General features: G+C 35.6%; 1 long non-coding RNA gene across 1 annotated transcript; it reads left to right on the top strand.

Annotated features, from left to right (window-relative positions):
* Positions 1-26,496: 26,496 nt before the first annotated feature.
* Positions 26,497-60,600, top strand: Gm41243. The gene is made up of 4 exons (XR_874947.1): positions 26,497-26,770; positions 45,009-45,084; positions 45,488-45,580; positions 60,484-60,600. It is a non-coding gene; the product is annotated as a predicted gene, 41243 (long non-coding RNA).
* Positions 60,601-72,089: the final 11,489 nt, after the last annotated feature.

Raw genomic sequence — 72,089 nt, 5'->3', positions numbered from 1 at the left:
TTTAGGTATGGGCCTTGAGTTTCTGATATTTCCAAGACGTTTATCATGAATAGGTGTTGGATTTTGTCAAATATTTTCTCAGCATCTAATGAGACGATCATGTCAATTTTGTATTTGAGTTTTTTTATATAGTGGATTACATTGATGGATTTCCATATATGAAACCATCCCTGCATCCCTGAGATGAAGCCAATTGATCACAATGGATGATCATTTTGAAGCGTTATTGGATTCGGTTTGTGAGATTTTTATTGAGTATTTTTGCATTGATATTTATAAGGGAATTTGGTCTGAAGTTGTGTTTCTTTATTGGGTCTTTATGTGGTTTAGGTTTTGAGTAATTGTGGCTTCATAGAATGTATTGGATAGAGTACCTTCTGTTTCTATTTTGTGGAATAGTTTGAGGAAAATTGAAATTAGGTCTTTTTTGAAGGTGTGATAGAAATCTGCACTAAACCCATCTGGTCCTGGTCATTTTTTTTTTTTTTTTGGTTGGGCGACTATAATGACTGCTTTTATTTCTTTAGGGGATAGGGGCCTGTTTAGATAGTCAATCTGATCCTGATTTAAGTTTGGTACCTGACATCTGTGTAGAAAATTGCCCATTTCATTGAGGTTTTCCAGTCTTGTTGAGTATAGGTTTTTGTAGTAGGATCTGATGATGTTTTGGATTTCCTCAGGTTCTGTTGTTATGTCTCCCTTTTCATTTCTGATTTTGTTAATTAGGAATTAGGATACTGTCCCTGTGCCCTCTAGTTAGTCTGGCTAAGGGTTTTTCTTTGTATAGTTCTTTCTGTTTCCACTTGGTTGGTTTTAACCATGAGTTTGATTATTTCCTGCTGTCTACTCCTCTTAGATAAATACACTTCCTTTTGTTCTAGAGTTTTTAGGTGTGCTGTCACAGATGGTGTATGCTTTCTCTAGTTTCTTTTTGGTGGTACTCAGAGCTATGAATTTTCCTCTTAGTACTGCTTACAATGTGTCCCATAAGTTTTTGTATGCTATGGCTTCATTTTCATTAAATTCTAAAAAGTCTTCAATTTCTTTATTCCTTCCTTGACCAAGTTTTCATTGAGTAGAGTGTTGTTCAACTTCCACGTGAATGTTGGCTTTCTACTATTCATGTTGTTCTAGAAGATCAGCCTTAGTCTGTGGTGATCTGATAGGATGCATGGAATTATTTCAATATTTTTGTATCTGTTGAGGCCTATTTTGTTGCCAAATATATGGTCAATTGTAGAGAAGGTACTATGAGGTGCTGAGAAGAAGGTATATACATTTTTTTTTTAAGATAAAATGATTTGTAAATATCTGTTAAATCCATTTGGTTCATAACTTCTGTTAGTTTCACTGTGTCCCTGTTTACTTTCTATTTCCAGGATTTGTCCATTTATGAGAGTGGGGTGTTGAAGTCTCCCACTATTATTGTCTTGAGTGCAATTTATGGTTGGAGCTTTACTAAAGTTTCTTCAATGAATGTGGCTGCCCTAGCAGTTGGAGCATAGATATTCAGAATTGAAAGTTCATCTTTGTAGATTTTACATTTGATGAGTATGAAGTGCTCCTCCCTGTCTTTTTTAATAAATTTGGGTTGGAAGTCAATTTTATTCGATATTAGAATGGCTACTCCATATTGTTTCTTGGGACCCTTTGCTTGGAAAATTGTTTTCCAGCCTTTTACTCTGAGGTAGTGTCTGTCTTTGCCCCTGAATTGGGTTTCCTCAATGCAACAAAATATTGGGTCCTGTTTATGTTGCCAGTCTGTTAGTCTATGTCTTTTTATTGGGGAATTAAATCCATTGATATTAAAAAAATTACAGAAAAGTAATTGTTGCTTTCTTTTATTTTTGTTGTTAGAGTTTGCATTCTGTTCTTGCTGCTATGTTCTTGTAAGTTTGTTGAAGGATTACTTTCTTGCTTTTTCTAGGGCATAGTTTCCCTCCTTGTGTTGGAGTTTTCCCTTTGTTATCATTTGAAGAGCTGGATTTGTGGAAAGATATTATTTGACTTTGGTTACGTGATGGAATACTTTGGTTTCTCCATTTATGGTAATTGAGAGTCTTGCTGGGTATAGTAGCTTGGACTGGCATTTCTGTTCTCTTAGGTTTTGTATATAACATCTGTCCAGGATCTTCTGGCTTTCATAGACTCTGGTGAGAAGTCTGGTGTAATTCTAATAGGTCTGCCTTTATATGTTTCTTGACCTTTTTCCGTTACTGCTTTTAATAGTCTATATTTATTTAGTTTATTTGCTGTTCTCATTATTATATGTTAGGAGGAATTTCCTTTCTGGTCCCATCTATTTGAAGTTCTGTAGGCTTAATGAGATGAACATGGGCATCTCTTTCTTTAGGTTAGGGAAGTTTTCTTCTATAATTTTGGTGAAGATATTGATTCGCACTTTAAGCTGAAAATATTCATTCTCATCAATACCTATTATCCTTATGTTTGGTCTTCTCATTGTGTCCTGGATTTCCTGGATGTTTTGAGTTGGAATCCTTCTGTATATTGCATTTTATTTGATTGTTTTGTTCATATTTTCTATGAAATTTTCTGCACCTGAGATTCTCTCTTCCACCTCTCCATCTCTTGTGCTCTGTTGGTGATGCTCGTATCTATGGTTCCTGATTTCTTTCCTAGGATTTCTATCACCAGAGTTGTCTCCCTTTGGATTTTCTTTATTGTTTCTACTTCCATTTTTATATCTTGGATAGTTTTGTTCAATTCATTCACCTGTTTGGTTGAGTTTTTCTGTAATTCTTTAAGGGATTTTTGTGTTTCTTCTTTAAGCACTTATCCCTGTTAAGCAGTGTTTTCCTGTTACTCGTTAAGGGATTTTTGTATTTCCTCTTTAAGAACATCTACCTGTTTAGCAGTGTTCTCCTGTATATCTTTAAGTGAGTTATTAATATTCTTCTCAAAATCCTCTACCAGCAACATGAGATACGATTTTAAATCTGAATCTTGCTTTTCCAGTATGTTAGGGTATCCAGGACTCACTGTGGTGGGAGTACTGGATTCTGATGAAGCTGAATGGTCTTGGTTTCTGTTAATAAGATTCTTATATTTACCTTTTGATGTCTGGCAATCTCTGGTGTTAGATGTTCTAGCTGTCTCTGGCTGGAGCTTGTTCCTCCTGTGAGTCTGTTTGCCTCTGTCAGCACTCCTAGGAGACCAGCTCTCTCCTGAGTACTGGGGTCAGAGCACTTCCTGGAGGCCAACTCTCCTCCATGGATCTGCCTCAGAGAGACCCCGGATAGGATAGAAAAGGGAGATCTCACCTGAATCCCGCGGTCAGAGAACTCCCTTTAGGCAAGCTCTCCTCTTGTGGCAAAAGTGCACAGAATACTGAGGGTCAGCTCTGCTTCCTGGCGGAGGATAAAGGCCCTAAGTGACCCTATCTAAAGAGCTCTGTTGCTTCTGTGGCTTGCGTGCTCTCCTGTGCAGAAGAGCCTAAAAGAGACCCTGGATAAATAATTGTGTTAAAATAACTTTTATTTATGAGACATAATTATCATCTTACCACTTATTAACCTTACCCTTTCTAACTCTTTCTGTATTCTGACTGCCTGGTTTAACTCAGCTGTTCAGGCTCAAAATGCCTCTCCAAGATGACTGTTTCAAATTGGCTTCTCTCAACTGCTCACTGAATTGCTCTACTTGGAAAACCTGTCTCTAAATTCCATAAACTGAACTTGTACTGACTATAGGGACTGAATAGAAGTCAATGGAACTAAACAAACTCAGCTGACCTGAACTATATCCAACTGAAGTCCACCAAATTGTACTGAGCTATACTCAGCTAGATTCTACTGTATTACTGGAACTCATCTGAACTGCACTTGCTTAACTATCCTCTCACGATGCTGCTCTGTAGTAGTCTCTCTTTCTTGGCTGATTTCATAAGAATTGAACACTTGAGTCAATACGTAAAATCTTTCTCTGATTTGTGACTCTCTCTATACCTCAATAGAAATCACTTTCAAACATGGCTCTTTCCTTTTACAAACTAACTATACTGTCATTGTCTGGGATTAGAGGTCTACACTAAAGTCATTTCTGTATTTCAATCCGAGAGACTAAAGGTATATTATTCCAGTTTGGACACACAGCCTTGGAAGGTCTTTGGATTTTATTCCTTGCCAGAGCACGCTTGTTGCTCAATTAAAAATCTTCTATACTCTTTGATTCAGTTTGAAAACATTGTATTTATATTTTTTGCCCCTATGTTTAAAAGTGAAAATTGACTACAATATTCATCATTTCCTAGGCCTTCATTTATTTTGAGTATCGGGGTAACTGTGACATCATAAAATGAATTGGACAATGTTCTTTCTGTTTCTATTATGTGAAACAATTTGGGGACTATTGGCATTACCTCGTCTTTAATGTCTGGTAGAAGTCTGTGCTCAAGCCATGAGTTCCTGTATATTCATTTTTTTTATCAGTAGAATTCTAATTACTGCTTCTACTTCACTAGGGGTTATAGTTCTCTTTAAATTGCCTAATTGGTCTCAATTTAACTTTGACACCTCATATTATCCATCTCTTGTAGTTTTTATGTTTGTGTATGTTGTTTATGCATTTTCATTCAGGTCTCAAGAGTTTTATTTCTGCCTTGATTCATTTTTTTTTTCATTCAATCATGATATGTTCAGTTTCCTGAAGATATGTTCTATTTTTCCTACCATTTTTGATATCCAGCTTAAATTCATTGTGGTAGCATGTAGTGTGCTGGATTAATTTTCTTATATCTGTTGAGTCTTTCTTTTACTATGTGAAAAATTTGAAGAAAGTTCAATGAGGTGCAGAGAAAGAAGTATATTCTTTTATGTCTGCATGAAATGTCCTGTAGATATTTTTAGGTCCATTTGATTTCTAACTTCAGTTTTCTCAGACATTTCTTGCATTAGTTTTTTTCTGAATGATCAGTCTTTTGGGGAGAGTGAAGTCCCCCACCCCACAAAATCTGTGAGAATCAATATGTTATATAAACTATAGTTGTGTTAATTTTACAAACTTGTGTCTCCTTTTGTTTGGGGATTAGATGCTAAGAATTATCCTCTGTCTGAGCTCCAAACTTTATCTCTGTAATTCCTTCCATGGGTATTTTGTTCCCCATTCTAAGAAGGAACAAAGTATCCACACTTTGGTCTTCGTTCTTCTTGAGTTTCATGTGTTTTGCAAATTGTATCTTGGGTATTCTAAGTTTCTAGGCTAATATCTGCTTATCAGTGAGTGCATATCACGTGTGTTCTTTTGTGACTGGATGAGCTCTCTCAGGATAATATCCTCTATTTGCCTAAGAATTTCATAAATTCATTTACTTTTAATATCTGAGTAGTACTCCATTGTGTAAATGTACCACAATTTCTGTATCCTTTCCTATGTTGAGGTACATCTGGGTTCTTTCCAGCTTCTGGATATTATAAATAAGGCTGCTATGAACATAGGGAAGCATGTGTCCTTATTACAAGTTGGAGCATTTACTGGGTGTATGCCCAGGAGAGGTATTGCTGGATCTTCCAGTACTACTATGTCCAATTTTCTGAGAAACCAAAAAATTGATTTCCAGAGTGATTGTACCAGCTTGCAATCCTACCAGCAATGGAGGAGTGTTCCTCTTTCCCCACATCCTCACCAGCACCTGCTGTCACCTGAATTTTTTGTTTGTTTGTTTGCTTGTTTTTGTTTTTTTGTTTGTTTTTTTGTTTTCTTTTGTTTTCGAGACAAGGTTTCTCTGTGTAACCCTGGCTGTCTTGGAACTCACTCTGTAGACCAGGCAGGCCTCAAACTCAGAAATCCACCTGCCTCTGCCTCTGCCTCCCCAGTGTTAGGATTAAAGGCATGCACCAACAGGCTCTGCTGTCACTTGAATTTTTGATCTTAGCCATTGTGACTGGTATGAGATGAAATCACAAGGTTGTTTTGATTTGCATTTCACTGATAATTAAGGATGTTGAATATTTTTCAGGTGCTTCTCAGCCATTCAGTATTCCTCAGCTGTGAATTCTTTGTTTAGCTCTCTAACCCATTTTTAATAGGGTGATTTGATTTTTTGGCGTCCAACTTCTAGAGCTCTTTATATATATTGGATATTATTCCCTTATAGAATTTAGGATTAATAAATATCCTTTCCCAATCTGTTGGTTGGTGGCCTTTTTGTCTTATTGACAGTATCTTTTGCCTTACAGAAGCCATGCAATTTTATTAAATCCCATTTGTCAATAGTTTTTCTCTGTGCCCATATCTTTTAGACTTTTCCCCATTTTCTCCTCTATAAGGAAGGACCATCCAGAGACTGCCCCACCTGAGGATCCATCCTATAAACAACCACCAAACCCAGATGCTATATTGCATATGCCAGCAAGATTTTGCTGACAGGATCCTGATATAGCTGTCTCTTGTGAGGATATGCCAGTGCCTGGCAAATACAGAAGTAGATGCTCACAGTCATCTATTGGTTGGCACACAGGGACCCCAATGAAGGATCTAGAGAATTTACTCAAGGAGCTAAAGGGGTCTGCAACCCTATAGGAAGAACAACAATATGAAATAATGAGTATCCCCCAGAGCTCTTGTCTCTAGTTGAATTTGTAGCAGACTTCGGTGTAGTAGGCCATTAATTGGAAGAGAGGCTCTTGGTCTTGTGAAGATCATATGCCCCAGTACAGGGGAATGCTGGGTCTAGGAAGCAGGATTGGGTGGGTTGGGGAGCAGGGCAGGGAGAGTGTATATGGGACTTTTGGGATAGCATTTGAAATGTAAATGAAGAAAATATCTAATAAAACAATAAAAATAAATAAAGAATTATTCTCTGGTGAATTGTTTCTTTAATGAATATATAGTTCTCATTTTCTGATTAGTCTATCTTGGCAGATATTAATACTGCTACACCAACTTGCAACTAGAGACAAGTAAGAGAAGTCTTTGTTGACTATTACTATTTTGTGCTCTCTCTCTGTCTGTCTCTCTGTCTCTCTCTGTCTCTCTGTCTCTCTGTCTCTCTCTCTCTCTCTCTCTCTCTGTGTGTGTGTGTGTGTGTGTGTGTGTGTGTGTGTGTGTGTGTGTGTGTGAGTGAATGTGTATGTGTCCATGTTTACCTGTGTCTTTGCCCATTTTTTATTAGGTATCTTGGATGAATCATTACCTGCATTTTCTTTGGTGAACTTAACATTTATGTTGTGTTTTCCCTTCTAGTACCATCTATAGTACTGGATTTATAGATCTATATTGCTTGTTTTGCTTTGGAATCAGAATGTCTCTTTTTCTTTTTTTACTATCACTGAATAGTTTTCTTAGTCTTGTCTAACCTCTTTGCTCACTGAGAGTCTGTAGAACATCTCTCTGGACTCTTTAGATTTTCAGATTCTCCACTGGGATAGTTGATGTTCTTCTTTTAGTTCTGCCATTTTATGTTCGTTAACCTTTGTACATGTAGGCTTTTAATATTATTTATTTGTTCTGTACATTTAATGCTTTGATTATTACAAGCTGAGGGGAGTTTCTTTTCTGGTTCATCGATTTGGTGTGCTGTGTTTCATGTACCTTGAATGGTATCTCTTATGGAGTGAAATATTCTCCAATGATTTTATTGTAAATACTTTCTGTCTTTTACCTAGTTTTCTACTCCTGTGTTCCTATAATTCTTAGATATGGTATTTTTATAGTGCCCTATATTTTCTAGATATTTTGTGTTAGTGTTTTAAATGTAATATTTTCTTTGACAGAGGATTACATTTCTTCTTTCATGTTTTTAATACCTGAGACCCTTTCTTCCCTCTCTCTATTTTTAAATTGGTTTGTAAATTTACTTTTTTATTTGGATATTTTATTTGTTTGCATTTCAAATGTTATCCCTTTTCCCAGTATCCCCTCTTCAAGGCTTCCTATCACCCCCCCCCCCTTCTATGAGGGTGCTCTCTCACCCACCCACCCACCTACCACTTCTGCCTCATTGCCCTAGCATTCTTCCACTCTGGTCCATCAATTCTTTTTCCAGTTCCTAATTTTTCTCCAGATTTTTCTTTGTGTTTTCTTTGTTGCTTATATTTCTTCTTTCAGGTCCTCATCTATTTTAGTCATTTGCTATCATTCTTTGGTTTAGTTTTTCATAGGTTTCTCTAAGGAATATTTTCATTTAACCTTTAAGTAACTCATATTCATAAATACCATTTTATAGTCTTTGCCTATACTTCATCAATGTTGCAATACTCATAACCTACTGTAATAGGGTTCTTGGACTCTAGGGGAGACATTTTCATGGCTGTTATTGATTATGTTTACACGCTGATGTCTATGCATCTGGAGTATACTATCTGGATTTTAGTTCCAGGTGAAGATATCTGGTCTTGTCTCTATTGGGGACATTTTATTTGTTTTCTGTTGCCCTGTCCAGTTCTTAAATTAGTGTGGTAGCTTCCCAGTAAATCGGGGATCATTATAGTTATGGCCACTCTGATGTCTATGTAAAATGTGTTTCTAGATATTGGGAATTGTGTCTTAGGAATTGAGATGGCCTGGATAGTGGCCCACAGATATGCGAGTAGCAGAGTACTCAATCTTGATATGCTTACTCCCTTCATAATGGTCCCAAAGAGTAAGAAGAAGCCACAGTTTAAAGTCTGCTACAAAACTGTGCATAGGATTTGGGGGCTGGTTATGGAAGAGGGAAGGAGTACTGATGACCAGAAGCATGCCTAATTAATTCACTGGTCTTTCTTAGAGAAAACCTGCTGGATAAGAGATTAGGATAACAGGATGAGTGGGAGGATTGTTGGAAGAGAAGGCTTGTGTGAACATCTGAAGATGGCAGCAAAGAGTGGGAGTAGTCAAGAGCAGGTAGTCATTTTTAGAGGTGGAGGTGAAGCTGAGGGGAATGGATTTGGAAGAGAGAACAGAGTGGTGCAGATATGTAGTTCTGGATAGTTCTTTCCTCTGCCTGAGTAAAATGAGGCTTCACAGGGAATGCTTGCTTGGTGTACGGAGATAGAGAGATAAGTTTGGCAAACAGTGCTTTGAGGGGAAGAACCTAAAAAGCTCTATATGTGTGGAACTGGTTGCCAAGCCCTATCATAATCATTGTTTTTAACTATTCAAAACCTTACAGAAAAGGAAAAGAACGTCCACATTGACTGGAAAACCATTCAACATAACAACACTCAGAGAATCTAAACAATTTAAAAAGATACTCCAAGAATTTTTAACAGCATGATTACAAATATGATTGAATCACCAGAAGTGTAGGCTGTTTGTAGTAATGAAAATATATTCTCCTATAAATTTTGATCTGAAACCAATGTATAATTTACAGTAGAGTATATGGTGTCTCTGTGTTAAAAATAAAAGGGGAGAAATGACAAAATTGTGAATTAGGCTTGGTGAAAGAGAAAAAAAAAAACAGATGAATAGAAACATTTAGTCAAACCACAAAAAGAAGATAAAATTATAAGAGGAATCTAATTGTGAGTTGCTTTCAGCTTTTGTAAACTTCTGTGTGTATAATTTGGAGACCTTTGGTCTCAAGTATAGAGTGTGTACTTGCAGCTATTACAATGAAAGTTCTCTTGCTGTGTTTCTAGAACAACGCATGGAAAGTTGATATGGATAGAGACGAAGGGTATAGAAATGAATGAGGAGGGAACTATTTTGGTGCATTGACTCAGCAGGCAAATATGTGTGCAGGCAAGCTTTATTACATGACACCAACTACTGGAATGGCATAGTAGAAGGAGAGAATTGGCCTGTATTTGTTCTTTGTGGTCTTTGCCTCTTTCTCCTATACAATAGCACTGTTTCTAATTAAGAAATTAAAGAAAAGAACTTCAGAAACCTAAACTTCTTTCTAATTAAGAAAACCTAAAGTGTTTTAGCAAGTCTAATATTATCAGAATTAATAATGGATAAAAATCTGAGTTTCCTAGGTTCTTAAGACACATGTTATGAAATGACAGGAATTTAAGAAAAAAATTCAGTGAACAATCTAAAGTTTACAATTAATCCTTTATCAAATAAATACCCTGGGTATATTATATGTAAATTATGCATGTGAATGTAGAGACCAAATGACATAGTACTAATATAACTGAGCTTTAAACAACAAACATTTCACAACAAATCACTGTGAAAACAGGAAGTGGTGTGGTATTTCTTCATATTAGAAGGACAGTGATGGTAACTTTAGAATCTTCAACTAAATGGTAACCTCCTTAACAATCAACATAAACAGACATTATTTAGATGTTTTTAACATTTAAGAGATACGACATCAAATATAAATCCTAATGAAAGAAAATTAAATTACATTGTATATGCTAGATACAATTAGTTTTTTTTAAGGTTTATTCATGCCAATAATATCTGCATGGGTCTTTTGCCCACAGGTGTAGCTATGCACCACATGCATGGAGTTTCTGTTGAGGCCAGAAAAGGGTATTAGATCCCTTTCAACTGAAGTTACAACTGATTGATAGTCATCATTTGCATGCTCATATTTGAACCCTGGTCCTCTCAAACACCAGCCAGTGCTACTAACCACTGAGACCAGCTCCCACCTTCAGGTATAATTATTTGTTAATTTCAGTTATGAACTCTTAAATTTTAGGGTAAAGGGAAGAAAAAATAAAGGTAAGATAAAATTAAATCACAAAGGAACTCACATGATATGTATTCACGTATAAGTGGATATTAGCCCAGAAACTTGGAATACCCAAGATACAAGATTCAATCTGCAAAACACATGAAACTCAAGAATGAAGACCAAAGTATGGACACTTTGCCCCTTCTTAGAATTGGGAACAAAACACCCATGGGAAGAAGTTACAGAGACAAAGTTTGGAGCTGAGACAAAAGGATGGACCATCTAGAGACTGCCATACCCGGGGATCTATCACATAATCAGCCTCCAAACGCTGACACCATTGCATACACTAACAAGATTTTGCTGAAAGGACCCAGATATAGCTGTCTCTTGTGAGGCTATGCTGGAGCCAGCAAACACAGAAGTGGATGCTCACAGCCAGCTATCGGATGGAATACAGGGCCCCCAATGGAGGAGCTAGAGAAAGTAACCAAGGAGCTAAAGGGATCTGCAACCCTATAGGTGGAACAACAATAGGAACTAACCAGTATCCCCCAGAGCTCGTGTCTCTAGCTGCATATGTAGCAAAAATGGCCTATTTGGCCATCGGTGGAAAGAGGCCCATTGGTCGTGCAAACTTTATCTGCCTCAGGACAGGGGAACGCCAGGGCCAAGAAGTGGGAGTGGGTGGGCAGGGTATGGGGGACTTTTGGGATAGCATTGGAAATGTAAATGAAGAAAATATCTAATTAAAAAATATTTAAAAAATTAAAAAGAAAAAAGAAAAAAATAAATTAAAAAAAAAGAACTAATAGAAAATGAGAAAATGGGAGTTTATATACTTGTTGGTATAATAAATACCTTTCTTTGAGAAATAAAAAAAATATATATATATTTACACTATATTAAGTGTATATTTGAGGGAATTAGTAACTTCTGGTTCATATAAAAATATAAATCTGTTCAGAAAAATTATGCCACTGATGTTATTTAATATGAATGTTTTGAAATTTGCTTATTTTCCATTGCAGATACATCATTCCCAATATAATGAAATCAATCATTTTATTCTCTTTGGATTTTTATAAAGGAAGGTTTATTAATTAAAAATCCTCAAATTTCCCCTGAACACTTGTGAACTCATTCCTGACTGTAATGACATAGTTCTCATTTGACTTGACTGGAAAATTAAATATATATATATATATATATATATATATATATATATATATATATATATATATATATATATATGACATGTTTCACTTTTATGTGAATTAACGGCCTTGATGACAAAAGAGTTTTTATTCATTCTTTTTTTTAAATAGTTTTTATTATTACATATTTTCCTCAATTACATTTTGAATGCTATCCCAAAAGTCCCCCATACCCTCCCCCCCACCCCCACTTCCCTACCCACCCATTCCCATTTCTTGGCCCTGGCATTCCCCTGTACTGGGGCATATAAAGTTTGCGTGTCCAATGGGCCTCTCTTTCCAGTGATGGCTGACTAGGCCATCTTTTGCTACATATGCAGCTAGAGTCAAGAGCTCCAGGGTACTGGTTAGTTCATAATGTTGTTGCACCTACAGGGTTGCAGATCCCTTTAGCTCCTAGGATACTTTCTCTAGCTCCTCCATTGGGGGCCCTGTGCTCCATCCAATAGCTGACTGTGAGCATCCACTTATGTTTTTGCTAGGCCCCGGCCTAGTCTCACAAGAGATAGCTATATCAGCCAATGCTTGCTAGTGTATGCAATGGTGTCATCGTTTGGAGGCTAATTATGGGATGGATCCCTGGATATGGCAGTCTCTAGATGGTCCATCCTTTTGTCTCAGCTCCAAACTTTGTCTCTGTAACTCCTTCCATGGGTGATTGTTTCCAATTCTAAGAAGGGGCAAAGTGTCCACACTTTAGTCTTCGTTCTTCTTCACTTTCATGTGTTTTGCAAATTGTATTTTATATCTTGGAGAACTGAATAGTCAATATAGTATAGGCAATTTAAAGCTTTGCCAACCCTAATCCAGAGAGACCAATTCTAGATGCCAATGTACTACTTAGTTTAATGGGCATCAATACCTTGATGTTTCTGCTGAAATAGCTTCTGAATAGTCATGCTAGTGGCTTCTATTTTATTTAGAACTAGGCAATGGCTTGTTGCTTTATTGGTTCCAGTGGCTCCTTATTCATAGCTTGATGATAAAATTTAAGGAGGAGTTTCTGAGAGATTAAATATTAAAATGTGGAGTAAAAATGCCTTTACCTATAGCATGTCTTCTACTTTTGCATTCTTACTGGAGCTAAATACAAATCATAGCACACTGTTATCCAACAATATTTAATTTATAATTTTTTTAGGAATTTTACTAAACTCACTGCTATTATGTTTCCTTACAAGTCAGACTCATTTCTTCAGAGGTCATACTAAAACTTTATCATGCATATTTTTCTAGCAAAATATACATAGAAACATCATCTTTGATATCTTCTTAAAACAGAAAACAAGTGCATGTGCCTAATCACCAGTGTTTCGACTTAAATATGTAACAACTGGACTACATGTATCACTAATCAATGAAATATAAAGAAATTGTCTTTTTTTTTTTTTTTTTGAGACATGGTTTCTCTGTGTAGCCCTGGCTGTCCTGGAATTCACTCTGTAGACCAAGCAGGCCTTGAACTCAGAAATCTGCCTGCTTCTGCCTCCCAAGTGCTGGGATTAAATGCATGTGCCACCACGCCTGGCAAAATTGTCATTTTTAATTTTAAAAAATTCATTAAACTTTTATTTATCTTGAATTTACAGATTTTTGAATGTTTAGGCATTTATTCTTAATTTCAAATATGTGTTCCTTAATTTTGAAAAACTTTTTTTTAACTCCATCTACAACAGAGGCATTATCTGACCTGATAATAAAGTGATTATTCTAACTCAAAATTCCTTTTACTATTCACCATATCAAATAGAAATCACTGTGGGTTATTAACTGCTTATTTATAAAAAACAACAGAGAAGAAATTACAATTTGCTACCTTGTTTTATCACTAGTTTAGTAAATTATCAAAATAATGAATAATAATGTATGGTTGTCATGAACTTGCATTATCCAGAGCACCATTTTCAAAACTCATAACATGTAGCAAGGGTTATTTACAATGGCCTGAGGGCAATGTATTGAAGCTCTATCAGTGAGAAATGATTTGCTGTGGGTTGTTATGCTATTTGAAAGTGTTCTTAGAAGAGGTAGGAACACATTCTAAAACATAATGTCATCTACAAGAAATGGCTTTTTCTGACAATGTGTTTCATAATGCCATCACATTATAATTACTTGGGGAACCTGTGTTATGACTTTAAAAAGTATTGTTAATGTGAACTCATGAATTGCTACATCCACTCCAGTAGTGACCCGTGTGACAGGTCAAAAAGCCTGGACTCAGTCCCAAGGCAAAAAGTTCACGGAATCTTAGTCTCCTGGAAATTTGGCATTCCCATAGCTAAAATGCCCCAGATATGTCCCTGCGATAATGTGGAGGGTCTTGCATGCTTTCTTACAGTATCTTACTGGAAAAGAGTTAGAAATCTCAGGGCACTCTACTCCCATATGCAGGAATTTACCATTATCTAGGAAAAAGGAAGGTTGTGGTCTAAGAAGGAACTAGAGTAGATACTTAGAACTATAGATAGCAGATTTACACCCATACACAGGAAGTTACAATGGCCTAGGGGGAAGATGGACTATACAATAGACTAGAATATGAACTATGGCAAGGGAACGAAGCCCTTGCCCCTGACTTCTAAGATTAAACTGACCTTAGGTGGGGCTGCTTTTGATCCCAGTTGTTAATATTGAATTTTATCGCAGTTGGCTCTGTTTAAAAGTCATTTATAAGACTTATGCTCACTTTGGGACAAAATACATTCAGATCCGCACTCCCTTGTGTCTTGTCTGTCTGTCAATTCTTGCCGAATCCACGCACACCTGCTGGAATCCCTGATTCCCCACGGATTGAGAGAGGCTGACTGGTGGCCGGTCCATGGAATGAATGTGTGGAATATTGCTTTTGAATAAAAGTTTCAACAAATTCAAATGAAACATATGAAATATCTGTAGCACATTAAAATTTCAGAGCAATACTTAGTCATTCAAGAAAACAAAACAAATATTAATAGTATTACTGGATGTTACAGAAAATGTGTGCCAAAAAGTCTTATGAAAATGCACTCAACCTCATGTAGTTAAAGAAATCGAAATGAAAAATACATAAGCAATGGTGGTAATACTAAAAATCAACCATCTATGAGATTTGGGGCAAAAAGTTTATCAAAGTACAACAGATAACACAGATGGTGTATCATAGAAACAACAGTAAATGTTCAGTTACATAATGATGATGTCACTTGACTTTCAGATTATAAAAAGAAGAAGAACATTTTACTATAAATAGTTTTCCTGTGATGGCTGAAATTCACTGTCAACATGTTTGGCTTTGACAAAATCAAAAGCGCTTCATGATAAAAGTCCTGGAGAACTAAGATTCAAAGGACATAACTCAACATGATAACAGCATTTTGCATTAAGCAGTTAGACATTACCAACATAAACAGAGAGAAATTCCAAGCATTTCCAGTAACATCGGGAAGAAAACAAAGTTGCCCCTTCTCTTTATAACTATTCAATCCAGTACTTGAAGTCTTAGCTAGATCAATAAAACAGCTGAGGGAGATCAAGACAGTGAATTCCGGAAGGAGAGAAGTAAAAGTATTTATTTGCAGATTATATGATAACATCCATAAGCAACCCTAATAATTTAACTGGGAAACTCCTACAGCAGATAAACAGTTTAAGAACAATACTGGGATACAAAGTTAACTCAAAAAATAATTAGTAGCTTTCCTATAGGCAAATGAGAAAATGATTGAAGAAGAATTCCCAGAACCAACACCTTTTACAATTTTAATAAAACTATTGTTATAACCTTTACTAAGGTAATTAAAGACTTTTATAATAAAAAGTTTCAGACAATGAAGATAGAAATTTAAAAAGATTTCCACATATGGAAAGATCTTACAGCTCATGTATCAGAATGATTAGTAAACTATATATACACACCCTACCAAAAACAGTCTACAGAGTTATGTAATCCCCATTAAAATTCTAACATAAATATGAACAGATCTTGAAAATATTATTTTCAGCTTCATATAACAACACACATACACACATAAAGCTATACAACAGAAAAGCAAATGAACCAAAAAACAAACAAGAATACCAACTCAAGATAGTTAAAATAAGCTTAAATAATAGCAAACTTTTGGGTGATATTACTATCCCTGATTTTAAGTTGTAATACAGAGCTATAGTAATAAAAACAACATGCCATTGGCACAAAAACAAGACATGTTGATAAATAGAAGTCTCAGATATAATTTAATATTCCTATGAACAAACTGACTTTTGATGAAGATATCAGAATACACAGTGGGGAAATGATAGCATCTCCAACAAGCAGTATTGGTCAAACTGAACATTTGCTTGTAGAAATGTGCAAATAAACCCTTACTCATCACTATGTACAAAACTCAATTCAAAATGGATCAAAGACTTCAACACAAGCCAGATTTGCTGAAACTGTCTAAAAGGAAATTGGTAATAGTTTTGACTGTTTTAGCACAGCATAAGACTTTTGAAATGTAACAATGACAGCACAGATTATAAGGGCAAGTAATGAATGAGAAGCCACATAAAACTGAAAAATGTTGCACACCAAAGGTCACCATTATTTGCAAAAAGTGTTACAGACAGTGTAAAATGAGACAATATTTTTACAAATATACATCTGATGGAGGACTAACATCTTATATATATATATATATATATATATATATATATATATATATATATATATATATATATATATAAAGATTAGACAACAGGAAACAAATCACACAATAAAAAGGGTAACAATTTTGAAAAAAAATTCAAAACCTACTTTAGTAAGGATTCTCAAATGCTTTGACAGCATCCCCCCTTCTAGCTCACCATTCAAAGATAAAGGAGAAAAAAATGATACATAGGACAAAGGGACATGGATGTGTTTAGATGTAGTTTTGGTGGCAATTCCAATCTCTGTTGTCTGCATATCAGCAGTCCAGTTCAGTAGTGTCAGGATACCAACAGTCCAGTTAAGCAAACATAAATCAGCAGAGGCAGCACAATGCAGCAGAAACAGCCAGGCCTCAAGTCAGCAGGAGTGGCCAAGGAAAAGTTCACTGTCCTACCTCTCTCAATGAAGAGGAGATACGCAAGAACAAGTGATGCAAGGCTAGCTATGTAAGTGCCCCATCACTGTTCAATCCTACTTGTACTCTCTCCAAACATCACGTGTCCTCTCATGGGTCTTATTTTGAAAACAATCCCATGAGTCTGCTTCAGCTGCATCACATGACACAACCAGAAATTTCCACTTTAGATTACAGATCTAAACAAAGAACATTCAAAAGAAGAAAATGAATGGCTGCATCACACTTAAGAAAATGCTCCACATCTTATTGATCAGGGAAATACAAATCAAAATGTTAAGTTTTAATTTTGTACCTTCAGAGTGGCTAAGATCAATCAAACAAATTTCAAATTTGCTGGGTAATTTGTAGAGTAAGGGGAACACATCAATTGCTTGTAGAAGTGCAAACTTATACAGCCACTGTGTAAACCACCAGTGGTTCCTCTAGAATGTAGGAATTGATATATCTTAAGACCCAGCTGTATCATTCTTGAACATAGGCACACAATTAGCTTCATTATACTCTATAAACAGTTGCTGAAACAAGATAATATTTTCTTCTTTTTATGCTAACCATAAATAGAAAACACTGTATGTGTCTATCAATGGATGAATATTAGATATAGAAAAGTTCTACATTTAAACAATAGAGTATTATGCAGATGTTCATAAAATTGGGGTATTTTCAAGTAAATGAATAGAACTAGAAAGTATACTTAGTGAAGTAATCAAGAAAATAATCAAAAAATCAAATATAGCCAAGTATTTACTTATAAGTAGATAATAGCTGTTAAGTCAATAACAACCAAGATACAACCCATAGAATCAGAGTGCAGGACTAAAGGTTGGCAGATAGATCTTTCTAGGAAAGGGAAATAGGGTAGATAGTTATGGATGGATGGTGGAGACTGGAACAGGAGTAATGAGGGGAGGTATTAGCCATGTGGAGGTTTGGGATTGGTCCAACCATTGGGCTAATTAAGGCATATTAAATATAAGGCTTCGTGTGTGTGTCTTTCATTCAGGAATCCAGAACATTGAGGCAGGTAGCAAGGAACTCCCACTGCTACTGCCACCAGGTGTTAGGAGTAGCATTAGTCATTTTCTGAAACAGCGTATTTGGCATTCTTTGTCTCATAATGTTGGGTCAGGGCACTTAGAGCATATTGTAATTAGTTAGTTCATTCATTAATTAACTAATTAATCAGTATCCCAAATGCTGCTCCTTTTCCAGTCTCCCTCTCATAGAGTCCCTCCCATTCATTGAGAGAGTGAGGCCCTCCTAGATATTTCACACACACACACACACACACACACACACACACACACACACACACACACACACCGGTTCATCAAGTTAGAGCATATTTTGAACTTTGCAGGTCTTTGCGAAATTTTTATCGCTTCTGCTTTTTGTTTGTATGGATCCCTTCGGGCAGAAACATATGGGCTTCTGTCTGTAAATGTTTCTGGCAATTTTTCCTTGCCTCTTTTTGTTTCATCCTGTTCTAACTGCTTTGCTTTTGTTTTATATTATTGTATTATGAATTTTATAGATTTGCTACATGTGACACTTTTCATAAAAACAGTTTCTATATATTGCCTGAGGAAAACAAGCTCATGTAAGGGTCTGGGGAAGGGTTCAGTGTGGCCTTGGTCACAGAGATGGCACAAAGAATATCAGACTATAAAGCATTTCTGCTCCTAGTCCTCTGGGCAGATAGTACCTTATGGATCTTTTATTTGAAGGAACAACCCTGTGTTTTAATGTTCCTGGTTTCCTTGAACTTATCTGTGTGCACAAGGCCCCTGCTCCTCCCACAAATATACGTTAAATGTCTCTTGATCTCTGAGGAGAGACAAGCAGGGTTCTGATTCAGATAGAATAATATATGGGGACGAACTGGGAGAAATCATGACAAAGAGAGCCATAGAATATACTGCATAAAAATATCTATTTTCAATAAACTACATAATAATAATGATGATAATAATAATAATAATATCTCAATGGAAATATCTCATCTTATTAGTCTTTTAAATAAGTCCTTTAGATTATGAAAATGGGATTTGTATTATTTGTGCCAACAAAAGATTAACATTTTTCTAACTTTCTCTCTTTCTTTTTAATGTATTATGTTTGGTCAATGCATTTCTTTTTTTTTTCAAAATTTTATTAGATATTTTATTCATTTACATTTCAAATGCTATCCCGAAAGTCCCCTATACCCTCTCCCTGCCCTGCTCTCATAACCACCCACTCCCACTTCTTGGTCCTGGCCTGTTAGTCTATGTCTTTTTATCGGGGAAGGAATTGATTCCACTGATATTAAGAGATATTAAGGAAAGGTAATTGTTGCTTCCTATTATTTTTGTTATTCGAGTTGGCACACTGTTCTTGTGGCTGTCTTCTTTTAGGTTTGTTGAAGAATTACTTTCTTGCTTTTTCTAGGATGTGGTTTCTATCCTTGTATTGTTTTTGTTTGTTTGTTTGTTTGTTTGTTTGCTTTTTTTTTCTCTTATTATCCTTTGAAGGGCTGGATTCTTGGAAAGATAATGTGTGAATTTGGTTTTGTCATGGAATAGTTAGGTTTCTCCATCTATGGTAACTGAAAGTTTGACTGAGTATAGTAGTCTGGGCTGGCATTTGTGTTTTCTTAGTGTCGGTATAACATCTGTCAAGGATCTTCTGGCTTTCATTGTCTCTGGTGAGAAGTCTGGTGTAATTCTGATAGGCCTGCCTTTATATGTTACTTGACCATTTTCCCTTACTGCTTTTAATATTCTATATTTATTTAGTGCATTTGTTGTTCTGATTATTATGTGTCAGGGGGAATTTCTTTTCTGGTCCAGTCTATTTGGAGTTCTGTAGGCTTCTTGTATGTTCATGGGCATCTCTTTCTTTAGGTTTGGGAAGTTTTCTTCTATAATTTTGTTGAAGATATTTGCTGGCCCTTTAAGTTGAAAATCTTCATATTTCATCTACTCCTATTATCGGTTGGTTTGGTCTTCTCATTGTGTCCTGGATTTCCTGGATGTTTTGAGTTAGGATTCTTTTGCATTTTGTATTTTCTTTGATTGTTGTGCCGATGTTCTCTATAACATCTTCTGCACCTGAGATTCTATCTTCCATCTCTTGTATTCTGTTGCTGATGCTCGCATCTATGGTTCCAGATTTCTTTCCTAGGGTTTCTATCTCCAACGTTGTCTCACTTTGGGTTTTCTTTATTGTGTCTACCTCCTATTTGAGGTCTAGTATGGTTTTGTCCATGTCCATCACCTGTTTGGATGTGTTTTCCTGTTTTTCTTTAAGGACTTCACCTGTTTGGTTGTGTTTTCCTGTTTTTCTTTAAGGACTTGTAACTCTTTAGCAGTGTTCTCCTGTATTTCTTTAAGTGAGCTATTAAAGTCCTTCTTGGTGTCTTCTACCATCATCATGAGATATACTTTTAAATCCGGGTCTAGCTTTTCGAGTGTATTGGGGTATCCAGGACTGGAAGAGGTGGAGTGCTGGTTTCTGATGATGGTGAGTGGTCTTGGTTTCTGTTAGTAAGATTCTTACATTTGCCTTTTGCCATCTGGTAATCTCTGGAGTTAGTTGTTATAGTTGTTTCTGGTTAGAGATTGTTCCTCTCATGAATCTGTTAGCCTCTATCAGCAGACCTGGGAGACTAGCTCTCTCCTGAGTTTCAGTGGTTAGAGCACTCTCTGCAGGCAAGCTCTCCTCTTGATGGAAAGGTGCACAGATATCTGGTGTTTGTACCTGCCTCCTGGCAGAAGATGAAGGCCTGAAACAGGGCCTGTCCCAGAAGCTGTTAGCTTCTGTAGTCCACATTCTCACCTGTGCAGACTAATCCTGGCGGGATCCAGGAACCAAGATGGCTCCCCCAGGTGCTCCAGTAAAGCCCTGCTGGGCAGGCAGACACCTCTCCTCTGGCAAGGAAGGTGCCCGGATGTCTGGAGCATGAAACGGGGTCTGCCTCAGAAGCTGTGTGGCTTCTGCCTGTCCCAGAAGCCATTAGCTTCTGTATTCCACACTCTCACCTGCACAGACTAGTCTTGGTGGGATCCAGGAGACCAATCCTTTAGTCTTAGTTCCAAACTTTGTCTCTGTAACTCCTTCCATGGGTATTTTGTTCCCTATTCTAAGGAGGAATGAAGTATCCACATGTTGGTCTTCCTTCTTCTTGATTTTCTTGTGTTCTTATTTATAATAACCAGAAGCTGGAAAGAACCCAGATGTACCTCAACAGAGGAATGGATACAGAAAATGTAGTACATTTACACAATGGAGTACTGCTCAGCTATTAAAAACAATGAATTTATGAAATTCCTGGGCAAATGGATGTATCTGGAGGATATCATCCTGAGTGAGGTAACCCAATCACAAAAGAACTCAAATGATATGTACTCACTGATAAGTGGATATTAGCCCAGAAACTTAGAATAGCCAAGATACAATTTGCAAAACACAAGAAACTCAAGAGGAAGGAAAACTTTTTTCTTATAAAACAAGGTGTTGACTAAATTTTCACATATTAAGCCCTCCTTTCAAGAATCAAATTCTATGATTTTTTAATGAAAATTTGGTTACTAAGCACTTGACTATAAATGGCATAAACAAACAAACAAACAAACAACAAATAAAGATAGCAATGTGAATGGCTAGGTGTTAATTTTGTTGCTTCACTAGTTATTAGTGGCTTACTTCCAGCCTCACAGACGCACTAAGCTTAAATAAGAGGACAAAGCTGGCACGTGATTTGCTGAGATCAGATGAGGTTCAGAAAGGAAATGGTCCTGAGTTAATTGCTGATGGCAACATATTTCACCTTCTTTATCAGGCATGCTCAAGGATTTACAAACTCCTGAGCATACTTCATTCCTTGAAATGGTTGCTTAGTTAAGAAGCTAAAGCATCTGCTTTATTATCCCAATTCATTCTGTTTATTTGGATGCTATGGACAACATTGTTTCTAGTGGTGTATATCTAAATGTATCTGCAGCTTTAAATATATTACTGTCCTATGAAAGAAGTAGAAGTAAAATTCATCATAGATATTAAGTTGTAGCTATAGAATCACAAAATCATTTTTAAGGTTTTTATTTTAAATTTTATGTATTTGAAATCCAATTTATATGTTCCTGATTATTTAAGGCATTGAAGTTTTGAATTGAAGGAATAATATTATAATAGTACTAAATTATTACAAATATACCTTTTGAAAATCCCAATGATATAAGATAATGATAAAATTTACCAAAAAAAAAAATCAAGTCTATTCTAACAGTAGAAAATATACTAATATTTGAACAGAAATATCTGGTGTTTCATGATATGAAATGCAGATCTTTGTGGTTTTAGAAAGACTTTCTGGTATGTTAAAAAAAAAAAAAAACTATAAAAAGTAGAATTGTCCTGATAATATACAAATATAGCAGAGTTGGCAGCCAAAATGTACTAACTTTTGTTTTGGTAGAACATAAAAACTGACAGTCCTTTCTTGTGATTATATTTTGTGATATAATATGTAGTCTATAACAGTGGAGATTATTTTCAAATGATTTATGACTCATAGAAATTAGCAAACAACAAAGCGGGAAAATACTAATCACTTTCAGTGCAGCAGAGTAGAATTTAAAGGGAGTACACTTTTTAAAACTTGTTGGAATTTAATGTGCATACTGTTATAATAGGTATTTAAGAAAGGAGTCAATGCCTGAACATAAAATTTATGTTTATGCTTATAAGTAGATTACTTGAAGTATAAATAGATTACATTACCACTTATGATAATATTGATAAAAACAAAATGCCCAACTGTAAAATGTTAAATATTTTAAACAAATTAGAGAAAAACATAATTACAATTAATGTAAAATATAATATCCATAACTTGTGTTACACCACACCACTTATTAAAAACGTCAAATTAGGGTTGCCTTCAATAATGGGTACAAAAATTACATGAATTTATCATTTTAAGTTGAAAATATAGAAAAGTTTCATCGTTGGTAGTTACTATTACATTTTACATCACATAACAGAATTACAAACTATGGGAGAGAAATATACATATATGTGTGTATATATCTACACCTGTATCTGTAGCTAATATATCTCTATCTATATATTTATATTAGTATTTATATCTATCTCTTTATATTTTTCTTTAGAACTCTATCTATCTATCTGTCTATCTATCGTCTATCTATCTATCTATCTATCTATCTATCTATCTATCTATAAAAGAGTTCAGGAATTTGCTGGCTAATTTTATCCACAATCTATCATTTTGCCACAAATAAATTAAGGCATGCAGGCAGATAGATACTATTCCTAACACTTATAGCTATAGTCCCTTAATTAAAAATTAATTTTTTAGTTCAAATATTACTCCAAATTAAGGCGGTGTTTCCAAAGATAAGAAATATGTACTATTGACCAAAAATGTCTGTATTATTTTTGCCATCTGTCTTTTAAAATCTACTTCTGATAAATTCTTGAAAAATATGATAGCAAACAAGAGATTTTTTTTTTAATTAGGTATTTAGCTCATTTACATTTCCAATGCTATACCAAAAGTCCCCCTTACCCACCCACCCCCACTCCCCTACCCTCCCACTCCCCCCCTTTGGCCCTGGCGTTCCCCTGTACCGGGGCACACAAAGTCTGCGTGTCCAATGGGCCTCTCTTTCCAGTGATGGCCGACTAGGCCATCTTTTGATACATATGCAGCTAGAGTCAAGAGCTCAGGGGTACTGGTTAGTTCATAATGTTGTTCCACCTATAGGGTTGAAGATCCCTTTAGCTCCTTGGGTACTTTCTCTAGCTCCTCCATTGGGAGCCCTGTGATCCATCCATTAGCTGACTGTGAGCATCCACTTCTGTGTTTGCTAGGCCCCGGCATAGTCTCACAAGAGACAGCTACATCTGGGTCCTTTCAGTAAAATCTTGCTAGTGTATGCAATGGTGTCAGCATTTGGAAACTCCAAAGTTTCTGCAAGGCAAAAGACACTGTCTATAAGACAAAAAGACCACCAACAGACTGGGAAAGGATCTTTACCTATCCTAAATCAGATAGGGGACTAATATCCAACATATATAAAGAACTCAAGAAGGTGGACCTCAGAAAATCAAATAACCCCCTTAAAAAATGGGGCTCAGAACTGAACAAAGAATTCTCACCTGAGGAATACCGAATGGCAGAGAAGCACCTGAAAAAATGTTCAACATCCTTAATCATCAGGGAAATGCAAATCAAAACAACCCTGAGATTCCACCTCACACCAGTGAGAATGGCTAAGATCAAAAATTCAGGTGACAGCAGATGCTGGCGAGGATGTGGAGAAAGAGGAACACTCCTCCATTGTTGGTGGGATTGCAGGCTTGTACAACCACTCTGGAAATCAGTCTGGCGGTTCCTCAGAAAATTGGACATAGTACTACCGGAGGATCCAGCAATACCTCTCCTGGGCATATATCCAGAAGAAGCCCCAACTGGTAAGAAGGACACATGCTCCACTATGTTCATAGCAGCCTTATTTATAATAGCCAGAAACTGGAAAGAACCCAGATGCCCCTCAACAGAGGAATGGATACAGAAAATGTGGTACATCTACACAATGGAGTACTACTCAGCTATTAAAAAGAATGAATTTATGAAATTCCTAGCCAAATGGATGGACCTGGAGAGCATCATCCTGAGTGAGGTAACACAATCACAAAGGAACTCACACAATATGTACTCACTGATAAGTGGATACTAGCCCAAAACCTAGGATACCCACGATATAAGATACAATTTCCTAAACACATGAAACTCAAGAAAAATGAAGACTGAAGTGTGGACACTATGCCCCTCCTTAGAAGTGGGAACAAAACACCCATGGAAGGAGTTACAGAAACAAAGTATGGAGCTGAGATGAAAGGATGGACCATGTAGAGACTGCCATATCCAGGGATCCACCCCAAGAGATTTTTTTTTAAGTGAACACTATGAAGGCTGTGACAGACCATTTAAATTTCTTAGAATTTCCCAGTTTTAAAGTCTATTAAAGAAACAATGAATTCTAAAATATTAATGACTTCAGTACTCATAATGCTTTTTAACTAATACCATTTCTCTTTTTTATACCTACATTTCTACTCATTTATATTCAAATTTCTAATATAATCACATTCCAATTAACATTTGGTTATTAGAGATCTTAGTCATTTAGTGATTTTTTTAATTCATTTAATCTTGAGTTTTTCTCAAGTTTAATATTGCACTTATTTTAAAATCAACCTAGTGTCAGAGATAGAGTTAGTCACAATAAACATTATGTAATTATACAACTTTTTTTTCTTCTTAGTGGCTGACTCAAGTAGTATTCTACATGTAGATCATCATCACTGTAGAATTTATTTCATCCATTTATTTTCATGTTAGCCTACTGCAGTCAGCAGCAAGATTTTGCCATGATAGAACATTCATACACACACAAACACATACACGCACACACACACACACACACACACACACACAGATATATATATATATATATATATACATATATATATATATAAAAACAGATCATAAATAATATATAAGAAGTGAATAAAAGGAATATATTTTCAAGGGAATTTTGTTGTACCTTGTAAAGATTAGAAGGCACCCATAGTTGTCTTTCTATACTTAATGCATATCTACAGTGCTAACCAGTATACAGAGTTTTGGTAAAGAGTTGAGATTGCAACTGCCTTTTCCTGCACCCTATAATATAGAGATAAACATTAAAGAGCATCTACATATATAACAACTACATGAATATTGGAGCAGTGATGTCAACCTTTAATTGTACCCAAGGACTCTGTTGTGGATGAAAATTAAACAGTAAGGGTACAGAATCTAAAATTTCCTCATAAGGAATTGAATCTTTTTTCATTATATTACCCATCCACTGTAATAATGATATTCTACCTAATTCCAATAACTATAGTACTGTAGAACATAGCACCATAGGCAGAAATTTGCTAGGTTAGTAGTTCATAAAACCACCCGTCCCAATCTCCTCCCCCTGCTTCTTTGAGTGTGCTCCCCCAGCCACCCATACACTTCTGCCTCACCACCCTAAAATTCCCCTATGCTGGGGCATGAAGTCTCCACAGGAACAAGGGGCCCCCTCCTACTGATGCCAGATAAGGCCCATTCAGCTCCTTCAGTCCTTCCCATAAGTCCTCCATTGGGGTCTCTGTGCTCAGTCTGATGGTTGGCTGCGAGCATCCCATATGTATTGGTAAGGATCTGGCAGAGCCTCTCAAGAGACAGCTTTATCAGGCTCCTGTTAGCAAGCTCATTTTTGGCATCTGCAATGGTGTCTGGGTTTGGTGTCTGCATGTAGAAGGGACCCCTAGGTGGGGCAGTCTCTGGATTGCCTTTCCTTCAGTCTCTGTTCTACTCTTTGTCCTTGTATTTCCTTTAGACAGGAGCAATTCTGGGTTATAATTTTGGAGATTAGTGGGTGGCTCCATTCCTCAATCAGTGGCCAGGCCTAAACTCTAGATATGGTTTGTACAGATTCTCTCTCCCCTTTGTTGCATATTTACGCTGTCATCCTCTTTGGAATGTCCAGTTTTTTGCTTTCCTGGCTTCCTGGACTTTCTTGTGGCTACCAACAGCTCCCCATCCCCAAATTGTTACACACCTCTGTTCAATTTCCTGACCCTCTGTACTTTTGCCCTGTGTCCTCCCATACCAGATCCTGTCTCCTTTTCCATCCCCTCCACCTCCGATCTTCCTCTCAAGTCCCTCTCACCCTCTATCTCCCTTGATTATTTTGTTCCCACTTCTAAATAGGACTGAAGCATCCACACTTTGGTCTTCCTTCTTGAGCGTCCTATGGTTTGTGAGTTGAATTGTAGGTATTCTGAGCCTTTTGCCTAATATCCACTTATCAGAGAGAACATACCATGTGTGTTCTTTTGTGACTGGGTTACCTCATTCCGGATGATAGATTCATGTCCATTTGCCTGTGAATTTGATTAAGTCATTGTTTTTAGGCTCTGATTTTCTTGGTAGTGCTGCCTTCTCTCTTTGATTCAAGCTGATTTTGTTGTTGTTGTTGTTGTTGTTTGTTTACAGTGAATTTGGAATTATTTTTCCAAGTTTGGTTTCTTCTTTAATCTGATTAGCCTTTTTACATCAGTAGCCATCACATTGCTGCTAGATTTAATATTAGTCTTAACATGTGTATAGGATTTCAAAAGTATCTTTAGTTTCAGTTTGAATCTTGTTGGTTTGAGTCTTAAAGGTACCCAAAAGATTACAATCACTTTGTATTTCAGGATGTTAACCTTCCTTTGATAACATTTATGTGAGTATAAAATTAATCATTTTATAAGAATAAATCAAACCAGGGAAGAAATATCATTTTGAAATAAAGAAAATATAACAGGCATAACATTTTTAGAAAAGAAAATCCCTTTACCACACTGCACCTTTATTCATTGCCTAAAATTAAAATATTTATTAAGCATATTTTATATTATGCAATAAGCAACTTTACTTGTTTCTACCAACAGATATTCAAAGCAATAGATATTTTACAACTCATTACGCTGTAGAGAACTTACATTTGCACATTAAAAACGAAAAAATCACCTAGTACAAATATGTGGGTTATTTGCCTAGGCTCTATAGTGTTATAGCTTAGTTTATTTTCCAAATGTGTTATTTATTTTATTGTTACATTTAATAAAATAGCTCAAAATATTTGACTTTTTATAATTAAAACTTACAATATATACTATCTGGAATGATAGCTAAGCACTTAAGATCACTCCCTGCTTATGCAAAGAACATTGGTTTCTTTCCTAGCTTCCACATGGTGACTCACAACATCTGTATCTCCAGTGCTATAAAATGTATGTGCATGTAATATAAATTAATAAATAATTATACACAAAAATGGGATTCCTATAACAGAAAAATTATGGTATTGTAATTTCCTTCTCTATTCTGCAAGATTATATAATTCAATAAGAATGATGGTCAAATTAGTTTGAATTTATATAATAAAATATAAAACTTCCTATAATTTTAAACATTTCAAATCTTATTTTAAAACATTTTAAGTGGAGATTAAATACTTTACAAATGCTGTTATCAAAACTTTGTTTTGTTATGAATGTACAAATTAAAAAGTATTATTCATGTTTCCTGTGAAGATCACTGCAAATGGTGGCTGTATTTCTTCCTATAGAGCAAACAGACAAAGAGAATCAGGCATAGATTATCATGTGTAAGTAATGGTATTAGAAAATTAAATATTTCTATCGAATTGAAATATTTTATTAAAACTCAACAGTGTTATATAAGCATTTTTAAAAAACATTGTTGAATTTTATCTGTTGACCACACTGTGAGGGACACAGTATATTTCATATGCATGTGCATTTCTTTATAAATGTATTATTCAGCAATGAATGATAAAAGCCCCAGAGAATGTGACTCTGTAGAAGAGTCACGTTTAAAATTCATAGCTTTGCATCTGTTATTTTGTTAGGCTAGATGAGGTGTACACTACAAAGCGAAATGCGTGCTCTCTCAATTGTAGCTTTCGGATATTAGAGCTGTTGGCAGTACTCGTCAGATGCCTGAGATGAACTCATAAAGCCTCAGATTCAGAGTTACACGTCTAGTTAATTGTATATGCAAATGGAAAGGCCGACGGAGACCTATTATTCTTTTCAGTCAATAAATTCGTTGCATAATGAAAGCATGTGAAATGCAATCCCATAAACAAATGAACGATGATAGGTCGCTTGTTCAAAGCTGGCTTCACTCCTCCATTAAGAACCAAGAGCTATGTGGTATATCAAAATATAACACCATGCTAATATTTCACTGTATATAATCAAATTGCCCAAAAAAGAATATTTACATAAAACAAACATTTTCAGCTAAGTTTAAAATGCTAAGAAACTAGAGGAAAACTGTTACTTTTTCAAATGTTTATAGTAGAATCAAAGCAATTAAAATAGTTGTTTAAACAGACTTCACAATTTGTTGTGAAGGATATATAAGAAACTGTAGTAGGGAAAAAGATTGAATTTAATCAAAATACATTGTTTATTATATAGTATTCTTAGAGAATAGGTATAAAAATTAATTTTAAAACAGTAACATATTTTATGGTACTGATAAAATCACTTCTACGTGCTTGCCTAAGATCTCTTAAGTCTTTTTTTGCCATGCCTGATCATTTATTCTAAATAAAGTTTTTACTGTCAAAATGTAAGGTTTTTATCTACAGGGAATTTTTTTTTAATTTAAGAGGACAAGTATATAATAAGGAAGATAAAGGAAAGAAGTATTAAATAATGTTAACTGAAAAGGAATCCAAGCAACAATTTCAGATGGTTTGGAAATAGACAGCTACTGATTTGTTCTTGAATTTCAAAAAGTCCAAGCTGGATTTAGTTCCTTCACATGTGATTGCAGCAGTGAATGGCATGTAGTTTGTTCTTGCTGAGTCCTCCCTTCCTATGCTCACATGCCTTAGACACCTCTCCTCTGACTGCACTGTTAATACCCTTCATTAAACAAATTGTACGTCAGTAATATTGTAAGAAAAAATGTTGTGCTTAAAACAACTCATACATAAAAGGAAAGATTTTAGATATACAAATTTCTCAGAGAACATAAGATTGAATTGGGGTAGAAGGCTGGAATTTGTAACGAAGTACAGTACATACTAAGCTCAGATTTGAGAAAGTTACAGGTTTGAGACAACCTAACAATACCAGCAATCTGTGACTCTGGCTCTCATATTTACATAAACAGTTGTTCTTTATGATATGGAATTTTGCTTCTAACTTGTGTTTAACACAATCTTCTGTCTTGACATATCTTGTGCATGATGTCAGTCACAAAGTCAGGAAGCTATATGTGCAACTGTCCTTTTCTAGGAAAACACCAGTTTTCTTGTAGTTATCCACTCATTCCCCTATTCTAAAATAACCCTCAAGTCTCATGGAGAGTATTTTGATACAGAGACCTCATTAAGAACTGGGCATTTTGAAGTATATTATTCTTTAGAAATTGATGAATTATAGTTCTCTCTGGTATACATAGTCTACTACAAAATGAAGCTCATCTGTGAGGGATGAAGGATGCACTGATCTACAGATATAGCATTGGTCATTAGACATTGATTTAATATTTAGTTGACTTAGAAAAATAACAGCAGTAGGGTCTCCCCTAGGAATTATGACTGATAGAACTATTGGTTGTGGCTGTGATAATGATGGCAGATGTTAGGGTCCCTCTTAGATCAAGCCTTAGGAAATGATGGAGTATTTGGTTACTCCTATGCCTTGCCTTGTCAGTCCAACCATTCTATATTAATGGGTTCTCAGGGACCCAGATCAGTTGGCATTATGATTAATTTTTCTTCTGGTAGCATTAATAGACAGCATCTGTCAGCAGTGTGAAAACTAGCCTGAAGGGATAAAGCTTACAGGTCAATAACATTTTGGTTTCTCCATGTTCTAGAACTCAAGTACACATGTCTTTTGCCTCAAGTAGGGTATTGACATTGTATTTTAAGGATTAACCAGGAGCAATGGCAATAGCCAGTAATGTTTGAGGATCTATCCAGACATACTGGTTAACACACACATACACACACACACACACACACACACACACACACACACACACACACACAGACCCAGACACACATGCACAGGTGCACACACACACACACACACACACACACACACACACACAGACCCAGACACACAGTCTCTCCTCAGAAAGAGACAAAGACAGAGAGACAGAACAAGAGCATGAATCCAGAACAAAAGAAAGTTCATATTTAACTCGCTTATTTTAGATGGAAGAGATGACATCATTGAAAGGAGATGTCTTGTATCCTCATTCTTTAAAAGTGATTTGAAGATAGAGTTAAAATTTTTATTTGTGTTGAATGGATATCAATTTAAAAATCTGTAGCACAAAAAGTTTTTATTTCTTATACTACTCAGAGTTAATGTGATCTTCATCAGAGGTCAGACACATGTGAATCCCCAAAAACAGGTGGGAGTTTATTGGAATATAATTTTTATTTTATTTGTCATAAAACTGTAGAAATCATGAAGAGAAAGGGAGTCTGTTGATAAAATGTCAACAAATGAGGTTATTCCATAAAGAAAGTGGCAAAAACAAATCACCCATATATTCTTTGAACTATAGTAAAATATCTATCTGTGAGAAATGGTAGCAACAAGTTTTTAGTTGTTTTTTTTTCAATATTTAGAATTAAATTTAAAAATCACTAAACAATTAACCTTAAATACTTTTTTTGCTAAACTTAACATTGATCAAAATAAAATACATAAACACTAATTCATTTTCAGCTTGAAAATATTTATAGATAAATAATTCACATACATTTGAAATACTGCCATTAAGTTTACCGTAAATCTAATAGGGAGCTCATTACTGAACCACATCATCTAACACAATGGGACATGAAATAAAATCAGAGCAGTGTTCCAAGGAAATAAATTGTTTTTCCTTTGTAATCTCAAAAGATTTCTCACCAAATTTAAAGACATGTCAGTGGAAACAAGTTATACACAGGTGTTATTAATTTTCAGTTAGCATAGCCTTAGAATCTTTAGAGAATTCTTTCATTCTTGAACACATATTAGTCTTACTCAATTTATGATATTTCTGGATATGTATCTCTGTGCTTCAAGTCTTGGGAATACTGTTAGTTATTATTGTAATAAACCCAATATTCAAGTTGAGATAAACATTTTTGTGATTTATTCTTTAACACAGGTGGGAGTTTATTGGAACATGATTTTTTATCTTATAACCATTAATTTGTAGAAATCAAGCAAAGTAATGAAGTCTGCTGATAACATTAAGAAATTGTGCCATTTCCAAACTCTATAGGTTTAGATTACACAGCTCCTTAATGAGAAAATACTTTAATTATTCATCCTTTGACTTTCATTGAATCTGTTCTACTTTCATATATGAATATAGTATGTTTTTGGTACTGTCACTTTCATAGAACCTTGTGATTCCACCACCACTCTTACAAAACTCTTTCCACCAATGGAGCATGATAGATGCACCAGTGGTCAACCTTAAACCATCTCCTCCTCTCCTCAGAATCAGTCAGCAGTACAACAGGAAGTAGTAGGAAGTAGCTCCTCCCCGAACCATGACTCATGGCAGCTCACTCTTGTGCAGATCCATTTCAGAAGAAGCTTCTGTCAGAGTCTGGTTTCATTGGCTGTGTAGGATAATATAGCTCCTTCCTTTGACCTGTATGCTTACAATTTTTCTGTTCCCTCAAATTCTGTTCCCTGTAGTGTTATAATGTCACACCTGTGTTAAAGAATTAAGTACTCCCTTATTCCCATCCATCAAGCAGCAAGACATTTCTGTATTCACGGCCATTCCACATTTACCAAAATGCCTTGAGAAAATGCAAGAACTTGGAGTGTTTTAAGAGCCTCTAGTACTTCCTTTTCTTTTCTATATTCTCTTTTTTTCCCCATAGAATATCTTTTATTGTCAATGCCATTATATAGAGTTAATGACATTTCATTGGGCCCTATTTACTGCACAGTGGTTAGCGATGACTTGGTTTTGTTTTTACTTTGTGTGTGTCTTCTTTAAAATTTTTCCAGGAATTAATGTATTCATTCATTTTATGTCTAAATAGCTTTCCCATTCCCAGTGTTGTTGACATAGTTCCTCCCCAATCCCCTGTCCATTCTCCTCTGAGAGGGTAGGAAATGCCCCCTTTCACCTCTCCATCCTCCTTTCTACCCAGTTCTTTCCATCTATCTTCCTCCTATAGTTGTTTTATTCTCCTTTTTAAGTGAGATTCAAACATCCTTGCTTGAGCCTTGTTTCTTCATTAGGTTTCTTGTGTCTGTAGAGTGTAGCTTGGATATCCTAAACACAAGAAATTAATCATCTCACAATTAAACCAGAAAGTAAAGAAATAAACACACACACACACACTAACACCACCAACATCAAGCTAACAAGAACTAACAATTATTGGTCATTAATATCTCTCAACATCAATGGACTCAATTCACCAATAAAAAGATCAGGGAAACAGTGTATGGGTAGACAGGAGCCATCATTCTGCTGCATATAAGAAACACATTTTGTTTGTTATAGTGTAGATAGATACTACATTAGAGTAAAGAGCTGCAAAAAGTTTTTCCAAGAAAATAGTCCCAAAAACCAGAGTAGCAATTCTAGTATCTAATAAAATAGATTTTCAACTAAAAAAGAAGGCAAAGGACACTTCATATTCATAAAAGGAAAAATCCACCAAGATGACATCTCTATTTTGGACATCTATGCCTCAAATCCAAGGGCACCCACATTTGTAAAAACAACTTTACTAAGGCATAAATCACACATCAAACCACACACATTAATAATAGGGGACATCAACACCCTACTCTTATCAATGGACATGTTATTGAAACAGAATCTAAAACAGTGGAATAATAAAACTAACAGAGGTTATGAACTAGGTAGACCAAGAGGACCTACAGAACATTTCACCAAAACACAAAAGAATATACCTTCTTCTTCAGCATCTTCTTCTCAACACCTCCTCTCCAAGAGCTCATGACGAGGCATCCCAGAACTGGTACCTGTGTTTTTGTTTAGTAACCCGTGTTTTAGAAAAAGCATTATCCATCCTTGCAGGGTACCTCCAACCCTGTAGTGTATATCACCTGGCTCTTTCTTTTACAAGGTGAAAAAAAAAAAAAAAAAGAAAACTATCAGCTTAGTTGATTTGAAAAAATCAAAATAGAAGAGAGGTAACATGATAGAAAATATTTAATGTTTTTTTCTGTTGCACAAGTATAAAATTAACTTATTTTACTTAATTATGAAGTATTTTCATATAGATGTACTTTATATCAATCACCTGATGTTTATTAGAACATTTTCAATTATTAAATACTGTGTGTATGTGTGTGTGTCTGTCTGCTCACAAGTCATAGTGCACATGTGGAGGCCAGAAGACAACTTGCTCGTATAGTTTCCCTCTTTCTACTAAGTAGATGCCTAAGAAGACAGGTCATTGGTGACAGAAATCAGCATCTTTGTATACACAGAGCCATCCCATTGTCCCTCAAGTGTTACTTTCAAATGTATTCTTTATTCTCCTTATATTAATGATGGATTAGCTTGACTTATCTGTATATGGCAACAAGTAAGACATTGTTGAAGAGAACTTCTTTTCTATATGAATATCGGGGTGCCTATTTAGAATGCACAGCCTATGGATTTTATTTTGCCATTTGTATGAAGAGAGGTGAAACACGATTTTAACGTTAGATTGTTTAATGAACAGTTATATTCGGAAGGAACAATCTTGGGCTTTCTAGTTAATAAAATGTAAACATAAGACATGTTAATTGGGACTGGAGAGGTGGCTCAGTGGTTAAGAGCACTGACTGTTCTTCCAGAGGTCCTGAGTTCAATTCCCAGCAACCACATGGTGACTCACAACCATCTGTAATGGGATCTGATGCCCTCTTCTTGTTTGTGTCTGAAGACAGCAACAGCGTACTCCTGTAAATAAAAACAAACAAAATTTAAAAAGACATGTTAATTATTTTAATTGATATATATATATATATATATATATATATATATATATATATATATATATATATATATATATATGTATTGGTATTTTGAGACATGGTTTCTCTGTGTAGCCCTGGCTGTCCTGGAACTCACTCTGTAGACAAGGCTGGCCTTGAACTCAGTAATCCACCTGCCTTGGCCTCCCAAGTTCTGGGATTAAAGGCATGTGCCACCACTGCCTGGCAATTGTCATATTGACATTTTGATATTCACCAAAGGGAAATATAATTAGCTGTGTCTTAGCTTTGATTTGGTATTTTGAAATCATAAGCAAAACTTTTTAATTTAACTTTCATTGTATATTAAAATTATAAAAATTACACTAAAATGTAGTAGTACATGAAATATTTGTGACTTTTTTTTAAATCTAGCTCATAATAAACAAAACACCACTAAAGAAACTTACTATTGTTGTTTTACTAAATGGTCACATTGCAAACATTTCTTCTAAAAATTTATGATTTGAACAAAATATCTGTGCAGTTTTTAAACTTGTTTGGAGAGGACTTTTGAAAAGGGGCACCAGTTAGATGCTCATTGGTCAGTGGAGGTGACCAAGCCTCTCCTGGGAAAGGTACATGCTTTCACAAGGACAAGCTTGGGTCACTCTTCCAAGAACGCCTTTGCATTCTTGGCATTGTTAATGGCAGTTTTCCTTTCACTTTTTCTGCTACAGACTGTTTCCCTCAACCACCAGGAAAAGGAAGCTCAGCTTGTGATTCCTTCTTGTTTGTCTCTGAGGATCATGGGAGGAGAATAGTTCACTATTTCTGTTTGTTAATATAGTTGCTGAAGCTGAGTCAACACAAGACCCTGGTCTGGGTACATCCCCTAAGGTCTCAATGTTCTCCTCTGATGGGAACCTAGTTCTGACAAGTTTGTCCACCATCCCGTTCCAAACTACAATTCATTGATTATCAAAAAGTTAGATATGTCTTGCTGGGTCATTGTTTCAAACAACTAATGTGAACATTCAGAGGTGAGCCAGGCAAAGACAGGATCTGACTCAGGATACTAATTTAGTGAGCATCCTGGGCATTAAGGGAATTAGATTTTCTGCTAGCATATGGGAAGATGTTAGGTGCCAATGATTAAATCAGAATTTCCTTCATATGTATTTTATCACCTCTCATATAATCAATATTGCTGCCAACCATGAACATTTGATTATGTACCAATGTGTTGAGTTGGATACTACTGCTTGCTGACACTATGTTTTCTTCCTTCCTTCCTTCCTTCCTTCCTTCCTTCCTTCCTTCCTTCCTTCCTTCCTTCCTCCCTCCCTCCCTCCCTCTCCCTCTCCCTCCTTCCCCCTCCCTCCCTCTCTCTTTTATCTTTCATCTTTCTTCCTTTCTATTATATTTTTATTTTTTTTATTTGTTCTGTTTCAATCCTGCTCACTGCTCCCGCTTCCAGTCAATTCCTCCTACAAGCCTTCCCCCCTTCCTCCATCCCTTACCCCCATGTATCCCCCCAAACTTGGCACTTCAAGTTGTACAAGGTTAGGTGCTTCCTCTCTCACTTAGGCCAGACAAGGAAAAACATCTAGTAGAACATATCCCAAATACAGGCAACAGGTTTTGGGATAGCCCCTGCTTCCCACATGAAGGTCAAACTGCACATCTGCTACACATGATCAGGGAGACCTGGTTCTAGCCTGTGTATGAACTTTGTTTGGTGGTTTGGACTCTGAGAGCCCAGAGGGTCCAGGTTAATTGGCTCTGTTTATCTCCCTGTGAAATCTGTAACCCTTTAGAACCTGGGATCCTTCTTTCTACTCTTTTATAAAGAAATCGTATAGATTAAGGAAAATAAAGGGAAAAAGTACATGTGCATATTGTAGGAGGATCTTAAAAGAGAAGCACATGAGAAAATGAGAAAATTAATGGGAAACCTTTTCAACTGAAAAAATAGATTTATAAATAAAGGTGCTTTGAATTGTCTCAGTGCCAAAGTGTGTGAACTGTACCTCATAGTCAAAGTCTATTTGACCTATTTTTCCCATCCTCCTTTGGGTTTTGAACCCTGGTGGGGATAGACTGGCAATTTACCCTGTTCAGGGCAGGCTACAGAGATTGCTCAGACATAATTGGAGAAATCATATCAATGTGTCCATTCCAAAACTGCTAGGCTGTCCAATCAGAGACTAGATAGTCCTAAGATCTGGGGTAACATCAAAATACTACAGGTTACATGCGCGTATGGGTGTGTGTGTATGTCTGCCTATGTCGGTGTTTGTGTGTCAGTAAAATGAGTCATAATTTTATTCTGCAAAACTCATATATTAAAATATATAGACCTGCTTTTCTTTTAGGTCCATTTGCTTGTTATATCTTTTGCTAACCCTTTACTCTGAGGTAATATCTAACCTTTAGGTTAATATGTCTATTCTATATACAGAGAAAGAATGGGTCCTGATTGAACATCAGTCATTTGCAGTGTGTCTTTTTATTGCGGAGTTAAAAGCATTGATATTGAGATATTTCAATGGACAATGATAGCTAATTCTTATTTTGGTGGTGGTGGTAGTAATAGCTATGGTATTTGTGTTTGTGTGCATGTGCGTGTGCATGTGTGTGTGTGATTTGTGAACATGTGTTTCACCTCTTTTAGTTATGGTGATGTGTATAGAGGAATTGCAATCCAGAATCTTGCCACAAGGCTGCTCTGGCAAGGAATAACATGCAAAGACCTTCTAGACCAGTATCCTGCTGGAATTCAGAATGTGAGTCACATACCTTAAATTCATCCAGGTGGAGTAGAGACATATCCTGAGTACATACCTTCAATTCCAAACAATGAAGGTAAAATTAGCTTGTAGAAGGAAGTAGCCATGTTTGAAAGTGACATTTAATTGAGGGTTAGGAAATGTGATAAATCAGAGACAGATCTAACAGATGAGTCAGGGATAAGATACACCTAACTCTCATAATAACAGAACAGGAAAGGCAACTTAAGGAAGCAGAAACAATTCCAGACAAAGAGGGAGAGAGAGAGAGAGAGAGAGAGAGAGAGAAAGAGAGAGAGAGAGAGAGAGAGAGAGAGAGAGAGAGAGAGAGAGAGAGAGAGAAAGAGAGAGAGAGAGCAAAGAAAGTTTTAATGGGCACAGTTTTACAGAAACAGTTTCCAGGTGAAGAGAGAATGAGTCAAAGAATAGGAAGGAGTCAGAAAACTAGAACAGATTTTAAGAGTTTGAGGTCAAGCAGAGAAATTCTGTCAGAAGCAGAGAGAAGCCAGATTGAATCAGTCAGCTTGGAGAGGCGTTTGAGCCAGAAGAACTGATTTGAACCATCCAGCTTGATTGAGTTCAGAATGAGCTAGATAAGGTCACTTTGTTCAACACTAAGCCTCTGATAGACAATTATGTCTCATGAATGAATGTTACATTTACAGATGTGATATTATTTGTTTCTTGTATGTACTTATCTCATTGGTTTCAATTTTTCTTGTAGTACCTTCTGTTGGGTTAAATAAGGACTCAACAACAAAAAACAATTACAGACCAATTACCTTCATGAACATAGATTGACAAACACATTAAAAAGGTCATCTCCCGCAATCAAGGAGGTTTTATTGCAGAGATACAGGGATGGGTCAGCATACAAATATCAGTAATTGTAATCCACCTTATAAATGAAGAGAGAAAATAATAACATAATCATCTCATTAAATACAGAAATCCAATAGCACTTCATGATAAAAATATTGACAAGATTAATAGTATATGGGAAAAAGCTTAAAACATAATAAAGTCAATTTTCACCAAACTTAGCGCCAACATTAAAGTGGAAAGAAACTCAAATTTAACTGAAATCACGCAGAAGGCAAGGTTGCCCATTTTCTCTATATTTCTTCAATATAGTAACGACATTTTAGCTCGAGTAATAAAACAACTGAACTAGATTAATGAAATAGAAATTGGAAAGCAAGCTAAAGTGTCTTTATTTGCAGATGATTTATAAGTGACCCTAAAAACTCTACCTGGAAACTCCTACATCTGATAAACATTTTCAGTAAAATGGCTGGATACAAGATTAACTCAAAAAACTCAGTAGCTCTTCTGTACACAAATGACAAATGGACTGAGAAAGATATTAGAGAAACAACACACTTTATAACAGCCACAAAACCGTGAGATGTGTTGGCCTAATTCAATCCAAGTAAGTGAAAGCCTTGTATTATTAAGAAGATCAAGTCTTTGAAGAAAGAAATTGAAGAAAATATTAGAAGATGTATCTTATCTCTGACTTATTCTGTCAAAGCTTTCTCTGATTCTGTCACCTTGTCTGCTCCTTAATTAGATATCATTTTCAAAAATATTCAGTCCCGTCCACAATGTAACCTTACCAACACTGCAATTAAGGATTTGTAATAAAGATAGGGCTATATTCCAGTCTGAGTAATTAAAGGTATGTGACCAGTCTGGACTCCAGCAGGATCACACTGACCATAAATTCTTTGGGTGTGATCCCTTGACAGAGCAGCCATATTGTTTGATTAAAATTCCTCTACAGTGGTACATTTAGGCAATGAAATATTAGTCCATGGTTTAAAATGTCAAAAGGATACCACCAGCAGAAAAATTATCCTGAATGAGATAACCCAGACCCAAAAAGCAATAATGGTGTGTATTCACTCATTGGTAGATATTTCCTGTTAAGTAAATGATAATCAAGCTATCATCCAGAAATCCAGAGAGGCTAAATGAAAAAGAGGACTCTAGAACAGAAACAAACAAATACTGAGTAGGAGAAATAGAAGAGATTATGCAATTGGACTTGGAGCAAGTAGAGACTGGTATTGGGGGGATCAGGTTTAGCAAAGAGGGGTAGAGGAAAAAAGTGCATGGAAATACAGATGGAATTCAGGAGCACTTGGGGGCAGTGTAGAAAGCTATTTGGTGACAATTTTTGTCTTTATTAAAGAAATAACCATTAATTATATACTTTCTCTCTCTTTTTTTCTCCTCTTCATCTTTTGCCACTGCTGGAGAACAAATTGAAAAACAAAATATTTCCATATTGCATTGTTTCCACAATCAATAACCTACAACTTAAAACTTCTCTAGTTATAAATTTATTTATTTATTTTATCATGTTTTCTGTTTAGTTTCTGTATTTCCTCATTATATTAAACTTCAACTTATTGTAGAGTAGATAGTTTACGGATATTGTCATCCCTTTTCAAGATCGTTATGCACTTTATCTACTGATTGATATGTTGGCTCAATTTTTATACTTTTGCTTTCACTTTTTTGAATCTAGAGTCAACCATAAGCAATCACTGTGATAACTGGGCATGTACAGTTGACATTTTTTATCACTTATATAGTTTGAGATAGTGTACGCTGGTCATTTATGTTTTGAATTGATTTCTGTATGTGGTAAATTCCAGTCTCACTTCATCATGTTTCATTTCTCTCTCTCTCTCTTTCTCTCTCTCTCTCTCTCTCTCTCTCTCTCTCTCTCTCTCTCTGCTCCGTATGTGTGTCTCATATACATCCATACTCTGTGTGTGTCTCTCAAATAGACACACACACACACACACACACACGTGTGTGTGTGTATGTGTGTGCATGTATTTCACAGCACTGAAAAACTTCCTTCCTACATGCTGGGAGCTATGGCTTCAGCCAGGACTTATGGAAATTTTCTAGCTTACATAACCCTGAGAGAACATTTGTGGTCATAACAGTAAGAATGATTGTGGGTAGAGAGGACACTGTCACTGTTGGTTCAAGGATCTGAAGATTGACACCTGACCTTCAGAGAGCCCCCAGGCTCTTTCCCCCTTCCTTGGAGCCTCCTCTTGCTTATGCTTATATTATCACTCTTGAATAAATTTTTCCAGATCTTGATCAGTCTAATTGACTTGCTCTCATTTTATTCTCATATTTCAAGGCCTTTCTTTCTTTCTTTCTTTCTTTTTTTCTTTCTTTCTTTCTTTCTTTCTTTCTTTCTTTCTTTCTTTCTTTCTTTCTTTCTTTCTTTCTTTCTTAAAGACTTATTTATTATATGTAAGTACACTGTAGCTGTTTTCAGACACTCCAGAAGAGGGCGTCAGATCTTGTTATGGGTAGTTGTGAGCCACCATATGGTTTCTGGGATTTGAACTCAGGACCTTCAGAAGAGCAGTAGGTGCTATTAACCGCTAAGCCATCTCTCCAGCCCTCAAGGTGTTTCTTGTCCCTCCCACTCTCTCTCCTTTGCCCTAGGTCCCAACTGATTATCCCTACAGGTCAAGGCACCCTCACATTGTTTGTACTTGGAAGTTGCTAAGTCATCAGCCAGCCATACATTCCTGAGCTCTATAATTTTTCATTCTGTTTTCAGTTTCCATGACAAAGAAATGCTACCCTTATTTTTAAAAAAATTTCTGTTCAATGCGTTCAAATCAGTTATATCTTTTAATGATTGCTTTAGTTGTTTAGAATTCTTTGTGGATCCAAATGAATTCAAAATTATTTCTCCCTCTCTATAGCATGCACTTGGGCTCACAGGTTATTTATTAGATTTGTATAATGTTTAGATAACATGGTAGGTATAAGAACACTAATTCTTTTAAATTGTATCTTTTCTTTTTAATGTAAGTCTTGTTTGATTTCTTTCACCAATATTCTGTAAATTTCACACACACAAGTTTTTTTAACCTTCCAAATTTTTTTTCTTGTTCTGTTTGATCCCGTTATATTTATGTTTACTTCAGACATTGAAACAAATAATCTGAGTTGAGTGATGTCAAAATCAATATGTTACTTATATGTGATTAATATGGTGTTAAAACCAACGGTAAGCATTTAAAACATTTCAGAATTATTTTTCTGCAATACAGAAATCATCTAATATTACTAATAAAATTACCCTTAGCATAAATAAATAATATTGATAAAACATGAAAGTATTTTACTGTGAAGTATAAAATAACATGCATGAAAAGAAGCTAAGGAAATTTGTGAAGTATTGGTTATGCAAGTAAAGTTGCTAAGTACAAAGTGACCTATAGGCAGTACTGAGTGTGCTTCATTTCTTAGGTGTTTAGCAGGTTACTTGAGAGTCTATTGCTAAGTGTACATTAGTAAAACAGAATAGTTTTCAAGAACTCTTTCTTGCCTTTTGGTTTCCATATTTGTTATTCCTTCTCCAGCATGTATATAAGTACCAATCACCATCTATAAACTAGCATTTAATTTCCATTTGAAATATAGAGTTTACATTAAAACATCATCATGACAAGAATCCTTTTTATTAGATTAAGCAGATTGGCCTCTAAACATATGTGAAATGCAGTGATAGAAAGCAGTTAAAGCATGTTTACCATATTTAATAAGTATGTATTTATAAAAGTGCACTACAAGTTTGCAGGTTTACTTGGAGGCCAGAAGAGGGCATCAGTTTGTCTAGAATTAGAGTTACAGACAATTGCGAGCTGCTGTGCTAAAAATACAGCACATTTAAGTTTTACACAATTGCAGACAGAGGATGGTATATAAGGTCTGAATAAAAAATAATGCCACGTAAAATTAGAACAAGGCTGATGTATTTGTGTAGATAAGGGGTATATATTAAGATCAGTAAAGCAAAATGATACAACAGTGTCAGTAGCAGTAATAATACAGGCAACACTTAGCTAATAGTTATATTCTGATGTTAATAGATATATGTACTTATCATATACACAAGATACTATTAGTTAACATAAATGAGGATAAACTCAAATAATCAAAGGGACTCAGAAAGTCTAAAATCATAACTTTTTAATGTCACTGTAAATATGATATTAACAGTCTTAGTAACTTAAAACATTCATTTTGGCAGGCTGACATTTAAGACTGTTAAATGGCCCAAAAATAAAACCATCACCAGGTTTATGATTCTTACTGGAGGTCCTAGAAGAAGGTCTATATTCTTGTACCTTATTACTTTATTTAAATTCCTTATGTGGCAAAGTGCTTGGTCACTCTTCCTTTCCTAGTAGGCCATAGCAACCAGATACATGTTTCTTCTTTTTCCTTTTCTTTTTCTCTTTTCTTTTGTAGTTGACTGAGAACAAGTGTGCAATCAACAGTACTATTCATTGCCTGAGAGATGTGCAATACTTAAGCACATTTGTGGCACTTTCAGAAGATAGGAATTATATTCCTACCACCCATGTCAGACATCTTACAACTTCCTGCTGTGAGCTCGCTCAATGGGAACTGATACCATCTCTGGTCATCATGAGAACCTGCATACTTGTAGCAAACACACAAACCACAATGCCCACTCATCCACAACAAACATATATTAAAAAATTAATGTGTAAAATCACTTTCCATAACTTATAGGTATATATGATAATCATTGATTTTTGTCACCACATTATATAATTGCAGAATTAGTGGTGAAGACATATCAAAATCATGGTGATGTTTTCCATCTTACAATTATATAGCACTCAATTTCTAAGAACTCCAAAATTAGTTAAATGAAATAAGTAATAGAGAGAAATTGAATAAAACCAACAAGATGTAACAAGATAACAGACTCATTCTCCTCCCCTGTGAATTTTAACCTTTTTCCTTATAAATATCACACGCGCTTTATATATTATAAAGGTAACATCTAAGAAAAATATACCAAATAAGGCTCCTAATTTTATGGTAAAGTGATGCTATTTACAAAAGCATTTAAAACATCAAGATAGAAATGTGTTGTGCATATGTCAGCGTGTATGCTATCAGGGTTGAAGAAGTGAAATTTACTTTCGAGCCATCATGTAACTGTTATCATGAAAAAGATACTTTTGAATTGAAATTAAAAGTGTGATAAATGAACAAATATTACAAAACTAGCTGGCAGAGTCCATGTGAAATCCAGGAATTATGAATGTTATATAACGAGTATTTGCATATAAACACAACAAATTATATTAAACTAAATAAAATACTTAAAATAAAATGCATAATAACATGTTATATTTTTAAGTATTCAGAATGCAAGCAATAGCAATAAAGAAAAAAACATTAATCAAATAATAAAAGTGCATTAATATCCAAAAATATTTAAATATGTTCTTTTTGGCCTAAACTTAGATCTGGAAGATATGGGTGTCCTATAGACATTTGCAGAACTGTTTGCATACAACATTTGGAAAACATGTATCTTGTAATTTCCAAGAAGTAGGTATATGGGAAAAATATGCAGCCTTGGCAAAGATTATTGAAAGCTTAAAGAAGTTCATTTGTCAGTGATTTTTTTTTTTCAGAAAGCAGCAGATAAAAACAGTTCTTGAGCCGGGCAATGGTGGTGTACGCCTTTAATCCCAACATTTGGGAGGCAGAGGCAGGCAGATTTCTGAGTTCGAGGCTAGCCTGGTCTACAGAGTGAGTTCCAGGACAGCCAGGGCAATACAGAGAAACCCTGTCTTGAAACAAAACAAAACAAAACAAAACAAAACAAAACAAAACAAAACAAAACAAAACAAAACAAAACAAAACAGTTCTTGAATCACAAATAAAAATATTACTAGGGAAGATAGTAATCAAAATACAATCAGGTTTTTGCGTGCAACCAGACACATGTACACAGTGCTCTCAGTGGGAATGAGCTTTGCAATATTGGAAGCGATTTTGTGTGGCTGTGAGTTGCAAGTGAATATGATTGCAAAGGACATGCTGGAAAGCACTCTAGAGTTTTATATACTTTACAGTAGTGATAAATTTATTATGTTTTATTTTCATTGGTAAGGATCATATATCTTGGAACTTATATATGCTAAATAGATGTTTTACCACTGACTAAATTTCTAAGCCTTCTTAACATTACTCTTTCTTTAGAAAAAAAAAGAATCCATTTTTTTCATTTCCTTTACACCACCCATCTCCTTATCTTCAATTTTTATATTCTTTCTGTTCTTTCTTCCTTAATACACCCCAATGTATAATACACCCCCAGTGGACTGTACAGACATCTTATCAATGGAGAAGTACTCAGTCATTTGATGTGCTCAGCACTATAGTCAGCCACAGGTCTCTGCATGCTCTGTTATCTATTACAATAGAGAGAGAATCAACACTCTATGGGGAGTATATTTCACCTTTAATAGCTCCAGAGATCTAGGAATAGTCTTAAGAGGACATGAAGGATGACTGCCCTCCAACTTTAAATCTTTAGAATTATACTTTAAATTTTATTTACACAATAGTTAGTTTTCATACTCTTTTTCCCACATACTGTCCATTTACCTTGACATTTCCTGTGTTCATTAATCCACTCCACTTCATAGACATCTTTTCAATTTAAACCTTTCAATTCCCAGTATAACTCCCTGTGATATCACTAATTTTTCCTTCATAACCCTTCACCTAAACTCTATTCCTCAAGGAGTTGTAAGGTCTTCTGTTCTGTATGTACTCCAGCATAGGCACATAAAATCTAAAACTATTAATGTTTTCCACTTAGGGGAACATAATGGTGTTTGTCCGTTAACGATGGGGTTATTTCAACCAGTATATTTTTTGCCAGTTCCATAACTTAGGTAAGTTTTTTCTGATTTTCTTATTCTTGATAGTTAATAAAATTACATATGTACCATAGGTTCATGTACTGCTCAGGTCGTCTAGGCTGTTTGCATTTCCTAGCTGCTGTGAATACAAGATCAATGAACACACTATACACATATATCAGTATCATGGCATGCAATAGCAAGTGCTCCTGAGTAGTATAAGTGGGCCATGTGTTCGATCTAATCCTACCTTTCCCTAAACTATGGCATTATTTCCACAATGGCAGCATAAATGCACTGTGATAGTTTGCATATGCTTGGCCCTGGGAGAGCCACTATTAGGAGGTATGGCCTTGTTGTAGGTGTGTCATTGTGGGCATGGGCTTTAATACCTTAGTCCTAGCTGCCTGAAATCCAGTCTTCTGTTTTCCTTCAGAACAAGATGTAAAACTATAAACTCTTTCTGCACCGTGCTGCCTTGACACTGAAGTGCTTCCACATTAATGATAATGAACTGAACCTCGGAACTGTAAGTCAGCCTTAATTAAGTGTTGTCCTTTATAAGACTTGCCTTGGTCATGGTATCACTTCAGAGCAGTAAAACTCTAAGACACGATCTAAGAGAGGGTATCATCTGCTCTCTTCTTACATCATAGGTCAGAATTTCTATAACTTTTAAGATTAAAATACAATGACATAATTTCTTCTGTTTATTTCCTTACTTCAAACCCTGCCATGTACTCTTACTTGCTGTTTTTGAAATTCATAAAGTTTTGTTAATTGATGCAATGCTCATAATGCATCTGCATAGTTATTCATATGTATATTTTCTGGACTGAACACTTGATATCTGATAACCAATTCTTCCTGTGGAAGACTCTTTCTTTCACTTGCAGCATCCCTTACATACCTGTGGTTCTTTGTGTAGTGTTGAGGCCTCATGATCTTTCCCCCAACCACACTGGCATGTAAATTGCCATGGTTCATTTTAAGCTTATGTTTAGGCACGCATGTTGGTGAGACTTTAAGGATATATCTTCTAAAATTACTGGAAGATACAGTTTTACATAAAACTCCCTGAAACCATGTCTCTTAATATTTTTACTCCCCCTTTTTTATAAAATGTTCACTGAATCTTAGGTGCAAGAGTATTTTATAAATGTATCCATTGGGGGTGGTATTCACAACTCTGTATTTTGATTGTTTGTTGTTTTCTATAATGACCTATATCTCAAAGAGAAGTTTCTTTAATGAGGCATGAGGACTGTGCTTTATTAACAAAAGTTATTGAAGAGTTTTTGATAATGTGGTTATTAAAGCTGTATATTATTTTTATAGATAGTTTGGTATATTGGCACACAGTTTGGTAATTGTCTGCCACTATACTGAGTCACCTGTGGTTATTAATGTTACTAGTCTTATGAAATGCTATCAAAGACTTCTGTAAAAGATGCCTATCTCCTCCTGCCATGTTGTGTTGTGTTGTTCACAACACAAATAATGAGGTGTAATGCTTTTTCTTAAGAACAAACTAATAGCTTCAATAACGAAAGACTAAATTCAGATTCAGGAAGCACGGTGGAGATAAGTCACTCTTGGTCAAATAGATTAAAAGATGATATTTTGTTTGCATTTCTTCCTTCCTTCCTTCCTTCCTTCCTTCCTTCCTTCCTTCCTTCCTTCCTTCCTTCCTTCCTTCCTTCCTTCCTGTCTGTCTGTCTGTCTGTCTGTCTGTCTGTCTGTCTGTCTTTCTTTCTTTCTTTCTTTCTTTCTTTCTTTCTTTCTTTCTTTCTTTCTTTCTTTCTTTCTTTCTTTCTTTTTCAAGACAGGGTTTCCCTGTATATCCCTGACTGTCCTGGAACTTAGTCTGTAGACCAGGCTGGCCTTAAACTCAGAAATCTGGCTGCCTCTGCCTCCCAAGTGCTGGGATTAAAGGTGTACTCCACCAACTCCTGGTTTTGTTTGCATTTCTTAAAGGAACATTGACACAATTTGGGGCATCTCACCTTATCTTGAAAACTTTTAACTAACATAATTCTTCTCTATTAATGAAGATTTGCAGGTTTTTGTACATATTTTCAAGCTAGTAGTTTTCTTTAAAATTAATTTTTAGACAAAGTTCTCATCCTAGAATTGTTTAAGTCATCTATTAAAAGTGACATACCTTGAGTGAGTTCTCTTTCACCATTTTAAAATAAAAAGAGGATTAATTAAAAAGTTCTCAAGTGTCCTAAGGAGAAATATGTGTAGACTTGTCAATGATCTACAATATGGTGGATAAAAAGATGAAAAATTATGGAAAATATAAACTATACTATGACTGTCTAAGCTGGTTCCAGGGCAGAATTTCCATGAAAAGCATCATCTGTAGGCTACGTCCATTAAAATGTTCTCTTTTTTTTCCATTTATTTATTTATTTTTAGAAGCAGGAGTGGGTGGGCTAATGAGCAGGGGAAGAGGGGATGGGATAGGGGAGTTTCCAGAGGGGAAATGAGGAGAGTGATAACATTTGAAATGTAAATAAACTTTTAAAAATATTTTCTGTTGACAATGTCCAAATCCGTGAAAAAATATGTTACATACAAAGATAGTGCTCTTCTGCTAGTAACGCAGGAATTTCAATTGACAGTTTAGGACAGGCTTTGAATTGTCTATCACTTGTAACTAGACAAAGTACACTTACTGGCATTCTAATTGTGTGTTCAATGGGCCCATCCTAAAACATAAATTTATAGGCTACCACATTGCATTCATGGAAGATCACTATCTTTTTTTTTATTAGATATTTTTTTTATATACATTTCAAATGCTATCCCGAAAGTTCCCTATACCCTACCTCTGCCATACTCCCCTACCCATCCACTCCACATTCTTGGCCCTGGCATTCCCCTCTACTGGGGCATATAAAGTTTGCAATTCCAAGGGGCCTATCTTCCCAGTGATAGCCAACTAGGCCATCTTCTGCTACATATGCAGCTAGAGATATGAGCTCTGGGGGTACTGGTTAGTTCATATTGTTGTTCCACTTATAGCGTTGTAGACCTCTTCAGCTCCATGGGTGCTTTCTCTGGCTTTTCCATTGGGGGCCCTGTGTTCCATCTTATAGATGACTGTGAGCATCCACTTCTGTATTTGTCAGGCGCTGGCATAGCCTCATACGAGACAGCTATAATCTTTCTGGCATATGCAATAGTGTCTGGATTTGGTGGTTGATTATGGGATGGATCCCCGGGTGGGGAATTCTCTGGATAGTCCATCCTTTTATCTTAGCTCCAACCTTTGTCTCTGTAACTCCTTTCATGGGTATTTTGTTCCCTATTCTAAGGAGGAATGAAGTATCCACCTATTGGTCTTCCCTCTTGATTTTCTTGTGTTTTGCAAATTGGATCTTGGGTGTTCTATCTTTCTGGGCTAATATCCACTTATCAGTGAGTGCATATCTAATGACTTCTTTTGTGATTGGGTTACCTCACTAAGAATGATATCCTCTAGATACATCCATTTGCCAAAGAATTTCATAAATCCATTGTTTTTAATAGCTGAGTAGTACTCCATTGTGTAAATATATCTCACTTTCTCTATCCATTCTTCTGTTGAGGGACATCTGGGTTCTTTCCAGCTTCTGTCTATTATAAATAAGGCTGCTATGAACATAGTGGAGCATGTGTTCTTAATACCAGTTGGAACTTCTTCTGGGTATATGCCCAGGAGAGGTATTGCTGGATCTTCTGGTAGTATTATGTCCAATTTTCTGAGGAATATCCAGACTGAGTTCCAGAATGGTTTTAAAAACTTGTAATCCCACCAGCAGTGGAGTAGTGTTCCTCTTTCTCCACATCCTCGCCAGCATGTGCTGTCACCTGAATTTCTGATCTTAGTAATTCTTACTGGTGTGAGGTGGAATCTCAAGGTTGTTTTAATTTGCATTTCCCTGATGATTAAGGATGTTGAACATTTTTTCAGGTGCTTCAGAGCCATTTGTTATTCCACAGGTGAGAATTCTTTGCTTAGCTCTGAACCCCACTTTTTAATGGGGTTATTTGAATTTCTGGAGTCCAGCTTTTTGAGCTCTTTGCATATATTGGATATTACTCCCCTCTCAGATTTAGGATTGGTAAAAATCCTTTTCCAATCTGTTGTTGGCCTTTTTGACCAGTGTCTTTTGCCTTACAGAAGCTTTGCAATTTTATGAGGTCTCATTTGTCAATTTTTGATCTTACAGCACAATCCTTTCTTTTCTGTTTAAGAATTTTTCCCCTGTGCCCATATCTTTGAGGCTTTTCCCCACATTGTCCTCTATTAATTTCAGTGCCTCTGGTATTATGTGGAGGTCTTTGATCCACTTAGACTTGAGCTTTGTACAAGCAGACATGAATGGCCCAATTTGCATTCTTCTTCATGATAACCACCAGTTGTTCCAGCACCATTTGTTGAAAATGCTGTCTTTTTGTTCCACTAGATTGTTTTGGCTCCCTTGTCAAAGATAAAGTGACCATAGGTGTGTGGATTCATTTCTGGGTCTTCAATTCTATTCCATTGATCTACCTTTCTGTCACTGTACCAGTAGCATGCAGTTTTTAATCACAATTGCTCTGTAGTACAGCTTAATTTCAGGCATGGTGATTCTATCAGAGGTTATTTTATTGATGAGAAGAGGTTTTGCTATCCTCATTTTTTATTTTTCCAGATGAATTTGCAAATTGCCTTTCTATCTCAGTGAAGAATTAAGTTGGAATTTTGATGGAGATTGCATTGAATCTTTAGATTGCTTTTGGCAGGATAGCCACTTTTACTATATTGATCCTGCCAATCCATGAGCATGGGAGATCTTTCCATCTTCTGAGATCTTCAATTTCTTTCTTCAGAGATTTGAAGTTCTTATTATACAGATCTTTCACTTCCTTAGTTAGAGTCACACCAAGGTATTTTATATTATTTGTGACTATTGTGAAGGGTGTTGTTTCCCTAATTTCTTTCTCAGTCCTTTTATCATTTGTGTAGAGAAAGGCCATTGATTTATTTGAGTTAATTTTATATCCAGCTACTGCACTGAAGCTGTTTATCAGGTTTAGGAGTTCTCTGGTGGAATTTTTGCGGTCACTTGTATATACTATCATATCATCTGCAAATAGTGATATTTTGACTTCTTCCTTTCCAATTTGTATCCCCTTGATATCCTTTTGTTGTCGAATTGCTCTGGCTAGAACTTCAAGTACAATATTGAATATGTAGTGAGAAAGTGGGCAGCCTTGTCTATTCTCTGATTTTAGTGGGATTGCTTCAAGTTTCTCTCCATTTAGTTTGATGTTGTCTACTGGTTTGGTGTAGATTGCTCTTATTATGGGCCTTGAATTCCTGATCTTTCCATGACATTTATCATGAAGGGGTGTTGCATTTTGTCAAGTGCTTTCTCAGCATCTAATGAGATGATCATGTGGTTTTTGTCTTTGAATTTGTTTATATAGTGGATTACATTGATGAATTTCTGTATATTAAACCATCCCTGCAACCCTGAGATGAAGCATACTTGGTAATGATGGATGATCATTTTGATGTGTTCTTGGATTCGGGTTGGGAGGATTTTATTGAGTATTTTTGCATGGATTTTCATAAGGGAAATTGATCTGAAGATCTCTTTCTTTGTTGGATCTTTGTGTGGTTTAGGTATAAGAGTAATTGTGGATTCATAGAATGAACTGGGTAGAGTACCTTCTGTTTCTATTTTGTGGAATAGTTTGAGAAGAGTTGGGATTAGGTCTTCTTTAAAGGTCTGATAGAACTCTGCCCTAAACCCATCTAGTTCTGGGCTATTTTTGGTTGGGAGACTATTGATGACTGCTTCTATTTCTTTAGGGGAAATGGGACTGTTTAGATCTTACTCTGATCCTGATTTAACTTTGGTACCCAGTATCTGTCTAGGAAGTTGTCCATTTCATCCAGGTTTTCTAGTTTTGTTGAGTATAGCCTTTTGTAATAAGATCTGATGATGTTTTGGATTTCCTCAGGTTCTGTTGGTATGTCTCCTTTTTCATTTTTCATTTTGTTAATTAGGATACTGTCCCTATGCCCTCTAGTTAGTCTGGCTAAAGGTTCGTCTATTTTGTTGATTTTCCCAAAGAACCAGCTCCCAGTTTGGTTGATTCTTTGAATAGTTCTTTTTGTTTACACTTGGTTGATTTCAGCCCTGAGTTTGAATATTTCCTGCTGTCTACTCCTCATGGGTGAATTTGGTTCCTTTAGTTCTAGAGCTTCTAGGTGTGCTGTCAGGCTGCTAGTGTATACTCTTTCAAGTTTCTTTTTCTAGGCACTTAGGGCTATGAGTTTTCCTCTTAGGCCTGCCTTCATTGTGTCCCATAGTTTGGGTATGTTGTGGCTTCATTTTCATTAAACTCTAAAAAGTCTTTAATTTCTTTCTTTATATCATCCTTGACCAAGGAATCATTGAGTAGAGTGTTGTTCAGTTTCCACATGAATGATGGCTTTCTATTATTTATGTTGTTAGTTATTGAAGATCAGACTTGGTCTGTGGTGATCAGATAGGAGGCATGGGATAATTTCAGTATTTTTGTATCTGTCGAGTCCTGTTTTGTGACCAATTATATGATCAATTTTGGAGGAGATACCATGTGGTGCTGAGAAGAAGGTCTATACTTTTCTTTTAGGATAAAATGTTCTGTATATATATCAATTAAATCCATTTATTTCATAACTTTTGTTAGTGTCCATGTGTCTCTGCTTAGTTTCTGGTTCCAGAAACTGTCCATTGGTGAGAATGGGGTGTTGAAGTCTCCCACTAAATTATTGTGTGAGGTGCAATGTGTGCTTTGAGCTTTACTAAAGTTTCTTTAGTGAATGTGGCTGCCCTTGTATTTGGAGCATAGATATTCAGAATTGAGAGTTCATCTTGCTAGATTTTAACTTTGATGCGTATGAAGTTCCTCTCCTTGTCTTTTTTGATAACTTTGGGATGGAGGTCAATTTTGTTCGATATTAGAATGGTTACTCCAGTTTGTTTCTTCAGACCATTTGCTTGGAAAATTGTTTTCCAGCCTTTCACTCTGAGGTAGTGTCTGTCTTTTTCCCTGAGATGGGTTTCCTGTAAGCAACAAAATGTTGGGTCCTCTTTGTGTAGCCAGTCTATTAGTCTATGCCTTTTTGGGAGGAATTGAGTCCATTGATGTTAAGAGAAATTAAAGAAAAGTAATTGCTGCTTCCTGTTATTTTTGTTGTTAAAGTTGGGATTGTGTTCGGCTGTCTTCTTTTAGGTTTGTTTAAGGATTACTTTCTTGCTTTTTCTAGGGTGTAGTTTCTGTCCTTGTGTTGGTGTTTTCCCTTTATTATCCTTTGAAGAGCTGGATTCGTGGAAAGGTATTGTGTGAATTTGTTTTATCATGGACTACTTTGGTTTCTCCAGCTATGGTAATTGAGAGTTTTACTGGGTATAGTAGCCTGGGCTGGCATTTGTGTTCTCTTTGGGTCTGCATAACATCTCTCCAGGATCTTCTGACTTTCATAGTCTCTGGTGAGAAGTCTGGTATAATTCTATTAGGCCTGCCGTTATATGTTACTAGTCCTATTTCCCTTACTGCTTTTAATATTCTATCTTTATTTAGTGCATTTTTGTTCTGATTACTATGTGTTGGGAAGAATTTCTTTTCTGTTCCAGTCTATTTACAGTTCTGTAGGCTTCTTGTATGTTCATGAGCATCTATTTCTTTATGTTTGTGAAGTTTTCTTCTATAATTTTTTTGAAGATATTTGCTGGCCCTTTAAGTTGAAACTCTCCATTCTCATCTACTCCTATTATCAGTAGGTTTGTTCTTCTCATTGTGTCCTAGATTTCCTGGAAGTTTTGAGTTAGGATCTTTTTGCATTTTGCATTTCCTTTGATTGTTGTGCCCATGTTCTCTATGGAGTCTTCTGCACCTGAGATTCTCTCTTCCATCTCTTGTATTCTGTTGCTGATGCTTGCATCTATGGTTTCAGATTTCTTTCCTAGTGTTTGTATCTCCAGCGTTGTCTCACTTTGGGTTTTCTTTATTGTTTCTACTTCCCTTTTTAGGTCTTGGATGTTTTTTTTTTTCAATTCCATCAACTGTTTTAGTTGTGTTTTCCTGTATTTCTTTAAGGACTTCTACCTCTTTAGCTGTGTTCTCCTGTATTTCTTTAAGTGAGTTATTAAAGTCCTTCTTGATGTCCTCTATCAGCATCATGAGATATGATTTTAAATCTGAGTCTTGCTTTTTGTGTGTGTTGGGGTATCTAAGACTGGCTGAGGTGGGAGTGCTGGGTTCTGATGATGGTGAGTGGTCTTGGTTTCTGTTAGTAAGATTCTTACGTGTGCCTTTCGACATCTGATAATCTCTGGAGTTAGTTGTTATAGTTGTCTCTGGTTGGAGCTTGTTCCTCTGGTGATTATGTTAGCCTCTGTCAGCAGACCTGGGAATCTAGATCTCTCCTGAGTCTCAGTGGCCAAAATACTCTCTGCAGGAAAGCTCTCCTCGTGCAGGGAAGGTGCACAGATATCTGGCGTTCAGACCTGCCTCCTTGCTGAGAGGAATGCCTGAAACAGGGCCTGTCCCAGAGGCTGTGTAGCTTCTGTAGTCCACACTATCCCCTGCACAGACTTGGCAGTGAGGGTTCAGGAACCAAGATGGCTCCCCCACCTGCTCTGGCAGAGCCCTCCAGGGCAGACACCTCTCCTCTGGCAGGGAAGGTGCCTGGATGTCTAGAGCCTGAAATGGGGTCTGTCCCAGAAGCTGTGTTGCTTCTGCCTGTCCCAGAAGCTGCCAGGATATCCCTTACTTATCATTAAAAGGCATGCATGTAATAATATTAGGAATAAAAGTCTTTTCACTAGTGCATTTTCAGAATCAAGTGATTGCATGCTCAGAAAATTCTGCTTAGAAATGTAATCTCCCTTTGTAATTTGCTTACCAAGAGTGTCTGGCTGTCCCTCGGTTGCCTTCAGCTGTTCACCAGCATTCACACAACTTATTTAACACTGTTTGATAATTTATAAATTAATTTAAACTTTCTAGTGTTGGTAAGAAATTCAACATCATATTTAGATCTAGACTTGTATCTTATCTTGCAAATAAATCTTTCCCTTTTAACATGTAGTCATGGTTTAAAAAAAAAAAGACACATTTCTTGCTCTGGTCTTTAAGTCAGGCCTATAAATATTTTTCTACAATTGCTTTAAGTCCTACTCATTTTTTCAACATTATCTTCAATTAACTCATTCTTTAAAATGTATATTATTTAACTAGACACATATACACATAGAGACACAGTACATGCAACATGCATGTTCAGTTCTGAAGAAGGCCAGAAGCTAGTGTCTGATCTCCTACAGATGGAGTTACAGATTAATGTAGGCCATCAATGTTAATGCTGGAATTCAAACCTGGTCCACTGGTAGAATAGCCAAGCCCCTTAAAATTCTGACATCACTCAAAAACCAATGAAAAATATCATCCATATCTTCTGACACTATACTTTTTTTTATAATTATAGCTATTGTGGAATATAAAATTTCTGACATACAAGCAGTTTTTATTTCTCAACTACATAGTCTTTAATCATTGTTACTTTTGTTTCCACAAAGAAGAACAATAAATGTTGATGGTTGATAAGTCACTGTATCAGGATTATCATAAAGATAGTGTGCTAGTGCCAAATGTAAATCAATATGATGGGGAAAAAGCACAAATCTAGAAAGGAGGCTGTGTCACTGTTTCTAAATATTTTTTAAAACTGCTATTCATTAAAAAAAGGTTAATAGTCTTATTCACATTAATTTCCAGTTTTTGTTATATTACCAGGTTTTTTTTTTTAATTTAAGCTGGTAATATAACAAAAACTGAGATTTCATGTGGATAATAATCTGATATATTTTATGTACTAAATTAACAGTAGTTCCTTGTAGAATATAAAAGTTGTAGTCACTGAGTCAATTCTTAAACAATGGTTCAGAATGCATAGCAGATCTTATTTGGAAAGGAGGCTGCAGAGGTATGTTGATGATTTATCTTTATATATTCTACTTAGTGTAATAAAACCTATCCTTTAAAATGCATTGCTTTATAAGAATGCACATAACTGGTAAGTGGTGTAGCTCAGTAGATAATGTGCTTGTCTAGAATGCATGAGGTCCTGGACTTGATTCCCCAATACTTCATAAATGAGGAGTAATGCCACAAACTTGCAAACTCAAATCAAAAGCATGCAATAATCAACTTGACATGACCATTCTCAGTTGAATTTTTCAAAGCATGAATGATTTACACTATGCAAGGTAACTACTATTTATCAATATGCTTTCTTCTCTGTAGCTAGGAAAACATTTTTATTTAACTATAAAAGTACATTTTAAATCTATTACATTAACATGAAAACTGTTCAATATTTACTTTATTCAAAATTTTTTTCTACACAAGAAATCTTATAAACAGATAGAAAAGATGATGGCTCATCAGTTAAGAGCACAGGTTGCTCTTGCAGATGATCTGAGTTTCCTTCCCAGCTGTACTGGGTTTCTCATTAACTGCCTATGATCCCACCTCCATGAGATCTCACACATTCCTCAGTTCCATGAAGGTACCAGTACTCAAATAGGCACACTGCACCCCACAGCACCCAACACATAGATATACACAAATAATTAAAAGCAGAATAAATCTCAGAAAAGCAATTCTGAAATAAACTGTAAGCAGCTAATTTACATTGAGGAAAATGCATAGCTTAGCATTAGAAAGATGCTTCTGTTTTATTAAAATGATTAGGTGAGGGTCATTAGCACTAACGTTTTCCTTAGTTTGAGCTGTCAATGAGCCCATCTAGGTTACTCGGGATCTGGGTGTGTAGTGTCCTTTAAAACTTTTAGGAACACTCAGATCCACCTGCCTTCCCATGTTCCTTGGCATAGCATATAGAAGAATGTGATGAGGAGCCTCATTCTGTAGGTGCTATTTAAATCTTGCCAATTTCAATGGAGAAAAATGCAAATATTGTTCTCCCAGACCACAGTCCAGAAGACCCAACAAGCAGCTGAAAGACTCAAGTGTAGATATTTGCACCCAACCAATGGACAGAACCTGCTGACCCTCATGGCTGAATTAGGGAAAGGCTGAAAGAAGCTGAGGAGGAGGGTGACCCTCTAGGAGGACCAGCAGTATCAATTAATCTGGATCCTCGAGATCTCTCAGATAATGGGCCCCTAACCAGGCAACAATATACCAGCTGATATGAGGCCCTCAACACATATATAGCATAAGACTGCCGGGTCTGTATTCAATCAGAGATGATGCACCTAACTCTCAAGAGACTGGAGGCCCCAGGGAGATTAGAAGTCAGATGGGATGGGGTGGGGTGCAGGTAGGGGACAGACTTTTGGAGAAGGGGCGGGGAGGAACGGAGGTATGGAATGTGGAGCCATTGGGGGTGGGCAGGGAGAGGGCAGGAATAAAATCTGGAGTGTAAAAAAAAAAACCAAATAAATACATAAATAAAATTTTAAAAATGAAAAAAAATTCAAATATGTGAATTTTCTGTTTTTACATTCTCTATTATTCCTGAGTAAGAGAAATTGCTTTCACTGTTGTAGCTAATAAAAAGTTAATAAATGTTTAGGTAAAATGAGACTTAAATCATGTAATTTATAAAATAAGCAGAAAGGGAACACAGAGGTCATAGCACATGCAAGGATTTAAAAGGAAACAAATGGCAGTCATTAGAAAGGTAGACGGTGAGGTGACTTCAAATACTGATCACTGCTCAGAAGCTAAGCTATTTCAACATGTCAAAAACCATTTTAAATAGAGTTATGTTCCTTTTAATAGACAAAATTCAAATTAATTAATTGATAATTGTATCTGGAACATGATGAACCAAAATAATAATCCCATGGAAACAGTATAAATGAGGAACTATTTACAATAGATGAGAATTAGTTTGGCTCAGTACCACTGTCTTTTGTGCATATAGGTTAAAATTCTTTAAAATCACTGTCCCTTTCATGTGATTTGAGGAGAGGAGTCTATCACTTAGAGACCAGACGGAAAAAAGAAGACAAATGATGATAAAATCAAATAGTCTTGCAAATAAGATCAGTCTAAAATAATAGAGATAACCAGATATTGTATCTAGTTTATCAATACCTAAATGCTGATATCTCAAGATTAGGAATTTGACATTTTCTCACTTGGGGATACAAAGAGAACATTGACGTATATGAATTTGCCATTTTATTGCTACATTTCTGTGTTACTGATTCACGAGGAATACATTGCTCGCATTTTAAGTTAGATAATGAACTTAGTAGTGATATGTTGTAGAACTTGGTTTTAGAGGCAATTTAATCTCAACTTTTTCCTATATATATATGTCCTAGTCATGATTCATATTGCTACAAAGAAATACCATGACCAAATAGCAAGCTTGGGAGGAAAGAGTTTATTTGGCCTATGCCTCCATTATCACTATTGATCACTGAAAGAAGTGAGGAGGGGAACTCAAAACACTGCAGGATCCTGGAGGCAGGGGTTGATGCAGAGGCTAGGGAGGGATAATGCTTACTGGCTTGCTCTCCATGGATTGCTCATATTGTTGACACATAGGACCACCAGCCTAGGGATGCAGAGATGGCCACAATAGGCTTGGCTATCTCACATTGATCCCTAATTAAAAAAGTGCCATCGGGTAGGCTGTCCTCTCCAATGACTCTAGCTTAGTTATGTTGCCATAAAACTACTAAGCATGATGAATACATTGTGACCTTGAGACAAAACACATGACTATTATGTCACAATCTTTCCATCCCTAATCATCCCAAAGATGCCACACTAATGCGAATACCACAATATAAAATATTTCAAACTATAAAAAGTCTTTTAAAGTTAAATCATGTTAAAGTTCAATGTATCTTGACAATAACCAAGATTTCTTTTTAAGTTTTAAAATTCAAAGTCTGAGTAAAACTCTAAAATCTCTTTAACTTTTAGACTCTCAACTGTGAGATCCTGTAATTTAAAAATAAATAAATAAATACTTTATTACTTTAAGTTGGAAGGATCAGGGCACAGTCACAGAAAAATCAAAGCAAAACCAATTTCCAACTGTATAAATAAGCCAATGCCCGATCCCTGGAATTTATTCATTATCTTTTTGTCTCCTCAAAAGCATGTTGGTCACTTCATTGGCTCTGTCCTCTGGGGCACACACAGTTTATATTCTAGGATACTGTGGTTCCAATCTAGTGCTGCTGCTATTCTTGATGGCCTCAACCCTATGTGAAGAGCTATAGGCAACTGAAGAGAACTGGCGGCAGCCGTGGTCTTCCCTGGGAAGGATCGAATGAGTTGGTTGTCTACAGCTGAACTATAAGGCTTGAAAATATACATATGAGAAACATTATAATACTGAGCAGGTTATATTTAGCGATATATATGGATATTCATATGCATATTTGTATGTGATAAAAATGAGTGGTAAAAGATGCCATACATTTAATGGAGATATGAGAAGAGTTTACAGGAGAGCTTGGATATGTTAAACAAAGGGAAAATTTATTTAAATTATAATATCCATGAAATACAAACGAATGAATGAATTAACCCTTTTTTGTTTTGTGTTTTTGTTTGTTTGTTTGTTTTTGTTTTTGTTTTTCGAGACAGGGTTTCTCTGTGTAGCCCAGGCTGCCCTGGAACTCACTCTGTAGACCAGGCTGGCCTCGAACTCAGAAATCCACCTGCCTCTGCCTCCCAAGTGTTGAGATTAAAGGCGTGTGCCACCAAGTCCGGCTTTTTAACAAACAGCTCTAACCTTTATTTTAACATTTAGGGTGGCCTTAGTTACTAAAACATTTCGTCTTCTAGTACAAAAGTTTAAATTCTTTAAAATTATATTTGCATAACAAACAAATAGACACTGAGACATTTTGAGTGATTTAAGTATGTCCATATTTATTGTAAGGCAACTAAACAGAATCAAAACATTGGCATAATTACTTGGAAATAAATATTAACTTTGTTTTATAAAGAAGAAGGTTTTCTTCCTACTTGCAAAATCAATCAGCACAGACACTGGATATTCTTAATGAATTTGAAACAAAAATGAAGGCATGAGCACACAGTCACTTAGAATTAGTACTTTATTGGTTAGCAAATATTTTACTTATAGAGCTAAGAGTTGTGTGTCTTCACAGTACAATTTGGATAAGTAGGCATAAATAAATTTCAATTAACATGCATCACCAGTTTGATGATTCTTCATGCCTAAACATATAGGCATCTTTCTATTTATAAATGGGCATCACACAAGTCAATGAAGATAGGGTCTTGGCCTCAAATTTGCAAAAATCAATCACTTTCTAAGCTGCCATTTCATGTACTTGAAAAAGCTGTTACCAGGAAGGATTTTTCTGCCCTTGGGTCTATCATTGGAACACATGTAAATATGTGGAGCATTTCAGATAAATTTTGAAGGAATATGTTTATGTTTTAAAATATGGCTTATATTAAAAGCTAAAGAGATTGCTCAAAAGGAAAGAGAACTTAATGTTCTGGCAGGGGAAGACAGTTTAACTTTCAGTACTCAGGTAAAAAGACCCAACACAAACTGTAACTTTAGCTCTAAGGCATTCAAAGACAGTCTCTGGTCATCATGATTAATTTGCCCTATGTGCACATAAACACACACACACACACCCACACACACACACACACACACACACACACACACACAAACACAAACACACAGAGAGAAATAAATATGAAAGGTTTTAAAATAATAAAATAGTATAGAGGTTACATTATGCACATACAATGTAATGGGTGGGTTTGGATGGTTTTAAATATGTTCTTATTTATATTTTTGTGGGTATGAATGTAGACTAGCATGCCTGAATGTGTACTCTATGTGTGGTTCCTGAATCCTGACTAGGATTCCAGGGAACAGGAGTTGCAGACTGTTTGAATCAACTTCTGTGTATGTCTGCACAAACAGTAAACTGAGTTTTAACTAAATCTCAATCATTTGATTTTACCTATAAAGAGTTGGCAGTTAGATGCTAGTGTGAAAGCCTTCTAGCTCATAGAGGCAGAGATAACATCCAGATGACCTTATTCCTCAGCCAGTATCCCAAAGGGAAAACAAACTCTCTTCCAAGCAGTCTCAAAAAACTCCTCAGACAAAAACCTGCTCACTTCTATTTTCTGTGAGTACCTGCATCCTCCTGACCTCCTGTTACTCTCTCTGATTTTTTTCCCATGTTTACTACCTGTTAAACAGTTGCTTGCTCCACCTGTTAACCCATGGTTGCCTTTACTTCATCCTGTTTACAATAATCAGAAAGCTCTCAGTTTAAAGGTATATGTGAGGGTTGAGCCATGCCACTGCTAGAAACAGTTTTGTTCTTGTTTTTCCAATAGATAACGTAATTTCAGTATGATCAAAGATACAACACTTACCATCTGGGCCAATTATCCAACTAAAGTTCCACTTTATGTAATGAAGGTTCTCTTCAGATGGCCTGAATAGATGGACTGAAGCAGACATGTAAGTTTCAGATTGTGTGAGAGGATTCTGAAAGAGCCCTCTACTATTACACTCCTTAGAAACATGGGAGCACTTAGCATTTTAAATGTTTCTCATAATTCCGAAACTTTATTTTTGTAGTCTTTAATATTAAATATATTAAAAACTGAAGTAGTATAAAATAGAGAGAAGGTATTACCCATCAATTTTTCACAATTTGTAAGTTATGAGCGCATAAATGAGTTCTAAAGTTTAGTACTGTGGAAAGCATGCGTGCCATGCCATCAGTAATTGTAAGAATACAGCATACATTTCAGTGGTAGACTAATGATGTTGCATGTACAGGGTCTGCTCTTTTTACACAGCTCCACAATAATTTTTTTCCTCCTCCTCTTGCTCCTCCTCCTTGTCTTCCTCCTCATCTTCTTCCTTCTTATTATCCCCCTCCCCTTCTTCCTCCTTCTTTTTCCTCCTCATCCTGTTCCTATTCATCCTTCTACTTCTACTAAATTTATATTGATAACATAATTACATGAAGATTTTAGATAGGTTAGGTGCCGTTGTTGTACAATGAAACTTATTTTACACTTTATGTGACTGTTAGATGATGGAAAATTGCCTATGCCACAGATAGGCAGCTTTGCCACAGATAGGCATTGGGTATCACTGTTCTAAGTAAGTTAATTTATTTAAAAAGGAAAAACAATATGATGTTTTCCCAAATTACTGTACCTAACAGGATATCATGTTTGATAAATCTACAAAATAGAGAAGTGTTTTAAATTATAAATACTGTTTGAGAATATGTTTACTATTTATGTTAGTTAATTTTAGTTCATTTGCTAAAATAAGAGCAGAAATAAGTTTATTTGAAAATATTTAACTATTACAGCAAACCCATAGTTTAAATTTTTCCTTTATGAAACTGATAACACTTATAACATATTTATATATGTTTTATCTACTTCTCTCCAAGTATAAACTTTCCTTGTAATTGATGAACACATTGTTTGACCATTTTATTTTCAATTCAACATTAAACATAAAAAAGGACATTAAGTAGATATACATCAGTAGGTTTTTATGTAACTAAGACTGCTTTGAGAATAGAAGAATGATTATATTTCTTCTGTTTATACTTTTTCTATGGTTAACTTTATTTTTCTAATATTCTCAGTTTTCAGCTTCCCATATCACTTCCTGGAACTTTTCTGAAATTCTAACTGGAAAGCGTTATTATATTCTCAAAACTAAGAAGCAAGTCAGTAGAGTATTTCCTGTCAATCCTGGTTTAGTCGTGAGGGATTTCTCCTGCTTATCTTCCTCCAGCCATCTGCTCTGTGCTTCAAACACTCTCCAGCACTCTCAATTGCTTCTAGACTTATGGATATTTTAAAAAGTTGTCACCCACTAGCACTACATAAAAAACAGTGACACATTCAAATACAAGAGTCTTCATATCAGGAACCCACACAGATTCCCAGAGATGCTGACATTCATAATTGCATAAGATTTTATTCTGACTCTCTCACTTATAAGCATTTATATTATTGCTTAGTGATCTCTCCTTCTGATTTTCTTTCTAATAAATATTCAGAGGAAAATGTCTGTGTCCACCCCTGTAAGAATAGAGTTACTATTGCTGAGATTATTAAAAAAAATGACCACAAGCACATTGGGATAGTGATTATTTGGCTTACACTGCCACATCTCAGTCTATCACTTAAGTTAGTAAAAACAAACTCAGGCAGGGCAGAAATCTGGAGACAGGAGTTTCAACAAAGACCATGGAGGGGGTTTCTTTGATTGCTGGGTCTGCATGGCTTGCTCAGAGAGCTTTCCTATAAGATCCAGCACCACCAGCAGAGGGGAAGCCCTACTCACAATGGACTCAGCCCTCCCACACCAAATAAGAAATTGTCCCACAATCTTCCTTATGCCCTATTCTTATGTATAGAGGGATTTTCTCAATTAAATGTTCCTTCTCTCTGATTATTCTACTTTGTATCAAGTTGACATAAAATTAGCAATAAAAAATCCTCCCTATATACTTCTACCACCGTATTTCAACTATTTGTATATACCTAATGTCTCTGTTTTACACATGCAGAGGTACAAACAAATTTAAGTTGGCAAACTTTCATGAAAACTCAAAAAATAAAGTAGCACACCTGAGGCATATATAAACATGCATATATATATGCATATATATGTATTGAGTCAATTATGACCATAATATGACCATATATATATGTTCATAATTGACTCATTGGGTTGCTTGATAAAGCATAGAAATAAGCACAGCATACTATATTTGAATTAAGAACATGCAGAGTAGGAAAATGGACATGTATATGAATTTTTAAATCTTTATTGTTTTAGGGACTGCAGTAACTTGTTTTTAATAAACATAAACAATTTGGGTTTGATATATTTTTATTAATACTGTTTAATTTGTATTATATAATTTTGTATTATGTATTATTTTTATAATATAACACTATAACTTTGTTATACTTTAAAATATTAATTACATAATTTCTTCCATTCCTTTGCTCTTCCTAAAACCTTCCCTATACTCTTCTTTGTTCTCTTTCAAGTTTATGATCTCTTTTTTCATTGATATTATATGCATATATAAGTATATTCTTATTTAAAACCTGTTCATTATGTTTAATGTTACACACACACACACACATACACATATATATATATATGTGTGTATGTATATATACACACATATATATATATATATGTGTATGTGTGTGTGTGTGTATCATGTCTGAGTATCTGGTATTGGATAACCAATTGGTGTTCACTTCTCCAAATATCACTGATTTCTAATAGTAATCTTTGAAAATACCCATTGTTTTCCAAAAATTATTAATTCTTTAAGAATTGCAGACACTAAAATTTTATTCTCTTCCAAATCAACTCCAAGATCCATATACAACCACCTCTGTTTATATCTGTTTGTTTGTTTTTCTTATCTATTGCCTAAAATTATTATATTTGTCCTTTATTTCCCAGCTAAATAGAGTGCTCACTGTTACTCTTCTATATGTTCATGGGTAATATGTTGTGATATCAATAAAGAGTAAATTTCATTTGCAAGCCAGATGATTTTGTTTTAATTTTTAACTATAGTATAGAACAAAGAACTAAAAGACAGGAAAAAACCAATAAATACATCGGCTTAACAAGTTCAATATATTGATTTATGTTCACAGCATAGTGCAACATAAAACCAAGGCAAAAATGATATATTACCAGTTCAAAAGATGTTTTGTCATTACCCAAAGATTTAAAAAAAAACATATATAGTGAGGATGATGGCAAGGCCCTCAAGAGAACACATACAGAATACATTCAGTACCAAGAAGTGGAAATTGTCCCTACTTAAAGTCTTCATCCCTACTGACCATTGTTCGGAAAGGTATTATGCATACTGTGAACACCAACTGTGGTAGTTTGAATAAGAATGGTCCCATAGGTTCATATATTTGAATTCTTAGTTGTCAGTGAGTGGCACTATATAAAATGAGAAGGTGTGACTGATGGATTAGATGTGGCCTCCTTACAGGAAATGCATCACTTGGGGTTGGTTGAGAGATTTTCTGAACAACAAGCAAGGCTCAGTAACTCTCTGCCTTTCCTATTCCCTTGAGGACCCAGATGTAAAGCTCTCAGCTCCTCTAGGGCCATGTCTACCTCTGTGCTACCATGTTTCCATCATGCAGATAACAGACAAAACTTCTTAAACTGCAAGGATGCCCCATTCAGATGGTTCTCTTTAGAAGAGTTGTTATCATGATATCTCTTCACAGAAATGGAATATTAAGACACTAACCCAGCTGTAAACCTTCAATCTCTAATGGTGTAGCTTGCAGACAGCAATTATTACAAAGCTTGTAGGAGTTTCCATCCAACATCTAGTTGGATTTAAGGCTCATTCTATGAGATAATATTTATCCTTGTCACTACTTGGGTTGTCAGGAAACTCAGACTAAATAGACCAAGGATTTAGGGGAAAACCAAACACTACTCTTCTGCTAGAGGAGAATAATAATAACATGACTCAATGACATTCTGTTATACTCATGTTTTTCCCTGCCACTATCAGAGAAACTACCTGCTGTAGCAGATGGAAATACATAATATCAAAGTCAGACATCATTATGAGTGAGAGTTGTTGAAACACTCAGTTCTAAATGGGATGTCTCCATCAATCCCTCCTCTCAAGTCTCAGAGAATACTGCAGAAGAGGAGGGGTGAAGATTCTGAGAGCCAGAGGAGATGGAGTACCCCTAAGAAACAGGACAAGGCCCTCTAAACAGAGCAGGACAGAAGCATCTATGAGAATGAACTCACAGAGGCTGTGGCAGCGCATGGAGGACCTGGATGTGTATGGGCCAAATTGAGACCCATGGTCAAAAGTGAAACACACTCTTCTGTCTAATCCAGAGGATACTTCTAAGTGATAATTACTTAAAAATGAGTTTTCCCCTCAATTGAGTCTCACAGGACATAAAAGCACTCTTAAATTCAAGTCCCACGCACAGCAGAAGCTAACACAAAATGACCTCAGTGGTATTTTGAATGTTCTTGTCAGAAATTTTTTAATAGTATTTTTTGCATATGTATTATGGTTTCTGCTTTCTACGTGTTTTTGATTGCTTTTTATGTGTCCCCCTTTTTTTGGTTGTTCATTTTTTTCCTATTCTGAATGGTTTGCTTTATTATTATTAATAATATCTCTATCAGTGTTAACAAAATATTAATTTTAATGCTTCAAATTTACCTGTAATAAATTATTTAACTAAGTAATTTAGTAATATCAATAAATTCAATATCAATATTAATAATTTAAATGTAATAATAATAATTTTGCCTGTTTATCTTCTTATGAGAGAAGAAGAGTATAGATATGGGTGAGTTGAGGAAGGACCAGGAAGGAGTTGTATGAGGGAAAAAATTAGAATATATTGTTAAAAAATTGTTTTCCATTAAAATAAAAAAGCAGAAGGCAGATTCAAAACATGTGCTACACATATAAAGAGAGCCCTCAAGAGAATAAATAAAAGTAGCTAAGAAATATCTCAAACATGTTATTTGTTTAGAAATTGGGGAAACACAAATTAACCCATATTTTAATATTTTCTTAGTGAAATGGCTAAGATTAAAAGAAAGTTAACAAATGCTGTAAAGGCTTTGAGGAAAAGAAAACTTGAATTTATTGTTCTTGGGATTTCAGCTCATTCCGCCACTCTGAAAAAAATCAGTGTGAAAAACTTTCAAAACCTAAAAATAAATTCACCATATGATCAAGCTATAGCACTCCTACGAATATGCCCAGAGTACTGGGCATTCTGGGCCACAGACACTTGCTTCTTCAGTCATGTTTACTGCTGCTCTATCCACAGTTGCTAGGAAATGCAAACAACTTAAACATCCTTCAACTGTTGAATGGTTTAAAAAAACATGGTACATATACACTAGGGGATATGATTCGCTCCTAAAAAAACTGAAATCATGGATTTTGCAGGTACATGGATGCAATTTGAAAAGATAATTGGGTGATGTAATCTACATTAACAAATGAAAAATATGGCATGTTCTCTCTGGTCTGTGTTCCTAAACTCAAATATTCACTTCTACAACTGGAATTAAGGTTTGTTCAGCAAGAAAGAAATTATGCCATGGTACAGTAAACCAAGTCAACTGTTGTCATCTTAAAGGGTCATGTGTCTTAGGGGGTAAACCTACAACTACCATTTTACCTGTTTCTTAACTGCATTCTATGCATATAATCCTTAAATCCAAGACAAATGCAGCTGTCTCCTGCAGTAGGAGGAGAACATTACAGAAAACAACAATGGATCAAAAGTTAGAGAATAGGAGACTGTGTGGTGTCCCATCTAGACAGATGAATCAACAGTAGTACATCTGCACCAAAATGATTAATTAAGATGTGAAAGCAGGGGCAGGAAGAAAGCAAGAGCCAGAAAACAGGAGCTTCCTGTAAAATTGTGTCTTGAGGATGTATAGGGAAAATATCTTCATAAACTCTTGACAATATCAACTCTTAAGGAGGACCTTAAAAAGAACAATACCATTAGACACATATTTGGAAGTGTGTGTGTGTATATGTGTGTGTGTGTGTGTGTGTGTGTGTGTGTGTGTGTGTTTGTGTGTGTATGTGTGTTTGTTGGTTTTAACAATTAATGAAAAACTAATCAATGAACTTTAAATAGAGCCAGAGGGTACAGAAGAAAAATTGGCAGGAGGAAAGGCAAGGATGGAAAATTATAATTATATTCTTATCTAGAAAATTAAAATTAATAAAAAGATAATATTGTCTAGTGAGCAATATTTTCAATGTCATCTCCTGTGTGTGTTGAAGGACAGAATATGATAATGTTAAACAAAACCCTTTTACCAATTTTCTGTAACTTTTTTACCCGATGACCAGCTTCCTCCTTTTCTTGTTCATTCTTCAAACCCAGCTTGCTTTGCAGCTGAATTCTCAACAGTTTAAGAGAACCACACACTCTGAAAACGGATTTTGCACAGAATTCATTTTCCCTTCTTCTAAACTTTAGAATCAAAACCTAACAGCTTTTGCAGAGCACTAACATAACTTATCACTCCACCATCCTCAGCTTCTATAAGAAGGCATTATTTCTCCCTTGTTCTCAAGGCAAGCCCAATAGCTATTTCTGTCTCCTCAACGTACCACATCCATCTCCTTTTCCCCAACAGCAGTGTACCATGCTCAGTGCTTCTTGCCTCACTGACTGCCATAATGTCTTAGATATTTTATCTGCTTTGGTACCAAATACTTTCAAGAAGAGTTATTTCTGTTAAAATGTAATTGTGCTTATGTTTTCCCTTTGAAGTATTATTCATTTAGCAAATTGCATACCTAATCACACTAAAAATTCTCTAGGGTAAAACTGCATGCCATTTATCCATTCTTTTACGCACCTCTCTTGCTAACCTCATCTGAAGCTGGTTCCTACCTTCCGCTGGGCACAGAGTCCTATCAATGATCTTTAGCTTTTTACTTTATGAGCTGTCATTAAGCTAGTAGTGAAAAATTACAAAACTATATTTAGAAAAAAAATCACGATTGTACATGTATTAAGTTAGATGTTTCGAAAATGGAACAAAACAAACAATTTATCTTATTTATTAAGAGATGAGTGATAGAAAAGTCAAAAATGATTTGCTTAAAACTCTGAATTTATAACTAAGATTATCAAATATTCCAAATTTTTCGAAAAAGTATGTACAAAAAATTCTTTTCAGAATTAAAGCATTATGAACTCAATAATATATACATTGTTAACCATTTAGAAATAATTTCATTTATTTTGCAATAGAGGGAAGTAAATAATTGTACTGTAAAATGCACACCAGGAAGTCTCTGTGTTTTGTGCCTATTTGTTTTCTTCATGCTGGAATTTTTCTCGCTTGAACATTCACAAGTTGTGTGGGTGCTGTGAGTTGCTAGTGAAAATGCTTTGTCATGTTGAGAAGATGGTTCTACTTGGTTATCTCACGTGATCTCTACCCCTTATTCCTCAACATCTCTATGTTATGGATCCCAGAGAGTATTTGATTCATGTTTACTTTAGGGCTGAACTTTCTGAAATCTCTTATTGTACACACCTTAACCAGTGGTGTCTCTGTGTTGATCATTATCAACTACACATAGGAGATTCTCAATTGAGGGTTCATATATGCATCAAACTATGTTTTTGTTTTTGATTTTTTCAAGACAGGGTTTCTCTGTTGGCCCTGGCTGTCCTGGAACTCACTCTGTAGACCAGGCTGGCATCGAACTCAGAAATCTGCTTGCCTCTGCCTCCTGAATGCTGGGATTAAAGGCGAGCGCCACCATGCCCAGTTTAACCTATGGTTATAAGCATATTGTGTTAAGAAGTTAGTTTAACACTATGTTCTTATAACCATATACTAGCAATAGGTTCTCCCTTGGGACCAATTTCCTGTCTAATCATAAATTGTAATGTTTTTTATTTCTTACCAATTTAATGCACTTTGGAATATATCTATTTAATGTAATTGTTCTGATTCAAAAAAATGTGGGATCAAAATTTATCTATTTTTTCCTAACAAGACAATCATTTTCATATATCAAAAGTTTCAGTCACTTCAAAGAATACATGCTAGAAATATTTCAGACAATACAAACTGGGTACTTGTTCTCTCTCTCTCTCTCTCTCTCTCTCTCTCTCTCTCTCTCTCTCTCTCTCTTTGTCACACATAGACACTCACATACACATGTACTAACACAGATTCACATGAATATATATTTGAACAGTAATTCTATAGTTAATATATTTCAAAACTATAAACCAAGACATAGAATTTATAACTAGAAATACATGTATTTAATGCATTGCTTATTTTGTGATTAGTCCCTTAAGAAATAAAATAGACTCTGTAATAGAAAAATGTAAATAAAAATTAGTTACTGATGAATGCTCTGAAATTTCTCTTTAAGACAAGAGCTAATTTCTAATTAAATTCTCTTGAAGAAAGCATGTTTTACAATGGTAAAACAATACTGAGATTTGCAAGCTGTTAATTATGCAGAGGCCTCTGAGAGGTGGGGATACGATCTTTGGGGGTGGGGGCACAGAAAAGCATTGTTGAACAAATTCTTGGTTTTCTGTTGACAATAAAACCAGACTCTGTTCTTCCTGTTCACCACCAAAACAAATGTCATGTTAAAGTGTTATTTAAATACACTAAATAACAAAATGACTATGGAAAAATATATTTACAACTAGAACAGCTATTGTTTCAAATTATATATATATATATATATATATATATATATATCTGATATGATATTCTAAAAGCATAGCAAAATTGGTGTAAATGTAACATAAGTTACTGCTATAAAGTAAGTTAAAAAATACATGCCATATGTGCCATATGTGATAGATTTATATTTAAATTTAAGTACTTAATAAGCATGTAATAATATCTATTATATCAAGTACACATAAACAGTTTATGTAAAATTTCACCAAGTTTGTAGCTTTGGCAATTCTTACTCTAACAGACTTTCAAATCATAATAAAACCTAAGCCCAAATATCAACATGATATTTATTTTACTGTCATTGTCTCATGACCTTGGGAGAGTAAGTAGCCATTTAATAAACTTCATGAAAAAAAATGCTAATGTGAACAGAGATGGCAGAAAAACACCCTCACATAATGATGTGGTCACTTGATCTTTATTATCTGATATATTTCCGAGCTCAGTTTCCAATACTGCCTTTTCTTTACTTCAGCAGAGTCTTCCTTTTGATTCTTTGTCCAGTACCAAGCAAGTCTGTGGAAGAACAAAGCACTGGACCACAGAGGGTTGGCAGAATTCTTATTCAGTCATTTTCTGCTGTTTCTGGCAGACCGTGAATTTCTAACTCTGGCTTTGTTACTTGCCTTCCTTCTGACCCTCTTTGTCCTTGATCTTCTTTCTGAAAATAGTGCCCTTAGCCGATGATTGCCACTATTTTCTGAGAACTTTATCACAACTATATACATGTTTTCCAAATTGTGCATGCTCTACGATTTGTCTCTGACTTGTTTGTAACATTTCCTATGTTGAGGATAGACAGTCCCTGCATCTGCTTTTGCCAGTCCAATAATCATTAGTTTCCTGCCATGAACCTTAATATCTTTGTTTCAGAAAGTATTATTGCATAGGACATGTGCCTCAGTAGAAGAGGGAGCAAAGACTATTACAACAAAAGTAGTTTGAATAAAATAGAGCATAAAAATAGGTAATTATTTTACTAGTGCATCAAAAATTTAGTGTTCTATTGATAAGTGGCCCTTCTTGATGCAACAAAATATTAAAACTACATCATATTTCAGAAGCTTGACATTTATTTATGGCACACCAATTTTACATACACACATATGTATAGATATACAAGTGTGTATATGTGTGTGTTTCACAAAGCCTTACACTAAATGTTCATCATATTTTTGTCATCTAAACAGCACAAAACATGAAGCTAGCAATTGCCTAACATCATAAATTTTATTCATTTTAAAATGTGTTTTTTTCTACCAGATTCAACTAGAGCAAGAAAGATTTAATAACCTCAGTGGTAGTTTTTCTTTATAATCAAGTAGATAACCTCCTCTGTTCCTGGCATGGTACTGAGTGTCTTGATAACTATCCTTCCTTGATATTTTGTATATCCTGAAAGCAATTTGTCTATAATACAGAGTAGATGATTCCAGACAGTAGTTTCAGTAGATAAAAGGACAATTAGACTAACTGGGAAATACTCAATGTTTTGTGGTTGTTGTTGTTGTTGGTTGCTGTTTTGGGTTTGTTGTTGTTGTTGTTGTTGTTATCATTCTAGATTTGGGTACAGAATCAAAGATTTAAATGAAAACCCAAAAGGTTGTATCAACTCTCCTACAGTCTGTAACAATGGGCAGCATACTCGTCTCCTATATTGACAGCATCATTCCAATTGCAATGCTGGTTTAGAGTTAGAAAATCGACAGATCATCTTGGAAAGGAAACATGTCCTAGAAGTTAAAATAGATTATTACCAAGAAATCTTAAATTAGCAGGAGGTTCTAGGAGTTCCTTGTTGGAATACAGATGTCATCTCTTGAAAGTCCACACTTTTGTATTTATAAGTGAGATACTTAGAGGACTTCTGGATTTTCATGCCAGCCTTCACTTAATCTACAGTTACTACTCTGACATCTTAGGCAAGTACATTGTAGTTTTACAATAGGTTCCGAGGATCCAGATTATTTCCTCTGGCTTTAAACTTTATAGCCAGATAGACTGCTTCTTGGAGCTCTTGAGATGGAAAAAGATGCTCTCTTCTTCTAAGATATCTTTCACTCTGTGATTGGTGGTCATAATTCGGTGCTGGAAACTTGTAGTGATTTCACATTTGCTCACAGATCCTGAGAAGGTCATGAGAAATATAAGAATTCAGTCAGAACATGCCACTGAGGTAAGTTTGGTTGGAACAGAAGCCAATTATAAGCCTATATGTAATTCACAGAGAATCCCTATTTTTTTCAAAGCACCACCCAGAAACTCTGGTAGGAGCCTTCACAATGATCCTGGAGAATTGCATCAGCTTCTTGATATGTTTTCAGGTGTACATTACCTATGCCTTAAAATGACTTGGTGGTGGTAGCTGTGGTTTTTATTAATTCTTTAAAATTTTTCATACAAGATTTTTTTTTTCATTTTTGCATGCACACATTTTCTGGAGTGTACCATGTATGTTCAGTAGGACGCAGCAAATAGAGGACAGAATAAGGCAGCAAATAAATTACAACTAGTTGAAGGTGATTATGAGTGAGGCAGTATGTGGGTGCTAAGAACTGAACCCAAGTCCTCTGCAAGAGGACTAAGCACTGTCACTGAGCCATCTCTCCACTTCCTTAAAGTGATTCTTAGAATATATTCTTTT

Source organism: Mus musculus, chromosome 14, assembly GCF_000001635.26.
Source record: "Mus musculus strain C57BL/6J chromosome 14, GRCm38.p6 C57BL/6J".
NCBI classification, from domain to species: domain Eukaryota; kingdom Metazoa; phylum Chordata; class Mammalia; order Rodentia; family Muridae; genus Mus; species Mus musculus.
Note: the sequence above shows the minus strand (reverse complement) of the source record. Positions and strands in the feature narration are given on the sequence as shown.